This window comes from Myzus persicae, unplaced genomic scaffold, assembly GCF_001856785.1.
Source record: "Myzus persicae strain clone G006 unplaced genomic scaffold, MPER_G0061.0, whole genome shotgun sequence".
Lineage (NCBI taxonomy): Eukaryota > Metazoa > Arthropoda > Insecta > Hemiptera > Aphididae > Myzus > Myzus persicae.
This window is the reverse complement of record NW_019101814.1, coordinates 303,735-371,125: the sequence shown is the minus strand read 5'-3', so window position 1 is coordinate 371,125 and position 67,391 is coordinate 303,735. Positions and strand designations below refer to the sequence as shown.

At 29.5% G+C, this 67,391-nt stretch overlaps 7 protein-coding genes and 1 pseudogene across 9 annotated transcripts; 5 read left to right on the top strand and 3 right to left on the bottom strand.

Moving 5' to 3' along the window:
• The first annotated feature begins 2,271 nt into the window (after positions 1–2,271).
• Positions 2,272–3,450, top strand: LOC111030505. Its single transcript, XM_022310033.1, has 2 exons — positions 2,272–2,478; positions 3,074–3,450. Exons 1-2 carry the CDS (start codon positions 2,419–2,421, stop codon positions 3,392–3,394), a joined length of 381 nt encoding a protein of 126 aa, XP_022165725.1. The 5' UTR covers positions 2,272–2,418; the 3' UTR covers positions 3,395–3,450.
• Positions 3,451–6,143: 2,693 nt separating this feature from the next.
• On the top strand, positions 6,144–11,336 carry LOC111030484 (annotated as a pseudogene).
• Positions 11,337–17,913: 6,577 nt separating this feature from the next.
• LOC111030482 (esterase FE4-like) lies at positions 17,914–22,992 on the top strand. Its single transcript, XM_022309996.1, has 10 exons — positions 17,914–18,151; positions 19,092–19,277; positions 19,524–19,673; positions 19,767–19,926; positions 19,999–20,184; positions 20,262–20,455; positions 20,899–21,064; positions 21,479–21,660; positions 22,037–22,305; positions 22,383–22,992. Exons 2-10 carry the CDS (start codon positions 19,098–19,100, stop codon positions 22,579–22,581), a joined length of 1,686 nt encoding a protein of 561 aa, XP_022165688.1. The 5' UTR covers positions 17,914–18,151; positions 19,092–19,097; the 3' UTR covers positions 22,582–22,992.
• A 4,271-nt stretch (positions 22,993–27,263) lies between these two features.
• Positions 27,264–31,708, top strand: LOC111030483 (esterase FE4-like). 3 transcript variants are annotated; one of them, XM_022309997.1, is made up of 11 exons: positions 27,264–27,383; positions 27,841–27,892; positions 27,976–28,167; positions 28,234–28,383; positions 28,480–28,636; positions 28,696–28,881; positions 29,001–29,194; positions 29,317–29,482; positions 30,030–30,217; positions 30,324–30,580; positions 31,391–31,708. In XM_022309997.1, exons 3-11 carry the CDS (start codon positions 27,982–27,984, stop codon positions 31,587–31,589), a joined length of 1,683 nt encoding a protein of 560 aa, XP_022165689.1. In that variant the 5' UTR covers positions 27,264–27,383; positions 27,841–27,892; positions 27,976–27,981; the 3' UTR covers positions 31,590–31,708. The 3 variants fall into 3 exon arrangements, with proteins under 3 accessions (XP_022165689.1, XP_022165690.1, XP_022165691.1); XM_022309998.1 differs by lacking the exon at positions 27,264–27,383 and having other exon boundaries at positions 27,586–27,892; positions 27,962–28,167; XM_022309999.1 differs by lacking the exons at positions 27,264–27,383; positions 27,841–27,892; positions 27,976–28,167 and having other exon boundaries at positions 28,292–28,383; positions 28,493–28,636.
• Positions 31,709–33,038: 1,330 nt separating this feature from the next.
• LOC111030485 lies at positions 33,039–36,731 on the top strand. Its single transcript, XM_022310000.1, has 4 exons — positions 33,039–34,046; positions 34,168–34,357; positions 34,728–34,820; positions 35,875–36,731. Exons 1-4 carry the CDS (start codon positions 33,907–33,909, stop codon positions 36,658–36,660), a joined length of 1,209 nt encoding a protein of 402 aa, XP_022165692.1. The 5' UTR covers positions 33,039–33,906; the 3' UTR covers positions 36,661–36,731.
• A 1,616-nt stretch (positions 36,732–38,347) lies between these two features.
• On the bottom strand, positions 38,348–39,579 carry LOC111030508. Its single transcript, XM_022310037.1, has 2 exons — positions 39,151–39,579; positions 38,348–39,030 (listed from the first exon to the last, which is right to left on the bottom strand). The coding sequence occupies exons 1-2, from the start codon at positions 39,548–39,550 to the stop codon at positions 38,585–38,587; spliced, it is 846 nt and encodes a 281-aa protein (XP_022165729.1). The 5' UTR covers positions 39,551–39,579; the 3' UTR covers positions 38,348–38,584.
• Positions 39,580–47,393: 7,814 nt separating this feature from the next.
• LOC111030509 lies at positions 47,394–48,668 on the bottom strand. Its single transcript, XM_022310038.1, has 4 exons — positions 48,499–48,668; positions 48,207–48,378; positions 47,796–48,106; positions 47,394–47,590 (listed from the first exon to the last, which is right to left on the bottom strand). The coding sequence occupies exons 1-3, from the start codon at positions 48,586–48,588 to the stop codon at positions 47,796–47,798; spliced, it is 573 nt and encodes a 190-aa protein (XP_022165730.1). The 5' UTR covers positions 48,589–48,668; the 3' UTR covers positions 47,394–47,590.
• A 7,347-nt stretch (positions 48,669–56,015) lies between these two features.
• Positions 56,016–57,961, bottom strand: LOC111030510. Its single transcript, XM_022310039.1, has 4 exons — positions 57,829–57,961; positions 57,509–57,697; positions 57,181–57,373; positions 56,016–56,489 (listed from the first exon to the last, which is right to left on the bottom strand). Exons 1-4 carry the CDS (start codon positions 57,886–57,888, stop codon positions 56,203–56,205), a joined length of 729 nt encoding a protein of 242 aa, XP_022165731.1. The 5' UTR covers positions 57,889–57,961; the 3' UTR covers positions 56,016–56,202.
• Positions 57,962–67,391: the final 9,430 nt, after the last annotated feature.

The following is a 67,391-nucleotide window of genomic DNA, read 5'->3' as shown; positions in this document are numbered from 1 at the left end:
ATCAGACCCAAGGTTTTCAATGATCTCTTGACGAATCCCCCCCAAAACGTTGAAAAGGCATGATCTCAAGAGTTCCTAGTTGCACAAATGATATAAATCTATGCCTAATTTGGCATTTCATACTCAATCAGCCGGAGAGGCCAACATGATCGGGTTTCTGCTCGTCAAATCAGCAAAGTTTCAAGTTAGACGGATTCGCGTCAGACAAATCGTCTGTCGTAGCATCATTTCCACCGGACACTTCAGAAGTTGCTTTTGCGCCACACCGCTTGTGTTCAAGCTGTACGCAGAGTGCGAAACGCTCCAGTTTGCTTAAATTTGCCTGACCATGTGGTCCCGACGACTTTGCGAGTTTGTTTCGTAAACTCGATTCGGAACCGACCGGGTTGTATCGCGGTTACGATGAGAAGTCACTGAAGCCAATTTGTGGTCAAAGAGGATATGTTTAAGTGAAAAATTACTTACAAGGATTTCCTACGTAGATGTATATAAATAAATGTTTTTGTTATGTATTTTTTTTTGGTTTTTATTTTCCATTATTATTATGAAACTTGTCAACACGCTGGTGTAAAATTAATTTATGCGGCTTGTGGAAATTGTGCTTACATTGTACGAGAATATTCTTCTTTTTTTTTAACCGGTATATAAATCTTCAACTTTCTTGTGTACAGACAAAAAACAAAGCGAAAAAAAACACACATATCATTTTTAAGATCAATAAAAAAAAAATCGCATCGCTCAGAATCTAAAAAAGTTACTAAATCCGACTATTTTCTAGAACAGTGTTATTCAACATTTTTGGACTTGTGACCCTTTTTTAAGCTCACATTTTTCGCGACCCACGTAAGCTTTGTAGAAAAACAAAAAAAGCTAAAATTGCTTAATGCTTCGTTGTAGTACCTATACTATTATAAGTGCCCTCTAAATATCAAATACTTTTTCACGACAACCAATTTCTTTTCATACCTGTCTTTAACCATCACTCTAGCCTCCAAGATCATGTCATGTACTCATGTGTATTTACCAGTGGTAAATTTGATGCCGATACAATTTTAAAATGACCAATATTGACATCAAACCATATTAAACATGGTTAAACGTAGCCTTATCAAACGTATAGTGTTACGTATATTTTTCACCACTTCCCTCTCCTCTTGTTAACACAAAACCACATGTTGGACATACATTCTGCTCAAAATAATAATAATAAGGTATGTACTTCAGAGCATATTCTTGTCGCAGTCTTCACGGAGACTTCAGTTTTTGGTTGTCTTTGTCCGGTAAAAATTGGTGTTGTGTGTTGGAGGTGATGATATAACACAGACACCATGTACACAAATGACAAATTGAATGTACAATAGATTATACCATTTACGATTTTATTTAAACGAAATTCTAATACTAATTACATTAGATGGTCGTCGGACCTGGTTATTCTCCTAGAACGTCATCAAGGCAATTCATGGCCATGCAACCGATCAGCCTGTGATCGGATGAGGTAGGAAGGGTTGACAGAAACGTGCTGTTTGTGTCTCGAAGTGGTGGTTGATAAGAACGACGGTCGTGGGATCGTGATATGCAGCAGTGTTCTTAGCACTTGCATTGCTGTGGACCGCATCGTTATTTCCTTTCCATAAACCACAACAATACAAACAGTCATACTATAATTAAGTTATTATTACTCTTTTTGCTATTTATATTAACTGTCCAACTGTAGTAGGTAAGCTGTTTTTGTAGGTTGTTATTGGAGGAAGTGAACAATATTATAGTATTTAAAAAACTGCAAACGTAAGCTGGTGTTTTTAAACATACTTGATGACCATATTTTCGGATGAATTAGATTTTTTTGTACCATTGGTAATATGGTTAAATCGTATTGCAGAGACTTAATGGGTGGGAGTAAATTAAAAAAATATTTAAATATTGAACAATTTATGGCACAGTTGAACGCCTAACAGTTCGTTATTGTATTAAAAATAAAACTATTAATTACCTATAATATTTAATTTTATAAAAACTTAAATAATATGCACAGTCCTTACTTAGACAATACAAAATATAAAAAAAACTAGCTCATAACATTATAATGATAATAATGACGTACCTACCTCTCGAAATTCACGTAATACATATTTTTAATAATTGTGTATAATTATTATGGATCAACTGTTGTTAGAATGTTTTATAATGGTACCCATTTATTAAAATGAAATGTTTCACACTTGAACGTACAATGTGTATATTATGTACCCACCTAAATAAAATAACTAAATATTATTGCATAATATGACATTTAAATAACCTAATATTAAAGTACTTAAACAGTAGCCAGGTACGTCGCTAAACTTTTTACTTCTCTTTGATATTTTATGAATTTTGACAACCAAGTGTAATTCCTAACTCATAAGTAAACCTAAAATGAGTGTCACGTGGATTTGTTTATTAATGATAATGATAGCATCATTCAATGTGTATCAAGTAAGTTTTTGTGAAACAGGTAGTTTTACACTTAAAATTTGACAATGGTCGCCCAAATATGAATTAAGATAACTATAATATATTACGTAATATTGTCTTATAAATTAATAGGTATTCAATAATCATGCTTTAATGTTTAATAGATACCTGTAATACCTATTTTATACCTATATATTATAGTTACACACATGCGTAGTGTGATATTGTTCATTACATTTTTCATGGATCTAAATTTTAATTCATATAATCGAAGTTAGGATAATTTTTTTTCTTAAAAATTAATTTTTAATATATTCATATAAATCATCGTGATATTGGTTGATGGACATCATTAATTTTTTATAATCTTAATATTTAAATTAAATACACCTAAGTACCACTTTTAAAAACGTTTTATTAGACTTATACTCCATAATAGTTACCTACTAAAAGGTAATTAAATTAGACCTATATTGGTTTGAAACTATCTTATAAACGATGTCTATAAAATTATATGGACATTGTTATAGTGTCACTGTTACTATAAGAAATTTAACTATTTTATTATTAATAACTTATGAAATTTGGTAATAATATGCAATGAATGATTTTCAAGGTCCACAACACAGAAATTAACTCAAAAAGAGGAATCATAATTAAAACAACAAAACGAATTAAAGATTCATTGTTTACTCAGGGGAAACTCTTTAAGAATGCCATAAAAAATCTTCCAACAAATTTAAGAAGATTCATGAGGTGGTTAAAGAAAAACGCACGAAAAGGTATACAATGCTTTCGTTCAAAATCTGATTTCATAAGATGTCAAACTAATGGAAAATTACATTTCCAAATGAAGATGGCAACTTGGAACCTACTTCCGAAATGTATAAAAAGTAGGTGGTTTAAAACTGATGTCAGTACCAAAGTAGTGACCTAGCGTAGTCATTAAAATGAATCAATTATAAAAATAAATAAACTATAAAATATATATTCTTTCTCGTCTATTTACTTATATTGTGTATATTTATTTTCTATCTTTTAGCTATAGTTGGGATCATAATATGTTACCACGTTCATTTTTCTGGTTTATACCTATATATGTTAAGGGTAATGTAGAAAACCGGGCATTTTATAAAATGTTCGAGCGATGTGTATAATGTTCAATGTAGAAATTGTCACACTTTTTCTGGACATTCTATACAACGACCTAAATCAGGCAGGGAATATGAAACATGCAATATTTTGAGTTTTATTAAAAGTTAGAAAAATGTATTATGCCCAATAATACATAAGCCACTATATAAAATACTAATCGTATTAGTAAAAGCATAAGGTACATTATACGAGTGGGTGGTTAGAGATCATCGCCTATGTATTACTATATTATGTTGGTGAATAAGCGATACGGAAACGGGTGGCAGATTGTGATTAACAGTTCCCATCCGTTCCCGGTAAAAAAAGGTACACTATACAAGTACATGATGAAACGGCCTACACATATTATATAAAATAGTGGTTTCCAACCCATAGGCCGAGCCCACTTGTAGATCTCGGACAATGTGGTATTGACCACTGAGCCGCAGATGCTGGTCGAGGGTCTAAACTAAGGGTCAGCAAATTTTAATTGGCATACAAATCGAGATTTTTGTATGATTGTATACACTTCTATACAATTATTCCGTTGTCTTATTTGTGTGTGTTTATATTTTATGCCTGTGTAATGTATATTGGGTAAGTCGTAAGTGGGCCTAAAGGTTTTTTTTTTTTATATAAATGGTGGTCAGCACAACTAAACAATTTGTGAACCTCTGGTCCAAACGTAATTTACTGACTAATTTTGTAGACATCTATGATCTAATCTAACGAAAGTTTGAAAATAATCTAGTGAATTCACAATATTTATTGCCTGCCTCGATAGATGATAGTGAACCAAAAGCGTGACAATAATTTGTTGTTGTAGAGTAAATTCCATAGACTTTATACTATTAGACAAGCACTGTGTGTAACAATAGCATTACGAGCAGTGTAACAACATCTCACAGTGATGCAGGCTGTCTTTACGAAAAAAAAAAAATACAGCGATGGATAGCCTGTAATACACAATAATCTAAATATCGATACATCTTACCCTACTTCCCCATCACTACCGTGCGTACGAGTAATCGAGTGATCAAAAAGCGCCCTCTATGTTTTTACGCTTTCCATAGTACATTCATTGCTTGTCTAGTAGTTTAAGGTCTATGGAGAATTCGCAATCTATATTATCCTGATAAATCGGTCAGGAAATTATATTGGTAATTTCAGTTGCGTATTGATTGCAGTAAACATTAAATATTATTGGAATATTTTTTTTAAGTTGTTATTGCCCGCGATAAATTGATCACTCTGTACAATGCCCGAAAATTCTATTAAACTAGGATACAAAATATAAGAATATAAAATCCTTGAGCAACGATTTAAAATTTCCGGAACATGTGATAAATTTCAAACTTGAAAATTGATGGTTTTTCAAACTGGTTAATTTTTGATTCTTCGAGTAGTTTCTGATAGGTACATATACAATTTTTTTTTAATACATTTGAACATTTAACGAATAAATAGTGAGCTAATGATTCCTTAAACATGATTTAGTGGCCCACGGGCCACGATTGATCCATTAAATTGTATTGGACCGTTAAATTAATACTTTGTTCGTGCAACCTGGCATAACTGCATACGTATGTAAATTTGAACAAAAATAAAGATAATAAAACAATATTATCTGAATAAGAATACGACTGTTTCAATATCTACGTAGGTACCTATCTCATAATCATTATACCTCATTGATGTCGCGTTTTTGAAAAGTATATTGACGCGTATTTGTCATTAAACCAAAGTATCACACTCATGTTGATATATCCATCACTGATCACTCATACAGTCATACACCATTTTTAAATACAATTGTTCATCCCTTTCACAACTAAATATGACAGGCATATGTTCTCTTTATATTGTTGATTGAGGTCTTTATAAACCATTCAAAATGCCGTACCAGGTTTGCATTGTTGCACAATTGTTTAGTAAAATATTTTTGTTTGATTACTTGTCATTGTTTTAATAAATGTAATTAGGAAAAATGCATGACATTTATAATGAATTATGCTCAATGTTCATAACAGGTGATTGTCGTTTTAGGTTTACTCGAAGTAAACCGCATTATACATTTATTTTATTGAATCGGATTTAATAATTTTACAACACATTTAAAATTTATTTGATATCTTTTGCTTTGGTAGAAATGGACTCAGATACGACAAGGACCGTTTAGAAAGATAAAATATTCTGATTTATTTACAATGGTCGAGGCGTTGGAAGGGGAGTTTGGCGATTGAGGTAGAGAATGTTTGCTGACTTCCGATTTCGATTGCGGTTTTTTTATTTTTGTTTATATTGTTAATGACTTTATTGTTAATTATTTTGATAGAAGGCACGGTGCATATAGTCTTAGAGGTATCGTTAGTTGACGTTATTTGTTATCTGGGTCTCAAGGTCGCCGTATACTGCATAGGGTGGTAGTGTCTTGGTTATTAAGGTACGGCAATCACTTGATTACGAAGCACGACGGTCTTCATTACGCACAGTACTTAAATATAATTAGAAAGGTAGATAGGTAGATTTCACATTAGAATATCAATTCTTACTATACATTTTGTTAATACGTAGGTACCCTTGAGTTTTCTGGTAGTCAATTCCGTATAACTGTTATCTACGGGTTTAATTTGATATTATAAGCGGTAACCGAATACTGATCAAAGAATTTTTTATCTCATAAAAACATTTGTACACAAACTAAGCTTAAGCTGTGATATCATATTATTATTTTTGAAGGAAAATTTTTTTATTTCAGTTAAATATGGAAATATTTATTATTTTTACATTACTTTTCGGTTTTGTATTTGGAGCCGATGAAGTCTTACAATTAGACCAAGGAAAATTGGCTGGTAGTAGCTTGAAGTCACGAAATGGACGAGAATTCAAAGCGTTTCAGGGAATACCCTATGCCAAATCGCCTACTGGAGATCTTAGGTTCAAGGTAAATCATAATTTTTTTTGCAAAGCTGGTCAGTTTAACTAATATTTTTGAACTCCGTAAATTAAGTTGATATAGTACAATTGAAGTTGAGTTTAAAGTCAAAAGTTATTTTTATTTTTTAACTTTACAGTAACAAGTAAATTCATTAGAAGAAAAAATAACAAAACTTAGTTAAACATCAGTTAGGTACTCACGATAATACAATTTATAGTTGTTGCTTATCAAGTACATATATTATTACATTTTTTTAAAATATAATACTTAATATTTGCATTTAAGAGGTCGTCAAGCCACATGTGTTAGGAAAAACTGTTTTTTTTCGAAATAGAACCACTAAAGCTGTAGTCCAAGCTAAGCAACCAAATTGTTACACCATAAACAAGTGAACATTTACTGTGCAACACGGTTTTTTATTTTTCGATATCACAAATACAAAAAACGTTCTTATTGTTTAAAAATTAATCATTTCGAACTTGAATAACTTTTTTTACATTTGTGATATCGAAAAAATAAAAGCCGATGTTGTACATTAAATGTTCTCCTCTTAATAGTATGAACATTTGGTTGCTTAGCTTGGACTACAGCTTGCGTTGTTCTATTTCGACAACATATGCAGGTGTGGCGTCTTCTTAACAAAATATATTTTATTAGTGTAAGTCTATGTTAACAAATTAGCTCTATGGAACAATAAAAATAATTAACTCTGAAGTTTCTGCATAACATGGAAAACAATTTAACCCGTTAAGTTGGAAGTTTCTTGTGATGACAAAAAGTAACGATGTAAGTAATATTTCTATAACTTTTCCACTTAACATTTAACTAAAGAGTGGTGTTAAATATACTTCCTACTATGGTTTTAAATTACACTTTTTTTTACTTTTTATCAAAATTAAATATCTCATTAAATATTTCAAAAAAATTAATTTAATGACATTTTAGAACCCTATTTATTATTGACGGATAACCAATAAATGAATCAACTATAATAATCAAACTAGTACCACACACTCAAAAAAAAAAAAAAAACGTGTTGGCCAGGCTATCGATTCAGACGGGAAACAAAAAGAAAGTGAGAGGACAAAAAGGAACGCCGGCTAATGCAATTACGAAAGGTGTATAGTGGAGCGCTTGCAATCGCAACAATATGTTAATGTTAATTCAAAATTCACTAATAAAATCATACGGCCGAACGGAAAATTATTACAACTGGGTTTACTCTCTTGTGCGTTATTTTTATTATAATATGTATATAAATTATAAACTTAGTATAGTTTGAGAATTATCACGTTACAGAATATTATTAAAACAAATATTAGATTTTTTATCTAAATAATTGTTGATTAAATGTTAATATTTTGCATTTGTTAATGTCAAGCCTTGCTTGTATGATATAGATAAAGTGTATTTATACTTCAAGTATTGTAATGAGTAGTAGAAGACGGTGTCTCGAAGGATAATAATACATCCAAACTACTTGCACTAATGATTGTTAAAAACTTGACACTTGTATAACTAATTGCCTACTCTAAAACTCCTTGAGATATGCATAAATGCAATTATAATTATTGTTATTAGGATCCCGTACCAGCAGATCCGTGGATAGGAATTTTTAATGCTACTACTGAGCCACAACCGTGTATTCAGAAGAATTTGTTTTATTATCAACGAGCGGATATTCTTGTCGGTTCTGAGGACTGTCTGTATCTCAATGTATACACAAAAAAAGTAATCAATTAGTGGAAAATATATTAATTTTTTTATTGAACATTAAAAAATGTTGTTAAATATTATTTTATGATGTTTATAGATACCAAAAACAGATGATCCAGAATTACTTCCAGTTATGATTCGGATTCCCGGCGGAGGGTATTTCGCAGGTTCAGGCGGTTTAAGTTCAAATGGTCCTCATTATTTGCTGGATAAGGATGTAGTTATAGTTAGCTTTAATTACAGAATTGGAATTCTTGGTATGTTATTTATTTAAGTAACTATATATAATGTTATTTATTTAATATTTATTTCTAATTATTAATCTTAGGATTTTTAAGTACCGAAAACGATGATTTGCCTGGTAATTATGGTATGAAAGACCAAGTGTTAGCTCTAAAATGGGTCCAAAAAAACATTAATAAATTTGGCGGAGACCCAAAAAAAGTTACATTATTTGGACAAAGTGCTGGAAGTGCTAGTATTGGCTTACATTTGTTATCACCAATGAGTAAAGGTAAATACCTAAAAAGTATCAAAATAAAATTATGTAGGTTTATTTTATATTACATGTTATAGGTTTGTTTCACAAAGCAATCATGGAAAGTGGATCGCCATTTAATCTTTGGGGTGTGTCTCCACCAGGATGGGCGAAACGAAGAACTTCTGCTATTTCAACTATTGCTGGGTGCCCTCAAGAACCAAAACAAATGATTGAATGTTTAAAAGAACTCCCTGCTAAAGTACTGGTGAATTTATACAACAATTTATTTGTAAGTATAATTTTTCTACTTTTAAAAATAAACTACAAAGTTTCCATACCGTATATTGAAAAAAAAAACTTTAAAATAAATATTGAATAAATTTAATGTTTCTTATATCTTCAACAACACCTAATATTTGTACATGGTAACTGTTAATATTTTTTTACAATAAAATTAATTTATAATAAGCACCTAAAATTGTTATTAGTTAATTTTTAAATAAATTATACTTATAGCATAACATTTTCAGATGTATCATTTGGTTTGTATTATTTTATTTGGGTTATTTGTATTATCTAGTGAATGGTGACTTACTATTCTTGTTTGATACATTCTATTTTAGATTTTGAAGGGAGTGATTAATTTGTATGGATCTTACAATTTTTTCTTGTAATTTCAGACACTATTGCTAGCAAAAAAACTATGCTTCAATATTGTGTGTAGTTTTTTATATTAATTAAGATCTTATTTGTACCTGAATAAGCCAAAAATAAAAAAGTTGGAATGAAGGTAACTGCTAGCTGTATAGAAGGTGTACAGTGTACCTGGATATCGATTTTATGTTTGAAATTTGAGCTCAATTATAATTATAGCATATGAACAATGATTTTGAGCTAAGACTGTCAATATTACTAAGTTAAAAGTTTATTAAGAACTATTATTCTCATGGAGAAAAACGACTGAGGTCCATTTTTAAGCAGATTTTATTTATGAATTTATTCAAATAATGAAAAATATAATTTTATTTTATTTAACATATGACACAAATATTTAGATAATACGTATTCCAAAAAATTTTATTTATTTTTTACAGGAATGGAGAAATCACCCGTTTAGAAATTTTATGCCTGTTGTTGAAAAATGTAATTGTAAAAAGGAATCATTTTTGTATGATTATCCTTTACTTTGCTTCAAACAAATAACAAAAGTTCCAATATTGATAGGAATAAACTCTGGAGAAGGTGGTATTTATGCATCTCGTGAGTAATAATTATATTTAAATCAAAAATACTCAATATAACTGTCGATAATTAGGGAATTAACGATTTAACTTTTAATTGTTAACATGCAATATTAGTGTAAGTGAATTATTGTATATTGCTGAAGATTAAATTACTTATAACAATTGATAGTTCTCTATACCTACTCCACGAAAAATATAATATTGTACTCATTTTATTTTTATATTTTGGATAGGAATGTACAACGCGACTAATCTTGTGTATACAGAGTTTTTAGAAGACTTCAATCATTACATGTCATCGTTTTTACAGTATAGATATACTGCAAAATATTCAGATATTCCATTTATTGGTGACGAGATTAATAAACGATATTTTTCTAATGGGTAATTGGAAGATCCTTTGAGTGCTGTAAAAGTAAGTATTGAATGTATACAGAGAATGTTTATATAAACAAGTGCCTTCAGCCTTGTCATAATTGCTTGTTTTCGACACAAAGTTTTATGAAATTAACTAATTTTAAATGTTTAAAGATGATTACCGGCGGTCTATTTTTACACGGTATCTTTCAAATGGCCACCAAACTATCACAACCGGTCCATTATTACATTTACGATTATTTAAACAAATTTTCGTTCAACTCGTTATATGGGCCATATCCATTTCCAAAAAAATTAGGTGTTACCCATACAGACGAATCAACAAGCCTATTCTATAATGCCGGTAGGGATGACCTACAGGGAGATGACCTTGATGTATCAAATCTGATGGTGAACATATGGACACATTTCGCTACAGCAGAGTACATTATTTTGATCATCAGTATTTTAGTATAAACAGAAAGTTTTGAGGCTTAGAAAAAAATCTTTAACTTTATTTAGCGTTCCCACTGTTGATGGCACGGATAATGGAAAACCATTCCCGAAATTCAATACCCGGAAATACGAATATGTTTTAATTAATTCAAGTAAGCCAATCACGTCCGAGAAACCATATTTTGACGAGTATACATTTTGGAATAGTTTGCCGCTATTATCTAGATGGCAGAATTAGCTCACTAATTGCAATAATACATTTTTTTTTTGTTATATTATTTGTAATAGTTAGGTATACTTAAAAATGTGGAAAGTTAAGGAAAAAATTAACTTTAATGGCTAGTCAAGTTGAGTCAACGTTTAGAGCGTTAGGTATTTTTTAACTTTATAAGTTAAACGTTACCAAATATTATATGTATGATTGTAAATATTTGAAGTAGTTAATATTTAGTACTGCTACAAAAAAATAGTTAGATCATTTTTTTTTTACTTACTACCTGGATTAAGAATTTGTGATTTAGTGAAGTCTGCTGTTTTTTTTTTGTTATGGTACATTTAGTGGCTTATCCAAAAATTATTGAATTATATATATATGTATAATTGTACACCTATATGCTAATGTAAAGGTACCTATTTTATTTTAAATTAATTAAATAATGGTAAGTTACCAACAAGTAGTTAAAATATTAAGTCGTAACTTTTTTTCAATGTGTTAATAGTGCTTAATACTCATCTTTGATTAATTACAATGTTGACTTTATAGTATACAATCTGCAATTTGTATATTATAAAAGAGATAACTTTATACATGTAAAGTAGGTATAATTTTAGTAATGTAATTACAAAATTAATTTTTGATATAGTATAACCTTTAATATGTCTGAAATGCATATCCAAAATGTTTAATTTATTTCTTATTTCTTCTTATTACTTATTATTTATTTTGCTAGTTTATGTGTTATAATTAAATTTCCACAATTGAGTATAATTTTTGTTCTGGAGATCGGTGGTGGACAGTTTTTAAGAGTTCGAATTAGGAAATCTTCAAATGCATGCGGGTTATGTAAATGTGCGAGTAGTAAGTGATCATTAGTGTGTGTGACTGAGTGTAAGAGAAATAAAATAGAGGAGTACTCCTGCACGCGCATGTACAAGTCTCTGCGTCATAAGCATGACGAGTGAGAACGGTAACCAATTTATGCTCATTTCTATGTACATTTTGTCCATCCTACTGTTCGTCCTAATTATGCTATAGTATTTCAGAAAACTGATCTGAATTCATTATAATGTATACTTGAGATCGGTCAGTTCATATTTTAAGATTTCTGATTTAAATTCCAAATAATCAACTTTGAAAATTCCGAAATTTCAAAATATTCAAACTCTAAATGTTAAGTTGTTGAGGGATGAAATTGGAAAAAGTGGACTAGCCGATCTCAAGTAGATATAATAATACTAATTCAAATAAGTTTTTTGAGATATTATAGCATTATTAGGTCAATTTTTGGGATGGACAAGAGATTGATATGTTTTGGCTAAAATAACTGGCTAAAATAACCACAGATCCTTTCCCTTAACATTTTTGTTTACGGTTATTGCATTTTAGAATTTAAAATTTAAAATGATTAAATTATTTCAATCTTGTTAAGATTAATATATATATTCATGAACTATCAACTGTGTACAGTGTACACGTAAGATATAATAAATACAATTTGGGTATTTGAAAACATTTTTGATGGTAGTTTTCATATAGGTTTTATGAATTTAATTGTACTAAGTAATCGAAATAGTTACTTTTTATATGTATCATATAGGTGGATAATTTAATTTAAATACTTATGACATAATTTGATAGAAATTTAGCATGTGTAGGTGCCTATTTAAGTATTTCGTTGCTATATCGAAGTAGTAAAATAATATTAGTACCTACCTATAAATGTAATATTATGGTTGTATGAAATCCTATTAATAATACATATATTACAGTAGACGCCACTTGTAAGACTCCCATCAAGACAAAGTGAGTCTTATAATCGATTATACCTATTAGGAGAAGTGTTAAAAATCAAAAATACATTTCAAATTCTATTCTTGAGTTTTTTCAACCCTGTACGTCAGGGCACTCGACCGGGCACTCAACTTCTCAACAATTTACACTTAAACCCATTACACCCCCACACGTGTATTTCAGTCCTATATCTGCATCATGAAGAATATTTAATATGCTCTAAGCCGTATACCTATTATCTAATACCTATATTAGGGTCTATCGGCGGAATTCGTATAATATTAAAACTAAATCTAAACACTTTTTTGTACGAGACGTCTGTGATCTGTATGTAAATTAAATGTACGTCATCGTTGGATGAAATATGTATAAATTTATACTTTTGAGTGTTTTTACCATGTTAAGGTTATAGTCCTGAGTGCGTCACGTATTGTAACGAAATTATGTATATTCAGATCATAATAATCTGATAACATGAAAAGGTCATGGATCTATCTGTGCAATGATTTATAGGTGGATTTAAATTTCCACAACCATTGCAGCGACTTACACGATTATAAGACCCTTTGAGGGAAATAGGAGGGGTTTGGCTACTAGAAATCCATCCACCCAGGCACCTCACAATTTATTTTAGCTTTACCAAAAGTAGAACGGAAAATGATTCGGTCGATAACATCTGTAGGAACAATGCGTCATGTGTTCATTTACCGTGTAATAACAAACTACATCTCAACATCTCAACCCAGCACTCGCATACATTGTCAATCTATATTCGCATACATTTATTTTTTTAATGTATCTATTTATATCGTCTACGTACTCTACTATAATAAATATCAAACTCAAAAATAAATATTCGGCATGATATACAGCTATATATTATATTTGGTTACAATTTTGATGTTAAATTATTTAGATTGGTGTATTTAATTCATTTGTAGTTGATTGTGTATTTGAAACATTGAAATATGAACTGCTCATGCGAAACTTCATATTACATTTTTCTTAGCTATACAAGTTGAATAATTTATATATTTTTGATTATAAATTAATAAATACGATTTATAATTGCAATTCTTAAACTATTGTGATTTTGACGAGTTCTGTCAAAATGTTAACTTCAAATGCTCAAAAGAAAAAATAGTTCTCATGTTTTTAAAATATTTATCAATTATTGAGAGCAATTTATTTAGAACCTTATATTAAATTTTCAAAATGTTTGGCCAAGCCATACAAATTTATCATTTCCTATTTAAAAAGAAATTTAAAATGTTTGAAATGCCCATATACATTGCAGCCAGGTATATAACCTAGCTTATATTGAATCCTGTTCTTATCTATAATATATAAATATATATTTCTACTGTACGTGTGTATATCACTGAACTCCTCCTAAACGGCTTGACCGATTCCCATACATTTTTTTTTATTATTTGATAGATCTAAGAATAGGTCATAGGCTATTTTTTATTATCCTCCTTCACCCACTACCAAATTTGTAAACTAACATTTTGAGATTAACGAAAGAAATTTTTGTCTCGAAATGGTTGCTATTGGTTATATAAAAAATATAAATATATTTGGTAGAAATTGGTATTTTTTTTTGTTTATTGGTTGCCAGTGGTTAATCGGGTGGATCAGATATAAGCATGCATCAAATCGAATTTTCACACATTGCCCACCAAGGTGGCTGAGTTGCACTCATAGCCGGTCATCAGCGTGTCCAAAATAAAAATAAAAATTAATGAATAAAAATAAAAATGAAACATATTATTTTTATAGAGTACGCATCAAGCAGGGTCCGCAATCCACCGCAGGTGGATGCCTACCTGATAATATACTGTTCGCATTATCAAAGGTGAGTCTCAAATAGAGTTGGCTTTTTAACTGCCAACGAAGTGGATGGGACCATCTAGTATTTTATAAGTTCATTCAGTATAGAAAATTCTAATTTAAGTAATAGTGAAATATTTTAAGTTTCTACGATTAATACTTTTTTGTTTACAAAAAATAAACTAAAATCGTTACCTATTCTATGCGTGAATATTAAATAATTTTGACAACATTTAAACTTCAGAAGCTCACATAAAACATTATTGTGATTTGTATTTGTTTTAAATTTTGGTCAGTATTTCTTATGATTTAAAAAATAATTTTTTTCAATTTTTTTGAAAAAATGTAATTATTCAGGATAGTGGATACATGAACATTCATCTAAATTAATGTGTGTTGTATATCATAAAATTGTTAGATCAATTGAAAATTTAACACAAAAAGCCAAAAAAAAATATTCATAAATTATCTTAGATATTAAATCGAACATATTTTTATATAAACATTGTTTTTCTATGGTTATTAAAAAAAGAACTCTTGCCTCAAAATTCGGGCCCTATAACAACTATTTAAAGTGTAGGTATATATGGTTATAATTTATCTAAAATTAAATATTTCAGGTGCAAAAGTCAACAGACTGAAGATATAATTGTAATAGTTTTAACAATAATATATTATTATTATTTATACATCACCTATTTCACCTATTGACCATAAATAGAGCTCAATTTTTCGGAGATCAAAACAAATTTGATTTGAACCGAGAATAGCCATCAACTATAAACATCTACCGCCGATTGCTGATTGTACAATATTGTGTTAGTATACAACGTTAACTATAATTCACGATTTTTTCAAAATGCATTAATGCATATTTGTACCATAATACTAGGCATCATTCTTACAAAAATTTGTAGACTTTTAGAACTTTAAATATTTTAGTTTTAATACTATACAATTTTGTAATTGATCAATTTACCTCAACTGTATATTTGTTTTTATATTGTGGGAACCCACGGCAACATAGGCCATTGGGTCTGGGGTAGTAAAATAGGGTTTTTTTTGTATAGGTTTAGTAGGTTGTTTTATGTTGGTAGGATTGTAACACGTGTTTTTATGTATGTGTGGCATGGATGTGATTCTAATAACCCGGGTGGTCACCCATCCGGGAGCTAGTAATGTCTGCCGGTACGTACACTCACGTTCATGAAGTTGGCCCCCCGACTTTGTCATAAAGACTCCAAATTAGTGCCAACAACTTTTTAGCTACCTTTATTAACCAACGCTAAAAAATTTAAAACCTATGACTTCATGACCAAAATCGGCATAATAAAACTAAGGCGCTAAATTCACTCAGCCCCCCGACTTCGGACTTGTGCCAATATTTAGCAACCTTTTAGCAATTACGTTACTCGTTACATTAAATATTTTTATTTAAACTACATGTATGTTATCCAACATTATATTTATCACGTAAGGCACGACTTTTTCATCAAAAAAAAAAAAAAATTACAAATATAGTTATTTAAAAAAAAAAAAATTATAAATTCAAATTACAAAATCACTAATAACTATAATCAATAAAACTAAAACTAATAGTATAACATTAATGGTGTAGGTAAAATGTACATAGTTGAGTGAATGTTATAAATTAACAAAATATAAGGCTTATCTGGTGATTAGTGAAGTAAGGTATAACCATAAAACATCGAGGCACGTACCTATATCAATGATAAATGTCAAATAATAATAATTAATATTACTGTTTTAGAGTTTGGTACACTCATAAGTCATAATTAATTTGAATTCAATTTTATTTTTGAATCTAAACTCTTTTATTTAATATCTGTTAATTTTAATAATATTGATGATTATTATTATAAAAAAAGTCTACATTTTCTTCTAAATTTTCTAATTTTTGGGATCATTGGTAAATTTAATTGAATTTACTTTTTCAAAAACATACTGGCCTCCTAGGTTTCGATGTCATATTACATTTTATATTCATAAGTTATTTTAATAACTTCGAACTTATTAAAAGTTATTTTGTTACAATTGTGTTAATTTACATAAAATAAAATGAAATTTCTGGTGTTATGGAAAAAGTAATATCATTACAGTACTTTGAAATTTGTGTTAAGTAATACTATCCAACATTGATAACGATTGACGATAGAATGTCGTATTATTCAGTCATAATTTTTATTATTGTCAATAAACATTTACATATACATGCATAACATATAAACTTATATATACCCAAAAATATAAAAAACTATACCAATATGCTACCTACCTATTTAATCATTTTATTATAATTTGACGAATTTCAAAGAAAATATGTAAATAATGAAAAATTTTAATTTTAAAAACTTCAATGTGGATTGTCAGTGGCACATAATTTTTAAGTGTCTAGCAGTTTGTATAGTAAAAAATAAATAAAATAATATGTTTTTATTATAACAGTAATATTAATTTTAGTAATTATGTATAATTGTAAATAAGAACATAATTCATGATTTTGTTTATTATTCATTTGATGTAAGCACCTTATCAAATCCAGTGTACCTGAATTCTAAAATTTGTCAAGAAACTTCCGAATTGGTTGCCGGGTTGATACGAGAGTACATTTGAATTGGTTTTTGAGTTGTTGTGAAGGATATCCGTATTGGTTCCGAATTACGTTAAAAGCATTTATTCAATTTTTTGTTCAGTTTATACAAGCTTCGTCTTATGACTGTCTTCATATTACTCAAGTATGAAGTTAAAAACTGTGAATTGGTTTCTAAATATAGGTAGGTAATAATGTTTTTTAATTAACAAAAAAAAAAAATAATAAACAATATGTTTATTTGTTTTATTCGATTTAAATTTTTTAAATTCGTCCATTTCTCTTTTTGTATGAGATGAAGTTTCTTTGGTGTTTTTGATATTTAATTTTTTTTAATTTGTTTACCAAACTGTAGTATGCAGTCGTTCTAATTACGTTTGTAATTCGGTATTACAACATATAACTATAGAAAAGTGTAGATTAAAAAGGTTTATCGAAATTTGTTTTTAATCATATAGAAGTCAAATGTTATGCATACACTTAATTGACCATTTTTGACCAGTGATAATTTATATTTATTACTTTTATCATTTAATTTCAACTTTTAACCCTAGTTTTAGCCAAATTACTATGATAGATTTAGTTTTTTAATAGTTAAATAACTTGATTTATTTTAATTAATAGGTGCGTCAATTGCTGACTACTACAAAGTGGGACTATATATATAATATAAATGTTACTTACTACAGTGTTCTACTCATATTTTGTTTATTTTGAATATAAATGTTGCGCCTAACTTTATTTCTATAGTACACGGACCAAATGTTGAATATGTTAATTACATTTTATAAATATTTTTAATTTATTGAATTGACCACGTCTTTTTAATACCCAGTACATATTGTGTGAGTTTTTGTTACATAAACTATTGCTTTGCGTATGCAAATATTAATCCCAAGTGATATTTATTGAAGTAAGTCTTATGTTTCTATTGTGTATGGAGTAATACGAGTGTTTTATTGTATATTTATATTCTAAACATGGTACATTGTATTTATAAATCGTAAATTGAATTGTTAATGGTTAATACTTATTAATGACTAGTTTATGTATTATGTTCTTCATAAGCTTTTCCGTCTCTAAAATATGCATTGTTACTTGTTAGAGACCTAGTGTTAAGCTTTATTATAACTCTAGTTATACAATATATTTGGCTCATAAATGAAAAGTTATTATACTTATTCCTACGATGTTAATTTGAATTGTCACGATGAACTGCAGTATTCAGTCATGAATTTTGATTTGCTTATACATTTAATTTCAAAATAGAAAATTTTGGTACTTAGTGATATTATTAATTATTACCTCTACTTTCTGATAATGAACTATACTAAATAGGTATTTATACAATCATACAAAATATAAAAACCAAGTTGTCATTTTACATATTTATTTATTAGCACATAAAATATCTAGCAATGTTAATTTATTAAAATTACTATTAATATTTTTTCTTTTAGTAGTATAAGATAGGCTGAAAGTGCTTAATATATTTTAGCTAAAAATTTCACATTGTATAATAAATAATATTATAATGATTATATTGTTAATATTGACGTATACCGACGTTTCGTAGACAAATGTGAATAGAACTAAACAATGTCAAACATATTTAAAATTCCTATAAATAGCTAAAAAAGAAACACAATATTTTGAAATGTATATCATGTATCTATTACATGATAAAATATATTATATTTTAAGAGAATGTCTAGTTCCTGCTGTTATTGATTAGTGATTTACAACAAAAAAATCAAAATTGAGTTTATTAAGACATGAATTATCTGTAGAACAAACGAATTTAGGTCTACCTCTTATTTTCTTACTTATTATGATAAATATTTTTATTTCAGATAAATATGGAGATATTTGTTATTTGTACATTATTTTTCGGTTTCGTATTTGGTGCGGATGAAGTGTTACAACTAGACCAAGGGAAGTTGACTGGTAGTAGTTTGAAAACAAGAAATGGTCGAGAATTCAAAACGTTTCAGGGAATACCCTATGCAAAAGCACCAACTGGAGATCTTAGGTTTCAGGTAAATCATACAAAATAGCATTGTGTTTCGTAAACGAGAAAAGTAAAAAAATTAGAAACCGTTCATTCTTGTTAAGTTACTGTATGGATATGTGCGAGAGTATAAACAAAGTTTTGGATCAGTAGTGAATGAGCATTGAAACAATCTATCGGTATACTTCCGTGACACTTATTGTACACACTATTGCCTATACTAAACTCCTTAATACTGCCAGTATCAATATGTGATTCAGATTATTGTTTTTAGGATCCAGTACCAGCAGATCCATGGGTAGGTATTTTAAATGCTACTACTGAGCCTCAAGTGTGTATTCAGAAGAATTTGTTTTATTATCAAGAAGCTGATATTCTTGTCGGTGCAGAGGACTGTCTGTATCTCAATGTGTACACTCCAAAAGTAATCAAATTATATAAAATACATTTAAATTTAGATCTCAAAAAAATGCACAAACAATTCTTGTTTAATAACAATATTATACTATGTATATAGATACCACTAAAAGGTGATAGAAAATTGCTTCCAGTTATGTTTTGGATTGCCGGTGGAGGTTATTTTGCGGGTTCAGGAGGTTTAAGTTTATATGGTCCTCAATATTTGTTAGACAAGGATATAGTCCTGGTTACTATTAATTATAGACTTGGAATTCTAGGTATATTATTTATTTAAGTAACTATACAATGATATTATTTATTTAATATTTATTTCTAATTATTAATCTTAGGTTTTTTAAGTACTGAAGACGATGATTTGCCTGGTAATTATGGTTTGAAAGACCAGGTGTTAGCATTAAAATGGGTAAAAAAAAATATTGATAAGTTTGGCGGAAATCCAAAAAAAGTTACATTATTTGGACAAAGTGCTGGAAGTGCTTGTGTTGGTTTACATTTGCTATCACCCTTGAGCAAAGGTATACATACCTAAGTCTTAATACAAGTGTATTAAAAGTTCATTGTACAATTATACTTAAAATCTTAAACGTTGTAGGGTTGTTTCACAAGGCAATCATGGAAAGTGGATCACCATTAAACCTTTGGGGTGTATCTCCCCCAGGATGGGCGAAACGAAGAGCGTCTGCCATTTCTACTATTACTGGATGTCCCGAAGAGCCAAAACAAATGATTAAATGTTTAAAAGAAGTCCCTGCTAAAGTGTTGGTGAATGTATACAACAATTTATTTGTAAGTAATTTTTTTTTTACTTGTAAAAAGAAAAACCGAATACAGGTACCTTGTTCTGGGCCACGTAATATAAAATATATATGGACTATGTATTATGTTTGTTTGTTCAATTAAGACGTAATCAGAAAGTAACAAAATATATTTTGTCGGTGGGATCATTTTACTGTAACAAAATAAAAAGATACATTTGATTTTCCTAATTGAATATTCAGTTCAAAACTGTGACACAATTTGCTGTTTGTTTTTTACCTATATTTATTAAACTAATTAAATATTTAACCGATGACACGAAAGCACTTGGGTTTTCCACCATGGGGTTACTACTGAATATCTCACATTAGATCTAAATTTTAGTCTAGAATCTCTAAATCATCATTAATCATAGTCGTTAACCTATGGCCAATTATATGTTTTGATGTATTAAATTTTATTTATTTTTACAGGAGTGGAGAAATTATCCAATAATTAATATCCCGGCTGTTGTTGAAAAATGTAATAAAAAAAAAGAATCGTTCTTGTGTAAATATCCTTTATTGGACTTTAAACAAATCTCAAAAGTTCCAGTTTTAATAGGAATGACCTCAGGAGAGGGTGGTCTTTTTGCCTCTCGTAAGTAATTATGATTATACACTGCCTGAGATTGTTGGTGGTATTTTTGTCTAACCCGTTGGGTACTTTGGTTGTTGGACGGGTAGACATTGTGTAAACTAAAAACTGATAAATTCCTATTATTTTATCAGTTTTTAATCGTTTTAAAATTGTTTGAATATCCCAATTATTGTTCTTGTGGATGATGTGTGGTGGGTAAAGAATAATATAATATATGTTTTATGCTCGTCATCATGGTTTATTTTTAATGTTAACCACGTATAAGAATCAGAATGATATTACTCATTTTATTATTAATTAATAATGTTGAATAATGTTATGTTTGAGAATCGAAACTTTTTTAGAGGAACTTCAATTATAATTTGTTTAAAAATATATTAAGGTTATATTGGTCTGTTTTTTTTTTTTAAATAGGAATGTATAACGCAACTGATCTTGTGTACACTGAGTTAAAAGAAGATTTTGATCATTACGTATCGTCATTTTTAGAGTATAGATACACGACAAAGTATTCAGATATTTCAATAACTGGTGACAAGATATTTGAAAGATACTTTCCTGACGGGACTTTGAATGATCCTTTGAGTGCTGTTAAAGTAAGTCTTAGTCTTGTGTCAAATAACAAAATGTTTTCAACAATTATTTTTTATTAATGAAAAAAAAAAATAGTTGTGATATAATGTTTTTTTAAATTCTAATACAATTCAAATAGTCAATTTGAATATATATGTATTTTAAAGGTTTGTAATAAATATTTAATATTATGTTACTTTTTTAACCTATTCTGTAAAAAACAGTCATACAGTTTGAAAGTTAATAATATATGTATAGGTATATAATATATTATATTGTAATGGCTTTTGACGGTCGTCTAAAGTATATAATAATAAAAAAGTAAACATACTCTATAATGATTTATAACAGTCATACCTTAAGAAATTTAGTTTAATATTTTATTTATAATGTTTATAGATGATTTCTGGAGGGCTATTTTTACACGGTGTCTTTCAAATGGCAACCAAGTTATCTCGACCAGTGTATTATTACATATACGATCATTTGAATTATGTATCATTTAATTCGTTGTATGGACCATATCCGTTTCCAAAAAAGTTAGGCGTAACGCACACTGACGAAGTGACCAGTCTATTCTATACAGCTGGTCGTGGAGACTTACAGGGGGAGGACCTCGGTGTATCAAATCTGATGGTGAACATATGGACGAATTTCGCCACCACCGAGTACGTTATCATGATTGTTTGGTTATGAATAGGAACACAGTTAAATACATTTAATAACACTTTAAAATTTGTTTTAGCACCATCACAATTGATGGCACGAAGAAGGGAGAAAAGTGGCCGAAATTTAACACCAAAAAATATGCATTTGTTTTAATTAATACAAGTATTCCTTTAATCAAAGAGAAGCCTTATGTTGATGAATACGAATTTTGGAATAATTTGCCACTGTTGTCTGGATTGAATAAAGCCCAAGCTTCAGATAAAACTGAACTTTGATTCAGTATTTATACACGGAAACAAAATTAACTTATATTTATGTTGATTGACCTCAAATACTTCTATTATATTTAAACCATTGATATAGGTAGGTATATAATAATATAATATATATTATATAGACTTATATGGTAAAGAAGTGTAAAGGAAATTTTTATACGAATAATAAAGAAAAAGAATATATGTGCTAAATCTCTATAATGGTTTTTCAACATAAAAAAATGTAAGTACCTAATAAGTAAAACTTAAAAGTATTTATACTCAAACATTAACTGTTCATTGTTGCGTCTGTTTAATTGTAATGAAGTACTATGTCAAATTTTCAAACATTTTCAAAAAATAATTGACGTGGCTAGTTGGTAATTACTAATTTGTATTTATTTTTAATTAGGTATACCATAATATAGTATAAAAGGATTTTGAATATTATAATGAGATAGTTAAGTAATTATATAATTCTACAGTTTGTAATATTTATATAGTAAAGTAGAGTTTAGAAAAATATAGATAATTCATTGAAATTGTATAATTTAATACATTATATAATACTATAATACCAGTTAATCGTCAATTATGTAACTAATTTTATTTGCAGATTATATTATACTATTATAGTTTATAATTAGTTGGTCTATGATCTAGTACCAAAACATATTATTTTAATTTACTAGTTTAATACTTACTGATTAATTTAGATCAATAGAAATAATAATGGAATACAATAAATCATGATCTTTGATAATATTGAATAAAATATATATATAATATATTGAGTTTTTAAAAGTTTTAATGCTGACATCATGATCCGTAATACCTAGTAATTTAAAAAAAAGGGGGGAAGTAGATAACTGTTCTGCTGCAGTGCCTACAGTACGTGTCGTGTGTACCATTGTTATTGAGTAAGTCACTGTAAATAATGTAATGTATGGGTTACATTTAATTTGAATTTAATGATAAATAATAGCATACAATAAATGATTTTGAGCGTTGACTGTCTGTCAGCCTACTTATATTACTCAGCACATAAATGTATATTTTATGATATATGTATATTGCTACTGTAGTAATTAATTTTACAATTTTTTCCAAATACATTGTATATTTTACTACATAAATATATATTTATATCATAATATATTATTGTCTATTGTTATATTCTTTCGAAACAATACCGGTTACCAATTACTGTAGAACGCTGTAGAGCGATGTGAATAGGTGGTTCATTTGGTATAAATAAAGAACAGTAAATTATAATATAAATGGTCTGAAAATGTAATTTTGTATATTATCTATATAGTATATGTATGTATAAAAGAAAGTCACCTTAGTTACACTATTTATAGCTCAAGAACGGCCTAACCGATTTGGCTGAATATTATTTATATAAAGTACTCACTACTCATCAAGCGGGGTCAGTAATCCACAGCAGGTAGGCACTGCTCGCATTATCACCATCGAGTTTCATATAGAGTTGTCATTTGTAACGGGCAACGAAGTGCACGGGATCAGCTAGTAATTTTTAAATTATAATATAACTAATTAATTAATAATAATGAATATTATTAAAAATACAATAGGATTATTATACATTTATCTGCGGTATATTTATATTTAAATACAACATTTTTAATAGTTTTCATTTTAACCGATATGAGAGATACGTGCGGAAACAGTCATATATCACGTGACTTGTTGATTCAAATCGTACGCCGCGTGATAACATTTTTCTAAAGCGTCCGTTGGACAACCATACTATTTTAAATCGTGTTGCATTGCAAATGTTGTGCAGTCGGTGGCCGAGTGTAATTCTAGTTGTTCACAGATGCGCGGGCGTTAAATTCGTCGCTCATTTAAGGGTTTTATGGGACACACCGTGTACGCGTCACTGTGCCACTATATTCTTCGCGTGCGGTCGTTTGGAGAAGGATCGAGATTGGGGTTAGTTCGAGTACCTATGCGACATTAGGATAACATCCACTTAATTGCAAGTGCCGCCTTCAACCGTAGTGGCGTAGATAAATCAAATCGTTGTCGTCGTCGTCGCTCATAACCGCGAAGGGTCTAAAATCCTGTTAAGGCGGTAAACATTAGTTCATCCCAATTCGTGCATTTCAATATAAACTTTCGTATGTATTAATGGTTGCTCAATCAAGTATGTTACTTATAAGTTAACTATACTTGAATTATATAGTTGCATTATTTACTACGAATTCTTCACCCGCTATGAAACGTCTGTGAAAATGAATATAAAAAAGGGATGACAATTTCATGATTACTGATATTCAAATAGGCCTATAATACTAGGGAAACATATTTAAAATAATATATAGTTGATTTCTTGCGAAAATCACCCTACTTTGTTTGATTCACGGCAAACTTCACCGACGAGCGACGTTATCTTTGATCCAAATACGATTTTTTTTCAAAGTCTAACAAGTGTTTTTACTTTTTATCACCGTCTGGATTTTAAATTTAAAATGAATTTATTATCGCACGATGGGTACAGGATCGTGTGGTAGCCAGTAGGCCGATTTAATAATTACGTTATTTTAAAGTGGTTGGATATTTCCGTTGTAATATCATCGCCTTGTCTATGGTATTGATAACAATGTTTTCCAACGGTCCAAGCTAAATATAAATTTAGGTATTGATAATAGTTATTTAAATTTAATTCGCTATGAATGCCATTATAATCGACGCATGTGAACGGTGTGTGTACTGGCAACTATTTTCGTTTCTGGAAATAATTTGCATAAATAAATTGGCTATGAATACACTATTCCAACTAAATCGGCTTTCAATATTTCCCGACGGCAAGCAAAGATTAGCTGGGAAGCAGGGTGAGATAATTTTTAATCATTTCTGGAGATTTTGATGTTCCTGAATGTCATTGTGCTGAACTATTATATCGTATTTTGAATGCAACATGGAAACTTTGATACCGTATGGAGTGTTCAAACAGTCACTGGTTGAATCCGACAAAAAATAATTTTTGACCTTCACACGGCTGGAGAGTTAGGTTGCAATAAAATTATCCAAATTATATATTTGTGGGTGGCTAAAGTCAATACAACAACAATCTATCAAGAAGTAAGTATATCTATTATACTTATACCATAAAATATGGATAGTTTTATTTGATACCTCAAGATAACAATACATTTTCTTAAGTATAGTAATTTATTTATTTTTAATTTATTAAATACAATTTTTAATTATTTTATTCAAACTTAATTTTTAAATTTTATAATATAATATTCTCTAATTAATAAATAACAGTATGTAAATAATTAAATGGTAACAAACTACAAACTTTAAATCAATCTTTATAATGTAAAATATCAATAATATAGGTTAAAGTGTCTACAGAAACGGTAATAGCCTACACCGAATACTTTAGAGACGTTGGTCTAAAAATTGCATACCGTGATTTCGAGCTAATCAGTGGTGGTAACGATGTTGTAGAAATTGACCAAACTTACTGTACATCAGAATGACATCTATTTACCAGCTTTTTATTTTGCTTTTATGAATCTTTAAAATACTAATACAAAATCGTGGATATCATAATACCATTGTAGTTTTATGTCGTGTACTATAGACTTTCACATATTTTATTTTTAGAATTCGTAAAAGCAAATAAATGTAATAGGAATATTTTAATAGAAAAAATGTTATCAATAAATTTTTTATTAAATGGTAAATATTTGAACGTCTTAAAAATCATTTAAATTAAGGGAATTGCAAATAGAAAATTGTTAAGGGGTTCGGCATAGGCAATTCGTACGTTTCTTGCTGTCATTGATCGTCTTTGTGTGTAGTAAATGATAATTAGCATGGCTGTGCGAGTTAATGATATTTTTAACTCAGTTAAGGAAAGTTAAATTTAAATCTAAATAAAGTCAATTCAAAATTGTTAATTTAACTAAGAAGTTTACTAAAAGTTAATATTAACTTTTTAAATTTAGTTAAGTTAATTTAAAATAAATTAAGTTTCTGTTTTCGTATAGATAAAATTAAAATAATACCCAGCAACGCGTAGCGTATTAATACTTGATAACCAATTCAATCATGTTCACTTTTTTTTAAATCAAACCACTAAAATTACATAATTTTTATCAGCCTCTAAAGTTATTTTTATGAAAAATTAATGACGTTTGCAATCCTCTTAATCACTAAATATGAACTTGAACGTCCGTCTTTCTAAATACTGCCATGATCAATAATTTGTTAGTAAGTTGGTCGCTGAGAAAGAGTTACCTACCTTTTAGTTGTTTTTTTTGCAATTTGAAAATATTATTTGTGTTTATTTGACTTTTTTTGACATTTTAAAATTCAATTTTTACGGAAAAAAAATTTGATCTTAATACTTTTATAGGTTCAATAATTACAATTCACAATGTTAATCACAATTATATCATAAAAATATATACTTTTATTTTAATTTGCTTGGAATTTTCAACAAAATGAATTTAATCATAATTTATATTTTCGATGTACATCAATGATATTTTTGAACGACATATTTTTATTTCGTACAGTCTTTACACAGTCTTTATAACATACATGAAGGTATAAGTGAAATCATGCTGTGAAAAATTTATAATAAATACTATTGCCAATGAAATTAATTAATATGTATATAATTGATTGTTGGCTAATTATTTAAGGTCGTGCAATCAAAGGTGTTCGAAAGACAATTTATATCAACGTCAAACTGTGTTCGTCACGAGACAGTGCCAAAGCTACGTTAATAATCGAAGTACCTCACCGTCGGAGTATCGATGTATCATAGGACATAGGTTAGTAACTGTTTTGTAGTATAAATACTCAATACGTATGTAAATAACATATTATTATTATTATATTATACATTTTATAAACATTTGATAGGTAATTTATGATAATAATTTAAACAATTTAATACGAAATGAGATACTGTGTATAAGTATTAATATACCTTATGTAATTTAATAATTACCTATCAGTAAAGCATAATATTACAATATTATATCCGCATTTCAACTGTGAATGGCTAATAGATAACTCTCAACAGTGTAAATCGATTTTTACGTTTTAATTTTATAGTACAACAACGCACGAAGGCCGATCATAAACGACGTGTAATAATAATTGTGTTTAATACCTATACCATTATACTGTTGCGATTAATAAATGTTGTTGCACGTCGCTTTAGTAATGTTGTCAAACAGTTCATTTAAATAGGCACCTACTAATGTGTGCAATTGTGTACTACAGATAGTCCAAGTGTTTATTCTGCGCGCAACTGCCAAAATACTAGACTATATAGGTAGGTTTAGTTTTGATATGATTTGATTTTTATTTTTTAGTGAATTGCACCATTTTTTTTAAAATGTAGTATTCATTTTATAGTGAAATATGCATAGCACTGCGTTGGCTGTTGTTGCGTTACTCTTCGGATATGTCTTTTGCACCGGTCCACAGATTAACGTGCACGAAGGCCAATTGAAAGGAAAACAGTTCTTGTCGAGAAATGGACGGAATTTTTTTGCATTTCAAGGAATACCGTATGCAAAACCACCTGTGGGACAGCTCCGATTTAAGGTATTTATAAAACGTCTGTACTATAATATTAAATTGGGTTATAGTTTCTTATACGTAAACGTTTAGGCCCCGGAACCAATTAGTCCCTGGAAAGGCGTATTGAATGCCACATCGGAGCCGTCGATGTGTATTCAAAAGAATCTTTTCATGTACCAGACATCTGATGTCCTCTTGGGCAGTGAAGACTGTCTATATTTAAACGTCTATACACCTAAGGTATATATTTATATTAATGTGATAGATAAATCAATAATCAACTGTATTATTATTAGTATTATAATTTTCTCTATTATAATATAATATGCTAAATAGCTACCAAAAACAGGTGTGAAAAATTTACCTGTCATGGTATGGATCCCAGGAGGAGGGTTTAGCTCGGGGCATGGTGGTATGCGACTTTATGGCCCTAAGTATCTAATGGATAAGGACATTGTTTTGGTTACAATCAATTACAGGATCGGCCTTCTCGGTAAGAACGTTTAATTGTGTGTGAACTTTTTGAAGTATCTATGTTATTCATATTTACAGGTTTTTTGAGCGCTGAAGATGATATATTACCGGGAAATTATGGTTTGAAAGATCAAGTATTAGCACTCCGTTGGGTACAAGATAATATCGCCAAATTTGGAGGCGATAGTAAAAAAGTTACATTGTTTGGTGAGAGTGCAGGAGGGGCGAGTGTGGGTTTGCATTTACTGTCACCATTAAGTAAAGGTATGCTTACTTCAACGTTTTTATAAACTTCAACAATACCGCCAACCATATACTTAGATAGAATAAAATATAAATAATACTAAATAGTAAATTGCAATCTCCTTAATCGTTATATGTAGGACTGTTTCATAAAGCAATTTTACAAAGTGGAAGTCCTTTTTGTCAATGGGCGGTCTTGCCACCGGGCTTAGCTGAGCGGCGTGCCAAAGCTGTGGCTACAATAACTGGATGTCCCTCCAATTCAAAAGATATGATTGACTGTTTAAGGGCCTTACCCGCCGATACTTTTGTGCAATTAAATAGAAATTTTTTCGTAAGTTAAACTTAGTTGTAATAATAGAGGATAGTAATTGTTTCAATTATAAAGGCAACACGAAATTAGATCCAATTATTGCAGTATTTAGCATGAGTACATTTTACAATTATTTTATTCAGGAATGGGAAGTTCATCCATCAGTCACCTTTTCAGCTGTTGTTGAAAAATGCCACGAGAAAAAAGATTCGTTTTTATGCAATTATCCTTTAAAATATTATAAACAAGAATCACTCGTGCCGATTATAATTGGAATGAATTCTGGAGAAGGTGGATTTTTTGCATCCCGTAAGTAAAATATTAAAATTCACATTTTTTTTGGCTGTACAAACGTGTGAAATCAGCTCAACATCGAAAATAGACTAACTCCCAGGTGAGCCATGAGCAGAACCTCCGTCTATAATATCTATACTCTATTCTAATATAACTTATATCATTAGATATTAAAATATATCTCAATATTGTAATTACATTTTCCTGTACTGGGATAATATCACTTAAAATTGTATTAATCTAATATTTACCTAAAGACACCTATTACAGTTATTTAGTTGGAAAAAGTTGTTACTTATTCGTATAAAATCTTGAGAGATAATTTACTTACAAATCACAATAAGAATTTCAAAACAATAAAGCCATATAAAAATAATAATTGATATTTAAAAAAATAAATAATTTATGTTTTTCCCATGTCCAAAAATGTGAAGAGTTAAAATGTACAGAGTAACTTGTAATTAGGTATGTAAAAAATACAGTATTTTGGTATACAGTTTTTTCAAATCTGTTTTAGACATCATATCTCATGTTTATTATTTTATTTTACGATATAATATAGGGTTGTATAATGAAAATGGTCTTATCTACCCTGAATTTAAAGAAAACTTCAGACGAATAGTGCCACTAATGCTGCTTTACCATTTTTCCGCTTCATACAAAGACGTTGGTTTTATTAGTGACAAATTGAAAGAGCATTACTTTCCTGAAGGGACTTCGATCGAAGAAAATCCTAAAAAGACGGTCGATGTTAGTAATATTTATAATAATTATAATATATTATGACTAATTCTTATATTATGCTGACCATTTTTAGTCGTTTATTCCTAAACGTATTTATTTATATTTATTTCAGATGGTCACTGGTGGTATATTCTTAAAAGGGGTTATTGACATGGCCAATCATGTAATGTCACCTGTACACTTTTATGTATACGATTATGTAAACAAGCATTCATTAAATACATTCTTCGGACCATGTCCAAAACATTTAGGTGTCACTCACGGCGATGAAATGTTTAGCCTTTTCGATTTAGGTAAGCGGTTAAACACACAAGACGAGAATGTGTCTAAACTTATGGTAGACATTTGGACGAACTTCGCCAGCTCTGAGTAAGGTTTATTTGATCTGTCGTATATGCAGTTTTCAGTAATGATTAACAATTTATTTTAACCCAATTAATTTATTTTACAACTCTTGGTTTATTAACACACATAACACACGTAATAACCACAGTACACACAGTACACATTAGTAACTACACAATTCAAATTATGAATCTAAGTATTTAAAATTGGGACTTAAATTTTACACATTTAATTTTTTTTACAATATGTCTTACATTATTTTTCTCAAGTATATATATTTTACAACTGATATTATAATGACCTCTACAGCATGGGCCTAAATTGGGTTTTGGGGCTTAGCCTCCCACAAAAAAAACTGAAGTTCCCCAAAATTTTCCTGATTAAATCTCGTAAATATAATTAGTCAAGTTAATGTGTTAATTGATATTTCTAGCCTCCCCCACGATTTTTTACCATATTTACGCCTAGGCCCTATAACCTATATAATAAGTACCTAGTACTTACCTAATATTTACTAAGTAAACTCTTAATAATTAATATATTTAATATTATTCAAAATAATATATTTCTTATCATATACCTCGTTCCTCTATAATATATTATAGTTGAGTCTATACAATTTTTAATTGTCTCTGATTATATAATAATTGTGTCAATTACTAACTTATTGATAATTATCAGATTTAGATGTCATTAATGATCTTCTAGATTTGTTTTATTTTCATTAGATTTATTTTAAATTATAACAAAGCTAATAAATATCCAAACGACCAAACAGGATAGTGATGTGTAAATGTAAAAGTAAATCTATTTGTTTGAATTTATTGTTTTTAGTAAGTTGACTATTGACGGAAAAAGTACAGGAAATACTTGGCCGAGGTATAACAAAAAGGACATGAAATATTTATTGATAAATTCATCCACGCCTGTTTTGTCCGAAAGACCGTTTATGGAAGAGTACAACTTTTGGAGTGGACTACCATTGACACCTAATGGCAGCTACAGTCGAGAGCATTCCAGAACGGAACTTTAAATGTGCATAGTGTATAGTGTAAGCTTCTGTAATTAATTACCTGTAATTATTCTAAAAACGCATGTTAGAGTAAATAATTATTTAAGTTATTACATGGTTTGTTTTTTTTTAAGTTACTATTTTAGGTGAAAAAATATATTACTATTTTTATACGTTTTTTGTAGACTAATAATATTGCCAAAACCAATTTTTAAGTTGATATTATTTGTCTTGTTGTATAAAAATATAAAACGATGCCAACAATAATTGTTAATATAAAACTATTTTCAGGTATTATATAATATTAGTATGAGGAAAATATTTTTTTTTAATTTTGAGCTAATATGTATATATATGAAAACGAAAAAACTTTTAGTATAAAATGTCTTCAAGTATCCGAAATTAAATTTGATGAACGTCTAATATATAACTAAGAAGATGGTTTAATATAGGAAGTTGGATGACGTTCTCATTAAACACGTGTTAAGGTTTTTTCATTCAGAAACTGTGAGCGCCACTATATTCTAACAACACATTTTCTAATTTATAGTACTCTATTAATATCGATAATATATAATATTTTAGTCAGCTTATACTTATCTCGTCCGCTGCTATTCATTTATTGTATTTTAAATAAATTATTGGTTAATGATTTAATTAAAGTAAACAGAAATAATAATTTCGAAAAAGTTAAGGATGTAACAATAACAGTAATAAAAATAGTAATACTTTCCAAACTTAATAGTTCAGGTTATAAATAAATTACAAATCTATGTTTAGAATGTTGTTTATCTATCAAAAAATTGAAAAGTGTGTAAACATTTTCTTTTAATAGGATTGTGACAAATAAAAAATAATAAATAGAAATTAGTCTAACTATAAGTTAACGTAAGTCATATTTTACTTATTTAAGTATTACACATTAAATCAACAATATTAGGTAATGATTATTAATATATCATACAATTACGATACCTAGTAATAATATTATACATACTTAGCTTCTCATAATATGGAAATAGGTACACATTATGTAAACAAAATTTTTTTTATTTATTGAACAAAATGTTTCAACGGTAATGATTATTAGGGTACAGTTATTTAATTGATAAACAATTTAATTTTGTTTTTTATTGACGTCTAAATACTTCTTTGTATAATCATATTGCCATTAAGTACCTATAAACTTTTAAATAATTGTGTATATTTATTTATTAAACACACAGTATTAATTAATTATTACTAAGGGTTGTTAGAATATTTTTTAACATGTATATAATAATAATATTATATAATATATTGTATTTTACTTGGCTTTTACCCCAGCGAAGAAGGTGAAAAATTGTTGGAAAATATGTTAGTGCTATTTAATCCGTACTAAAAATAAAGTTAATTTATTATTGTCTCCACCTATGTTTTTTTAAGTGAATTATATATTTTAGAATCTAATATTATAGCACACATACAGCATAATATTATACTACCATCCAACATGCTTTGAAAGATTAAAAAATAACTTTATAGGTGATCACGTCACTATAGACATATTTTTACGTTGAACCGGATTTCTTCAACCCGAAAATCAAAACTATAAACGTGTTTGTGCCAAAATGTTCAATTACCCGGTGAGATAAAATGCAGTATGTCTGTTATGTTTTTGCCAAAATCACTTTCGTTTAGCTACAAATAACTGAAGAATGCTCGCCATTTAAATACCCTGGCTGCAGTTCGTAGTCAAATTATAGACTTTCGAATAAAATGTACAGTGTATCAGACTCTCGTCATTATACGAAATGCGAGTTACAAGTGCGTTAACGATGAGTTATGGTCGTTGAATCATTCAAATCGGTCCGAAGTGATTTTATGAATAAAAACCACTCGAACTAAGAAATCGTGTATTTTTTCTTGGCTCCGTGTGTACTTCGTTTACGACCAGCGCCAGGATCGATCAACTGCTGAACTGTACTATAATGTCTGGATGGTGGAAAATAATATTCTAAACATTGTGCCGTAGCTCGTGTCGAGGAGTATGATGAATAAAAAAAAATCCATTTTATGAGATTTTATAATCGCTCGTGTGTTACGTAGGCGCCGGGCGCCGAGCGGAGTTTCGTAAGGTTTCGTGACGTTTGCGAAAAAATAGAAACATCATAAACCACGTGGGTTCTCTTGCATCGCCGGTGACGATTTTGCGCGGAATTTCTTGGCAGCCTGTTTCTATTTAAATACTTCAATTCCGTCAGTTGAGCGCTCATTATATAGTGCTATAGTGTTGGGATGATACACTAGGTACACGACTAATTATTATTAATATTTGTATTAACAATTTCACGTCACCATGTCGTTTCTGGATATCGTTTCGAAGTTCAACCAACAAGCCGACAGCCATTCGAAATCGCAGTCTTTGAACCCGTTTTCGGAGCAGTTCGAACAGTCACGATCGCCGTCGCCTCGATTTTCCCGGGAAGAATACGGAAAGTGAGTACACCGCGCACAAACGCATAATATACATTTACAAAAATATTTCATGCTTTATTTCATAATAAAATCGAGCTCAGTGCGTTTCAATTGTATCACATTGATGTTGTGTTCCGTACAGGCCTGTAGCGGGCTCTAAGACAGATCTCAGGGGGCGCAGAGCAAAGTCGCACGTTTGCCGAGAGATCTTGGAACTGTGCACCGTCATACACGATGTCGGCACCTACAACACGAAAAAGAGAGATCCCGACGACGAGGACCAACAGATCGACGACGGTACAATTATCGTCAGTTTTGGTGAACTCTTTCAGGTGAGTACCGGTGCTACTAAAATAAAATATAGTGTACCGCTGGGCGATGTCGATTTTTTTCCCGTCGTAAATCAAACCATTCGCGATTTTTTTTTTTTAAGAAATAAATATATTAGGTATGATCATTCGGTCGAGTAAAATATTCGATTGTCCTCTCCAATAATATATTCTCCGACTAATATGCACATTGATGATTGATTGATTCCACGCTCTCAAATGCATCTGCAGTAATGCCTGCGTGTATATTCAATAATAATAATAATAATAATAATAATAATAATAATAATTGTAATAATAAAGTCGATACAGATTGTGCGGAACGTGTGTGATGAAATGTTCTAAAAATGTGTATGTATTTTTTTTCTTTCAGATTTACACGAAAATATCGGACAAAGTAGTGGGTCTGTTGATAGCGGCCAAACGCCGCGGTTTCGTGTATTTCGATCGGGAAATACTTTTCCAAGTAAGTACCTATCTGCGTCGCAGATACGATCGCGAATACGTGCGCGTTTGTGAATGGGCCTAAAAAAAAAAGATGAAAAAGTAAATAGGATTTGATCGTAAATTCACTAAAACGGCCGTGTCCACCTTGAATACAGAAATAGATCGATGGCCGGTGATGATTAAGCCGGAGCGTCCCCTGGCACATGGCCACCGGCATTCCTCGACAAAACAAAATAAATGCGGATTCCGCACGGTCCCAATGTCAGTAGTAATCGTTTACAAATTATAATACAAACGCAATAAATTTCCACACGATTCCGACCTACATAAGTCAGCGCTCGGTCACACGTGATTCTCCTTATATTATTATAATGTATATACTCATATATAGGTAGGTACGTACTTGCATTTCGTTTCCGAATATACATCGTTGTGTATGGCGTGTCGTTTTTTTAGACATTTTATTGTTGCTCGGTAATGTGAAAACCACCGAGACATGTTTTGGCAACGTCTCGTGAAATTAAAGTTCCGAATCTACGCACTCGTATGCTGTTTTTTATTATTATAATTTTTTTAAAAATTTTTTTTGTCATTTGTCCCTTCCTGTTGTTCCGCGGCGTAGGTGAAAAAACCCTTTTTGACAAAGTTCATCAATCGCGTGTGTGCCATCAGAATTTTTTCTCTGGCTTGCGGCCCGAATTGGATTTTACAGCTAATTATATTGTGATACGTTTTATTTCCGCTAAACCTAGAAATTGCTAAACAAATGATTCAAGCAAATGCCAATTCCATTTTACTGACTCATACGCCATTGTTTATTAAAACCGTGTGCTGTGTCGTAATATTGCTAAATTATTGAAATGTGTGTTGATTATATAGTCAACAACTGCAAGTGCTCTACGTTGTTGTTATTACTTATTACAACAATATCGATAACATACTTGCATATTTACTACATACTATATGGCAAACGTCTATATATAGAGTAATGTTCTTTGTTTGTCGGTGTTATGATAATTATAGCTAGTGACTTGAATAATTATTTTTCTAAATGCATACTGTTTTTATTTTAGAGAAGAGATGACGATGTACTTATTGCTCTGCTAAAGCCCATTTCCGAAATCAGCAAAATATTAAAAGAGGACATAAATCAAGCAAACTCGTTGGCACCTGTGGAGTCGAAGCCAGTGGAGAAAAAAAAATCACCTTCATCCAGTAAAACGAAACGAGTAAAACCTGATGATAAAAAAGAGCCAAACGAAATATCAACTAATCATTTGACGATCGATGACCAACCAAATGTCATATCATCAGAAGTTACAAATGGCAATGCACTCGTCGTAGAAATTGGAATCAACGACGACCGTAAACCGAATTGTGACGAACTAATAGACGTCAAAGTGTTTGACGTCGAAAACATTGGGAAGGACGATGACGATCATAAAGCAAACTGTAACGAACAAGTCGACGATAAATTCGTTGAAGGAGAATTAGTTAATAATGTTATTGCAATTTCAGAAAATATGGAGAACCAATGTAATCAAGTAGAAGATAACATATCGGAAGGAGTTAACGGTTTAATTATTGATGACGAAACTGAGACGAAAGACATCGATGGTTCCGTTGATGCGATTGTTGAAAACAAAAGCGAAATCTACGATTTGGCAGCGGACGACAATAGCGGCGTAGAGGGGGTGGAAGTCGAAAATTTTCAAAGCGAAACGTACGTTGAGATTAATAAAACTCATACGAACGACGGTCAAGTAGACGTGACAGAAGAAAGTACAAACGACATCGTCAACGGTAGCGAAAATAATATCATCAATAAAGAAACAGAACATCACAATATGTGTTTTTAATGAAAACCACCTACAGAATTCGGAACATCCGACTGAGAAATGTCTACTTGGTACATTTCTTATAAAAAAAAATATTCCATAGATAGGTTTAAGATGTAAGACGAAGTTAAAATATGTACTGTAAGAACAGTAGAATATATTATTGAAATGTATAAAAGTACTGCCAACCAATCTTTTGGTACATATTATTGTATAAATTAATGCATATATCATTGTGGTAATTATTTTAATGTCATTCAACGCAATGTTGGTTTATGATTTATGATAATATTATTATTTAGTTAGGGTAAATTTTAAAATCACAATAGAAATACTTACCTACATTTACATTTTACACTGCAGTAGATTAATAATAGTAATATAGTTCATTATTTTTATAAATAATATTTATTTTGTGAGGAAAAATAGATGTGAAGCTATAGTAGAGAGTACCTGTATGAGTAAACGTTTTAAAATCTAGATGCTACAGGTAAAGTTTCCAAATGTCATGCTTAATATTATTGCAATTAAATAGACCTATTTAAATTGAAAAAAAAAATATCGCTTGTTCGCTATGTATTAAAATGCATTCATAATTTATTTTTTAACATGTTGATTAATAGTAATTTTATGTATTGGTTGGGATACGTTTTCATGTATGTTTTATTTCTATTTTGTCACGATATTGTTACTATTAAAATTTCATTTTTATCTTAAGTAACTGTAATTTAAATTTAATACCTACCTATTATGAGTAATTTATTTTATTGTAACTTTACTTTTAGGTATAATTTATTGTAACGAGATATGAAATTTAAAAACATAAGGTAAATTTATGATAACTACATTTTAATAATTATTGTATTTCCAATTGAGTTACCTTAATTATATACATAATGTACATTTTTTATATTATATAATTTTAAAAAAAATATGTACATTTATATATAAATAGTTGTTTGTGTTAATGTCTTTGTTTTGTTATGTAATTTCAAATGATAAATAATACATACATTTTATTATGTAAATTATTTTGTTTAAAATGTGTTCAATCTTTAAAAAAATATTTAGTGTTCCCCGTTAAAATATGTGTTATTTATAGACATTTTATTCGTCGAAAATGTAAAAAATGTAAAGTAGTTGAGACCCAGTGAAAAGAAAAAAAACATTAAGTTCATATTATATAAGTACGTATATACATATATAAGCCAATTTATTATTATTATTTTTGTAATTCTATGTTATTTATTTATATACATGAAAAACGAATTAAAATTATAATTTATTTTGTCTGAATTTAAAATGCTCTTATTAAATGGCAATTAAAAAAAAGTGCTTAACATCTTTTTATATGCATTTCGTTAAGATAATTAGTTTAAAGTGTATAAAAATAATAAAATAATATAATTTATTGTGCGCCCACATAAAACGTTCATATTGAGCTACATTTGGTATTTGTATATTAATGGTCTGTGTAATTACAGTATGTGATTGCAATTGTTTTTATTTTCGCACCCATCTACAGTCTACATGTTATGATAAATGCATTTTTGTGATAAAGTATAAACATTTGTTTGAGACGAATTTTTATTTAAAATGCTATATCATTTTCAATGACGTCTTGTTTAATAGTGTTTTCACTACAAACGTCGAAGGAATATTTCTAAATCAATCGACACCATAGATTTTGAGACTAACGAAACAGACGTACGCCTAAATATAATATTTATTTATTTATCAATTAGAAATCATAGTAAATAAATAAATATGTCGGTAATAAGAACACTCGGGATGTTCACGACGAAAATACGATATATTTGTTTTAAAACAATTTTCATGAAATAAATAAATAAATTTAGCTAAACCTGAATAATAAATAATAAAAATAAAATAAATGCAAACAATAATTTAGTGAAGGTACCTAGGATACAAATCTAAGACCAATTCAATATTTGTTGGACGACAGGCTGGCTGACGAACCGGACGAAGACGACGACGGTGACGGCTGGTAACTGTTGTAGGCCATCGAATGAGCGGAATCGGAGGAATGGCTCGAATAACCCGTGGGCTCCCACGAGCTGGACGACTCGTAACCCGAAGACTGCGGTGGCCCGTACATGGGTGGAGGTCCGGATGTGGACGACGGTTCGGCGGACCCCGGGAATCCGGGCAGGTGCAACGGAAGTCCGGGAATGCCAGACTTCTTCAGGAACTCCTTGAGGAGGAACCCGAGCACCAGCATTATGGCCACCTTGCTGAGCACCAGAGCCTTGGTGGCCTTCATGCTGACGAGGGCCATCATTATGGGCATGAGCATCTTGAGCTTCATCTTCATCATCATCATGAGCGGCATCAGCATTTTGTCTTGCATCATGCCCATTTCCATGTCAGCTACAAACGGTATAAACGCAATATTGAGTTCGGATTGTTTGAGCTTCACTAACGACTGAACGAATTTATGCACAGATCGGATGACCTTGAGAAATTCGACTATACTTAAAATATCCAAACCTCTAGCTGTGGTGGTAGTTGTTCCGGCGGCGGCTGCGGCGGCGGCGGCTGGTGCAGCTTCGTTGTCCATCGCCCGGGCGTCCCGCACCGGTGCGGTCACCGGAAGGCTCGGCTCGTTGACTCGGCGCTCGATGTACGCGCCGGCCGCTCGCACCAGCTCAGCGTCTACGTCACCGTCGGCTTGCACGTCGGCGGCGCGGCCGTCCCGCAAGAACTCCAACACGTTGCCCTTCAGACAGCCCACGGCGCCCGGTCCCAGCGAACACCTGTCCAACACCCTGTCCAGCAGACCGTCGACCGGCCGGTCGGCTACCGCGACCCCGGCCACGGCCAGTGCGACCGCGGCTAGCACCACCACCGAGAGCGACGACACGGACACTGTTGTTCTTCTGCTGTGCATCGTTAACGAATGTTTGGCCACGCCTCTCCGTTCAAGCATTATATACCACCGGCACTGGCCCACTGCCCAACATAACGACGGCCGGCCGGACGACCGGTTGCGGGTGGCGCGTGACAAATACGCTAATCTCTCCGCATTACGGTCGCCGCGCGTCGCCGTCGGAATACTAAGCGGCCGCCGCCGTTCAATGGGCGCGCGCGCGCGGGTCCTGCGTCCTTTTCGGGTTCGCTCCTCGCACAGGACGCGCGATGCAAATGACGGCGGCAAACCGTGACCACAATTAATGAGATTGACGAAAATCGTCTCTCCTCGTCCTGTATTGTTTTTGATACCCGCGAGTATCGTAACGATGCGCACGAAGACTTCGGACGAAAAACTTTGGTTCAAATTCCCGCTGACCGCATTTCGGTCGTTTTCGATTTTCTTTTGAGTTGTCAGTAACAGCTGACTACGGTTCGAGTGCGCAATGAGCATCACTTCAGTTTTTGATGGCCTGAGACGCGATTATCGTCTTCGCCGTGTCCCCGACCCTCTTTTCATTTCAGTAGCAATTTTTTTTTGGTACGCGTAGCATTTGATCTCGTGTGTGGAAAATACAGAACCACGTCCAGAATACAGTAAAAACCACTGAATATAGTTCAACGTTCGTTGCGGAAGCAGCACGAAACCGGTGTGTGATATCTTTCCATTGATCGTGCTTCGAAATATGTATATAATTTGTAATTTACTTGCGACTATTTTATATTTTGAAGTAGAAAATTAGTATTAATATGAATTATTGACAAAAAATCATAATATTATTATTCACATCCGGGAAAACCAGCAAACATAATATACGTAACGTATGCCTGTAAAAAATTGATCGATTGATTGATTATTTTTTAAGATATAAATTATTTGGTGAACCTGAATAGGTACGTTTAGATGCGTTTGAATACAATTTTGTCATACCGACGTTCGATGTCTTACGATTTTTGGAAATCGATCAAAACGTTAATGCAATATCATACATGTCGGATTAACTATCTGTTACACCGAATTGTACTTATTTTACATAGGCCCCAATACGTTAGTGGAGATATGAATTTAAATTATTTTCTTTTGTAATATGATATTTATTTTTTATTTAATACATATACTCTGTTTGAATATTTCGAAAACAATTTTTGACACTCTTTAGTGTATAAAGGAAATAGAATTCATCCTGTATTACCTTATATTCAAGTATTATACAACACCATTGGGTATAGTGGAAATAATTCTATAATGGTATTGCCTATACAATAGACATCATATAATTGTCATGTTAATTACCTATGAATTTAATTTCAAAAATTATATCATAATCGTAAATTGAAGGGAATCAGTTTCGTTCATGATTTTTAAATACTATAGGTAGCTGCTTAGTTTTTAAAATCGTATAAAAAATAGTATGTACCAATTCTTTTATACACTAACATAGAGTGAGATCAATTTTAAATTTATTTTTAGTAAGACTGAAAGACATTAAAAGATAAAATAAGCTGAACTAATACAATACTTCTGTGATATAAAGTTGATAAATATTATTAAAAATATATTTTTAATTTCCATAACTATTGTGTTTTTACTTCGATTATTTTCAAAATTCAAGGGTTACCAATATGGTGTATACTGTAATTTTTTTTCAATATGTGCAATATAGCTTATTGCTTATTGTCATTTATTTCATGAATATTTTAGTATTTTGTACGTCTATGAAATCAATTTTAAGCACATTTAAGTTGTTTAAGCGTTAACAACAATTTTGTATGTAAAACGTATAATAAATCGTAAGATAAAAATCGTACTACATAATACAGGGTGCATAAATAAAATGCATGTAATAACAATAAATAATACCAAATTAAAGATTTAAATTTAAATCATTAAACTGTTCTGGGAAACATAAAAAGAGTTTTAAAATCTAAAGGAATATAAAATAATTAGGTACCTACCTATATTAAAAATTCAATTCATCTAATTTTGGTCATATCGAAGCAATATCCAGATATGTATTGATTTGAGAAATTAGAATAAAAATGTATTTAATATTGATGATTTTACAGAATTTTATAAAATTAATAAATTATTTAAGATTTTCAACACAGCGGAAAATATATAGGTGATCTTATATATTTAAATATAATTTCTTAATAATTTAAAACTAAAACTACAAAAATAAACATGATAAATTTAAAAAAAATATATTTATTGAGATTACTAAAGATTCAATTATTTAAATATTAAGTTCCAGTAGTATCACATGCAATTTTTAAATAATACCTAAATATCTTAAAGTTTTCTTGTGAAGTCTAGGTTTAAAGCTTGAAATACATAAAATCGTTTTAAATAATAACGAAAAAGGCAAGATAATATTATATATCGTGTTTGATGAATTTATGATCGAATAAATACGAAGAACTGATAAAGTCAATGTCTTTATCTTGTGCCAAATATTTTATTTGTATATATTTTTTACACTGTTATTTAAAAAAAGTTAAACATCAGGAATCCATTTTTAAACATATAGGTATTTAATAAAAGAAAAAAATGTAAACTAGACTTTAACAGTATTTTAGGTACCACAATAATATTTCATTGATGAGTCAGGAGCATTATAATTATATTTATTTATGTTATCTAGTTATAGACTATAGCGGTATGATAGGTATTTATTAAATCAAAACATTTGCACGTACATCGTAAGTAGGCAAGCATAATATGGCTTTGAATTAATATGCCCAACACCGAACAATAACACAGTACGAGGTGAACAAATCAATTAGTTCTATACGTATAATGATAAGTATAGAATCCTAAATTTTAGCTTTCATTTGAAATACTTTTCTTAATCAGTGTTAAAAAATTATATCGATAACCATTAAAAAAATATGAAAAGAATTATAATGCCTATTTAGATTTTAAAAATTATTGTCATTTGATAAAATCCAATACAATATGATTGCAATTATATTATTTGACAACTGTACCTACTGTAAAGTATCATCATTATTCAGTGCCTATATAAAGCTATCTGAATGCTCTCTGGTTATTGATTCTAAGCGAAGCGTATTGGTTTTTTAATGATATGTGTGTGTTTTTTTAAATAATGTTTTTGAGATTAATGTTGATACAAATTGTATGTTAGATGCTATAAAGTATAAGTCACAGTGGTAGACCTAGAGGTATATTATAGGCTCAGTATTCTAAAACTATGAACTATCATTTTAAAATAGTTCTAAAGTTGCATTAGGTGGTAAAATAACTTTAAATTGCAATGACTAAAGCTGAATACAACTGAATACTAGAATACATAAAAAATATCTATTTTTAATCTACACGGATTTTTGTTTGCTGTAGTACAGCAACAAAACACAATACCAATATAATATACCACATACCTATCAATTTTCACTTTTGGTTTTAGTTTTGAACAGTTTCTTGTTTATACAACGAACCTAACCTTATGAACGGGCTACTAAAATTGTCTATGGCCCAGGGCCAGAGTGTGGTACATCACTCAACACACCCAGTTGCGCGGCACTGTATGCTTGAATTGCTATTTATGATTTAATATTTCAATGGTAATAATAATATATTGTATAACGTTATATTAAAATACTAGTTTATAATACCATAAATGTTTTTGGCAAAAATTTAATTTATCCCACTGTATTACTTGTATAAAATAAATTACCAAGACAAATCTAAGCATATCATAATATTATAAGCTAAATGAACTTAAAAATAGACTGAAAAAAAATATTCTGCTCTCAGAATCAATTTTCTGATAAACAATTTTTTATCTATAAATTAAATATTAAATATCGATTTATCGTTGTATAGCGGCCATTTCCATGACAAACAGATAAACTCGTATATTATAGCTGTGCGCAATCTCTGGAATTTTAGCATTGGTTAGTTATAATAAAAATATGTTTTTTAATGTCGGTAGCACGCATCTAGTAGTATATTGTAGACACTAGACAGTCGTCAATATAATTGTATTTAATGCATAAATAGTATAGCTAGGAATATTAATTGTTGTATTACTAAATAATTAGGATGGGTGAGGCCAAGCTACGCATCGTTCTGAGGCGACACTAATATTTTTCTATAGAACACCACCACAATCGCAGGCACGAGCAGTTTTCCTTAAATTCGGCAGGAGTGTATAAGTGCGACGGTCGTATTCGTATGAGCAACGACTGTCTCACTGGCCAAGTTTTTTATTTTATAATCATCATATTATATTTATATCAAAAAAAATGTTTCCAGACAAAAACTGTGTTTGAATATTGTTTCAGTTTTTTGGGTGCTTATCTTTAAAAAAAGGACTGTTATGGCATATATTACGTACTTACAGTCAATGAGGTTTAACTAAATATACTGATACCTTAAATTATATGAAATCTTGATAGCCAATCTTATCGAGAAGGAATGAACTTATGTAGACCTGACCAGTGCATATATGGTACCTCAACGAAGCTAAAAGGGTTAATCTAATTTATTTTAGAGAGAGTCGTTAGCTTAGTGTGAACGAGGGTAATGCCAAGGTTTGAGTGCGTGTCGCTTTTAAAGTGTTTCCCATCGGGGTCATCTATCCGTGGTTGAAAACGTTCTGTTCTTTCTGCGTTTTTATGTTTCCTATGCAGGAATTGGGTTTTGGTTTTTTTTTTTTTTGATAGGTAGTGCACAATTTTTAGGAATTCTATCATGTAGGTATATCTAATAATATGTATCATAACAAAAATTAAAATAAACAATTTAATAATTAAAATGGTTATCTAAGAATTAGAAAAAAGGAATAAGACAAGTTATCTGTTCTAAAAACGATTAAAAATACAAATATGTAGCCGATAAAACTGTTTTGCATTGTCTTTATAATTTTCTGTCCAGTAACTTTCGTTGTCGCACGCTCTACGCATAGCGAGTAGGTAAGAGTACATAAATAGGTAATTTCATGAATGAATGTAAGATTCAGAAAACTATGTTTACTACAATTCTTATACTATTATGTCAAGAATACTGGAAACATGTTTATATAATAATCAAAGCATAATTAGTGTCTACATATTACTAAAAATGTAGTATGCTTTCTAGATCATAAAGTCAACATTGTTAGTGAAACCATATTGATTCACAAGTGATCTATAACGAGAAGACAAGAAGTATGAAAAATATTTTCAGTAGTTGAAAGTACTCCGTAAATACAGTAATTATGAATTATGTTTTTATACATCATATCATATTAATACTACTTTAGTAGGTAATCTAAGATTTTTAGCCTTTTAGTAGAGCAATAAAATGAAATAAAGAATGTATGGAATATTGGTTTTTTTTACAATGATGAGTGTTATGTTTTATTGACTGTCATCACTTATCACCTTTTGGAATTAATTTTCTTAGTTTTTATATGTTAATGTAATTTTTTTTTTTTTTTGAATAAAAAGCTTAAATTTTATGTCAGTTGTTGAAATATAAATTGAAAATATTAAAATAAATTATCAACATTTTTTTATGATTGTTTAAAATTCAAAAACACAACATGTATAAATTATTTTGTATTATAAATGTATACCTACCATTCTCAATTTTTTATCTAAGACTTGAAAAACTTATATGAATTCCCGCATAAGCTTTAATAACTGGAAATCAAAATAAATAAATAAATAAAATGTAGGAAATAGATACTTTTTACCACTTCGTATATTAATATTTTAGTACTTGATAAAACTTTCAAAAAATGTAGTCTAATTGAAAACTATTTATATCATGCACTCATATTCTACCGCGTTAGTGGTATATTGTCTTAGGTAATAAAAATAACGTATGATATACTATTATAATTTAGAATATAGTTAATAATATAGGTACACTAAAATATAAGCTAAGTTTATTGTTTATAAAGGACTTGAACGGACTTGACTGTTTCGTATAGGTACATTATTATACTTTACTATACGCAAAAGACATTTTACAAACGTGATTAAATATAATTTTAAGTTACTACCTACTTGTTTATATAGTACTACTAATAGAAAAATAAATTACCAATAGTAATATAAATAAATGATAAAATATACTTAGAAACAGAGGTAGGTACTGTTTCCTACAGAATCGTTTTTCATATGCAATTATTGAGTTCAAATTTAACGTCATATCTATTACAGTGACTTACTCAATTGCCATATTTACTCGAAACCTACTATACTACAGAGCGACTTGTATTGTTTCTTTTCAACAAAAGATGTACGAAATTTTATGAAATTAACAATAATATTATGACACATTATGAATTATGATGGTATTTTTAGGTTTATGTGTAATATAGTAAATGCATACCTAGTTACTATTTTAATGCTCAATGAATAAAATAGCTAAATTATACTCATATTATAATATAATGTACAATATTGTATTAAATAACTTTGTTAATTACCACTTACCATTTAACCATTGATATTCTACTCGATAATGAACCGAGTATCAGAAAAAAATAGTTAAAAATAAGATAAAAGCACTTAAGATCTGAATTAAATGTGTAATTAGTTGAAATAGATCGATCATTATAATAAAAAAGCCTATCTGGCAATGTGCAGTCTAATGATTTATATTATTATCATTTTTTTTTTGTTAAATTGCATAAGTCATAGTTAACCTTGAATTATAGTTACACGCATTCATTCAGACATTCAGTACCAAATCCAGCTTTTAAGAAATTAAATTTATTATATCAGAAGTATAGTTATTACTACTGCCGATAGAAAATAAGTATTGTTCAAACTTTACTCATGAATAACGAAACACTATGTTGTTACTAGGTACATAAGTTTATAGAGAGATAACCTTCATCTTGATTATCAATGTTTTCAAACATTTATAACAAGGACGATTTTGTTATTTTATTAAATTGATCGTTGTTTAATTCCGATGTATTATAAAATGTTAACATGTTCGAAGTGATTTGTGAGTGGAATGAAGGAGTTTTAGGATTTAAAATCAAAATCACCTTTACATACAACTTTTCTAATAATACTTTTCAAGCACATTTGTAAAAAGACATACACATTATTAAAATATTCATTAGCATACTAAATTCAACAAAATTTGAATACACGTATTTTTAATTATTTTTTAAAAAATCGTATGATATGAAGTACTTAGTTGATTATTGTTAAAATTGATGATATGTATTATTATTTTATTTATTATGTAATATATACATAATGAATACAATATAAGCATTGTTCATTTGTATGTGGGTACATAATAGTGTAATACTAACCTAAACTCTACTAAAAATATTTTTAAAAAACAATTATTCTTATTATTATATTTTGAAATTTAATTTCACAATTATTATTGTTAATTCAGTGTAATAAAAGCTGAAAGGACGCCAATGTTGAAAATAAGAAATTATTAATACTAATGTTTAATGTGCAGAATGGAATTTCTTCTCTGATCAGTAGTCCGTATATTTACCAAATGTAACATTTTAATGAATATTCTTAGACATTTTTATACCTTCACAACCTTTGTACATTAATCACCGTTTTTGGTTCATTACTCTTGAATTTGTGTACCCATAGATTAATGTTTTTGTTTTGTAAACGATAGTATACATCAAGATATTCCAAGGTTATGTCAAGAATTATGGAAAGATTTGGTAAGGAAAAATCATCGGCGCGATAACAACATTACAATTACACATAATTAGATTAATAAAATATACTATAATATATTTTTCAATCGGAAGCAATAATAGGGTCTGCAGTAACCAGATTTACAAACAATAAGGACATTAGATATAATGTATATACAATCATTCGTGTTTCGTAATAATAAAATAATAATAATAAATAGTCGAAATAAATAAATGTTGTTCTCTTGCGGTATAATTGACGTGCGCGGAAGATGCATCTGCAGCTATGGGATTACACGACCCGCAACGCACACACACACTCACACACACACACGAGTCGCGATGCAAGTCGTGTCAGCGTAGTCGGAAAACGTCTAAAAAATATGTAAAAAAATGAACAACCGTAAATACCAACACGTTATGTGAAATTATTAGCATATTGCAATACATCTCCGCACTACAGGTATACTAAGACGACATATCTGCCACCCTGTACGCAAGTGCAGTACGGGTAAGCGCACACGCGGGTAGGTTGTGTAAAGTCGATTGTTATCGTTAATTAATTATCACGTTTCGTACCTATCTGACTTGGTTGGAACCGTAGGCCAACTGTTGAGCGTGCTCCTGGACGCTCCTTGCGTAGTGCGCTGGCGGGGCACCGTAGATTCCGGCGTCGTGGGTGGTCAGAGATGGTGGTGACTCGGAAGCCTTCTTGACCAGCTGGAAGATGGCCAGACCGATGGATATGACGAACGAGAAGAACGACAGTTGCAGAGCGTTCCATGCCTTCAATCCCAACACGCCGATGGCGAGCGGGATCAGTGTGAGGGCCTTGAGCATGACGAACACCATGATGGGCATGAGGATCTTCTTGAGCTTATGGCGTTTGCCTGGAACGAGATGGGTGAGCGCGTCGTGAGTACGAGAGTGTGACGAATAGAAAATAATCGCGGATAATGTATCGGTCGTATACGACTGTTGTATACTCACTTCTTGGCTCGGCGGAGCTGGGAAGTCTTAGGGTCAGACCAAGTTCGTTCTCTTCCAAGTTCCTGGGCGACAAGGTGACGGTGGCGCCTCCGAGTTCCACGGACACGTCGCGCTTCTCGATGAGCTCTTGCAGTTGTTCCGTGATTCCCAGCTCATCTCCGTTGTTGCCATCCTGAAGACGTAACAGATTGGAATGAGTTAAAAAAAAAAAAATAATCATAATAATAATGAAAAAGGTCGTTTCAATCGATCGCGTCCTTGAACAGGCGATCCGATGACCGTCGGTAAGTACCTGCAGTTGTCGGTCGTTGGTCAGCGGCGATCCATAAGTGACGGCGATCAATGCGGCGGCGGACAGGAGCAAACACGAGAAACGAGCCATGGCGTGGGTGTGCTTATAGCTTGTGTTTGTAAGTATGTGCGACTACCGACTGTGGTGGTGCGAGTGTGGTGTCTGGTCGTCCGCGTCCTTGGGTTATATACCAGGAACCCCGAGTCCGAAAACTGTCACCAGAGTTATGGGGGAGGGGATAAGTACGGGTCGCGTATAGGATGTCCCCCGTTTAATCACGTTTTCGACGGCTATAGCTGTCCGGAGCGCGTCTGAATATTAATCGGGGCCCCGATGTGTGTCTCGGGCTGGTGAAATTATTATCGATGATGGGTCACGAGAACGCATAACAATATACTGTGTTAGACTGCCACTATTTTTATTATTATGTGTGGCGTGTACTAGCTACAATATTATATGTTATAGATTTTCGCGAATGACATTTTTTTACGTCCCGTTGCCCCCGAAGTCGTTCATTTTTCGGATATTTGAAAGTTTCACGAAATGGAAACCATATAGATGCATAACGGGAAATATGAAAAAAAATCTTCGAGTGCATTATTTTCTCTTCGATTTGCTCGTCAGATTTAAATCTGTTTTTAGTATTTTGGTCACATCAATATATCAGTCGGAAGACATTGAACACATCTAAATGTCTGTGTTATGTATGTTGTGTTAAACAAATATAGCAGAAAATCGTCAAATTCAACCTCTCTGCTTGATTGTTTTGTGGTAATAATAAATTGTAAAGCAAAAAATAATAATATATCACTTATTAATTTGTATAAAAAAAAAAAAAAATAAGATATTGGATTAAAAATAGGAATGTCGTGTGGGCTACTGTATAATATATGTGTTAAATTTGAATTCAATGATAAATCTTCGAATAGAAAAAAAACGATTCTAAAGCAAAGATGGCGTGTGTCTGCCTATACATAGTTTAACAGAAACATATTATGACCAAAGAAATAATTTGTGTTATAATCCATATTTTAATTTTTTTTTTTTTTCATATACATAATACATAATAATAAGTAATTAACACGTGTAGGACAAGCGTTTACTAATAATGTGAAAAAAAAGATTAAAAAATATTGATTAGAACACAACTTATTTCATTTGTCATATATTTCTCTTAAACTATGTATATAGGCAGACACACGCCATCTTTGCTTTAGAATCGTTTTTTTTCTATTCAAAGATTTATCATTGACTTCAAATTTAACACATACATTATGCAGTAGCCTATTATTTTATTTGTCATATTACCTTTCTATCTGTATATTAGTAAGTACATTTTATGATATTATTGATATTAAAGCTATTTATTTTGCTATTAGTATTACATTAATACAGGAGCTTAAATTAACTTTTGCCCAAAATATTGCATTTTAAAATGTGTTGGGGTATTGTGTGTTTAAAATATATTTAATATATTTTCAAGTACTCAAGAATAATATTTTTGAACTACAACAAAATGACTAAAATTTTTATCTTAGTTTAAATATTTCGTTCAAATTTGAACTTAAAATATCTGTAAAAAAAACTATTTAAATATGTTTTGGTTACAGCATGAACTGCTTCTAAGAAACTACTCATTTTACATTTTTTATCCTTACTTATAAAAATGTAACAATTTACAAAATTTTTAACTGCTTAAATAATTTGAGAAATTTCATGATTTTTATGAGTTACTTTTTAACTGTAAATGCTTATATCAAAAACCAAAATCATGCAAATTGATTACATTAAAATTTTTTTATTTACTGGTGAATACCTTATTTCGTCAAAATTTGAAATTCAAACACTTATAAAAATTAATTCAACTTTATGCCTTATGGTAAAACTTTTTTTTTCAGAAGTAGATTGAACAATTTTGTCTTGCATTGTCCAATGTTAGGTATAAAAATAAATATTCTTATGGATTCTTAGCTCAAAATAGTTTGTAAATATTTTTAATTTTGATAAATATTTTCAAAATTCTAACTTCAGACTTCCATAAAATGTATTGTGAATTTGTCCTCAGCCTTTTTTTTTTTTTACTAACACTAATTTGAAAATTATTGTTTGGACATAACGAATATTATGATATAAAATAAAATAAAATACTAATTTAATATCTAACACAAATAATATCTACATTATATCTATGGCGTATAACACAAAAAAGTGCAGGACATTACACCGATAACACGACTAAAATGGTACTATAAATAACACCGGTAGCGGTTTACGATATCACTGCTTTATTTTAATATACCAATGTATAAATTAATTTAATTCTTATTTAGTTTTAGGCCCTGGAGTAATACAAGGATATTCTGTTGTATTGTATTGATATATTGTGTTGAAAAATCGTCTCGTTAGTTTGTTGTTGTTTTAAATAAATCATAAGAGAGACTGGAAATTGGTTTTATAATGATGTGTTTATCGTTTATTTTTTTTGTGTCTGATGACAGACATCAAGCTGTGAAGCAGTAAATTCATATTTTTGACTATTAATTCTGTTGGTGGTTTTTGGTAGCAAGTTGTATCTCATTGATACTTTTGAGAGAATAAAAAATAAAAAATTTAAAGTAAATCATAGGAATATGTGCGCAAATCCAGTTTTTAACCACGTCAATTTTTGAGTTTTTTGTTTTTGTAAATCAATAACCGTAGAAACTTAACATCTTCTCCAAATATTTATTTTATCATTTTATAGACATGATATATTTTGGAACATTTTTAGCTATTTACAGAGGTTTGGTATTTTAAAAGTTGTTTAATAATTAATTCTATACATAATACGCCACCCTACAGTACGGTTGAATTGACTTGTATTGTTATAACTTATAAGGAACATTTTATCATATTGTTACAAATATAATATGCAATGTCTTTGGAAAAAAATAGTTCTACCTACCGTGTTACTATAATATTATTCATGACAGTGTTTTATTTTGGTTACTATTATAATACTATAGTAGTAAAGTTTTCGTTAATAAAATAAGATATGAAATTATTATAAAAATGGTTGTTAAAACATGTAATACCTTATTTACAAAAAGAAAAAATTGTTTTGCGAGCTGCTGCACATCACTTAACCTTTGATAACGTAATTTTTATTTTTTTACCTAAGCAAACGGTTTCATCTCTAATTTCTCACATCAATTAAATTTATATTGGAAATCACGTACACAGTTTTTGAAGTTGGTTTTTTTTTAGTTTCTAAACATTTTTTGGAAAATTAAAAATAATCTACTTATTTTTTAGATATGCACTATTGTGTAGAAATTCTAAATTACCTACCTTGCAAACACGTCTGTGGTTATTAATCTGGGAGTTAGTTTAAATAGTAAATCAATTTAATGAAACAACACTGTCATTCTAGAATACCTACTTAAGTATTGGTTATAATGATGAAAAATGTTTTAAGCTGGCTGTACTATTATAGTTGGGGCGTAATTGATGCCTATGTTACAACTTATAAATTATAAAACTACAATTTTATCTAATTACCAAGTTGATACTCGTACATACATCGATGCATAGTTTTTATAACCACCGTCATAGCTTATTGGAAATGTGTTGATATTATTTGTTTAAAACAATATTTTACCATTAAATGATATCGCTTATTAGTTCAAAGTGTTCATTTTAACTACGCGTATGCCATTTACAGAAAATAGACATAATCATTTTGATTATTGTAATAATAAAATACCTAATATGTTAGTTATTTGTTTATAGGTACATAATAAATTATCATGGATTTGTTTTAAAAATTAAGGAAACCAACAAAATATATATCAAAAATAAAATTTTTTTTTTAAATGCATATTTGGAATTTGATGAGCATATCAGTAATATTATAATGCTATACTGTAATTGATAAGTATTACTAATACTAGGCACAAAATAACATTAGAAAATAGTCGAATACAAAAAAGAAATTTATAACTATTCATTTTTAGATAATTCTGTGCCATTTTCTATATGGACACATAATAATTACCGATTGTTTCAAGAGAAAATATAGAAAGGGTTCGACGGAAGTTCTAAATTGAATTATTAATTGACGAACACAGAGTTAGGGCCAATTTCGATTGTGCAGTTGTGAATATTGATCAGCGAAAATGCGACAATGTAATATCATCACGATTGCCATACATACCTACGAGTAACTTCATCCTGTAACACTAAATTATATTTCTATAAAGTAATATTAATTGATTTCCCTTTTTTTAAAGTCTGAATAACTATTATTTGTAATTAATTATTTAATTTAAAATTAACTGTTTAATTTAAGTCACCTAAGCTTCATGTCTTGAGCTCTTGAGTTGGGCTTTACGACTTAAAAAAATTTAGTCGTAACTAAACCATTCAACAGTTATTACACTTTCGTTATCAGATTTTGTTGGAACTTCGCCAAATATTTGTCTATTTTATTATCGACTCTAATCGAAATGTTAGTTTATTTTTAATGTCGAATTCCTATAGATTATTTTTAAGTACTGATTTGTACTTAATAAATTATACACTTAATCTGTGCACATTATGCTTAATGTATATGTACTATGTATATTTTTTGTCCAACAATTTAAAACTGTTTACGACCTATTTTACGAAAACTACCAAAGATATTATTACAAAATTAATTCATGATTTTTATAAATACCTATTCAAAATTTGGTGTCATTTAAATTTGTTACTTTTAAATGTAGTGAGTAATTATAAATAGTTTGAAAATTATAATGTATTAAAAATAATAATTTTGAAGTAGGTATGTTAAGTGGTGACCTACCGGCTACCAATATGTTTAACATAAATATTTTTTTCCCAAACACATCGAGTATGTACCATTGTATTGAGCTTAGTTATTTTATAATTTAAAATTTTTATAAGGTATTATATATCAATCTCAAATGAATTATGATAAGGATAATTTAAAAATGTATTGTACGGATACTTCATGAATACTAACAAATAGAAAGAAAACACGAACAGGATACGAAAACTGCGTATACTAGGACGTAGGTATATCACTACACGTGTATAATATTGACACGATTGAACTATTCGCTCACAATAATATGATTATAAAAAAAATATATATTATTTTAAATATCACACTGCAGGTACGATGTACTTCGAGACAAGAGTAAATTTTATTGCGATCTCACATAAAACGTCAAAACGATTATCAAAATTATTAATAGGGAAATGCTGAATAAAGTGTCCAATGAAAAGATAATCTATAATATTATAATGATATGTCTCAAAAAGAGACGCACATATTAATTGGTACTTCAAACGTTAGAGTGGAACTGTTAATTTTTCAGTAACCGTTGAAGTACCTTTTTGTTTTAATTTCATCCATGTACAGCTGAGAGCTTGGCTATGGTACATTTCGTATGCATAACTAATAATTTACTATAAATATTCATCTGTTGTTTGCTAATGAAGATAGTTATTTTAATTTCAGTAGGTAGTTTTTATTATTTTTACAACGATTGTTTCGATAGCTCATATTTTTTAGTAATAAAGTTTTGAGTAGTGTTCATTAAAAGACAGAATACAACTTTTAGTTTTTAATTTTTAAGACATTGCATATGCGACACAGTCGTAAAAAAATTACTCAAAACTTAATTTAAATTACGCGATTAGGTCCTCCTACAAATAATACACTTAACACACTATAGAACAGCACGCGTCGAACAGCACCGTTAAATAAGGATTTGTGCGTCTTGGAATTTGTGCTCATTATTTTTGTCAGCCCTTCCTCCCCTCTAAAAAAAAACCTGGGCCTGGGATAATAGTTTTATTGTTGCTTTTTTAATCATGCAATTCGTGCCAAATAAATAGATTTTAAACAAGACTGAGAAATTTAATGAGGGATTTTTGTTTCCACTTCAATTTAATCAAAACAAACTATTTAAAATAACGTGTACTTTAATAAATATAATTTAAATATAGTTGGAAGAGTACCAGATTAAGTAAATCACATTTAACCATGAAAACTTGACAAGTTGGTAATGATTTGTAAAAATAAAGACGGACTACGTGGTTTTTTACAAGTTATTTATAAAAAATAATTCGAATTAAATATTACGTATTTCTATACACGAATTAATCCTTTGATATGCCTTCATACTTTTATGAAAGTTAATTTTCTGTACACTAGAATTATAGTTTACAAGGTTTAACAGTATGACTTGACAAATTAAATAACTTTTGCTGTTCTAATCAATGTCACATTTTTTTTTTACGTATTTGTATAATTTATAGACGCTTGCGCTTCAAGTGTAATATCCAATTTTTACTTTTACCTATTTTTTATACTGAAAATGAAAAATGTACAGTTGTATTAAACTCTTTTGTAAAAATCAAAATAGCCAATTGTACCTAAATCTGTTTTTAGAAAAATGTTGAGGATAAAAACGTTTATTTAAGTCAAGTAGTTTATTTTTTCCAAATTTTTAAAATATCAATACATTCATATTAAAGTATATCATTTTGAAACAAAACAACTTTTTTCAAAAACATTCTTTTTAGAATCTTTAATTATTTATTATCCGTATTCCTATAGAATTTTCATATTTTTTTTCAAACATCTAATTAGTATAAGCTTTTTAATTTTTCAATTTTTCAAGTTACTATGCACACTATTATATAGTTATATTAACATATCTTAAATGTATGGCTTAGGTCATCGTTCCTACAGTTTTTTTCTCTTAGTTATGCCTATCCAACCTTAATATCTTTAATAGCTGTATAAGACTTACTATATATTATATATTATGTATTTATGTCAGTGTTTATGTTTCACAAAGACATCTACAATGCACAATTAAATACCCTGCATGAATTTCATCTATAAAAAATCAAAATGATGTACTATCTACATTTTACAGAACAGTCCTTATCAGTCGTCTTGTTTTCGATTACCTCTGCCTAAAACAATATTTTCACTTTATTGTGGAAACGATAGCTACAATTTATAGTGTTGGAAAAATATTATATTTCCATTTTACTTTTATTCCATATCCTTACTAATTAGTACATTATTTTAAGATGGAAAGCTTAAGTAGGGTACTTGTTTTGGGTATCAAATGTTTAAATACTAGTTTAAAGTATCACGCCTGTACTCATTTTCGTTCATACGCCACGTGTGACGTTATCTATGCGACATACATGTGTTTTTTCGTCATTTTATTTTCAGCCGTAAATACGCAGGATATGAATATACTGCAAACAATACTCGATTATTTCATCCGGAATCTACAATAAATTATATCTATGGAAATAATAATATGTGATTTTTTTTAATTGGTATTACTTGTTTAAGTTTACCAGCATATATGGGGAATAAGATAATAATCAATTTGTTTCATAAAAACATAATTAACATAACGTTGTGTTTGGTGTAATACCAGTAGGTACCTATTATCTGTGGATTCAACTTAAATTTTGGCAATTTCAATAAAACTCAATCGTACACAAAAATGTTAGATTTTAATCGTTGTTTCTTTTTCCAATCAATACAAATAATAAATAAATAAATAATTAAATTACAAACGTAAAATAAATATAAAAATAAAATCAAAAAACAATACACAATATAATAATATTATGTCTGCGTAAGCTCGCATTGTAATCGCTTACAATCAGTGCCACGATGCATCACTGCTCGGGCTGCTGTGCGCTGTACGCCCTGGCGTGAGCGTATCCGTCGTGGTGGTGTGTGTGCACTGGCGACGGGTAGTGCAATATTTCCACACCGACCACTTTGGGCTTGGTGAACCTGTAGATGACCATTGCGGCGGACAGGACCAGCGATAGCAGACCCAGGGTTAAAGCCTTCCACGTCTTCAACGCGATCAGGGCGATGGCGATAGGGATGAGCACGGTGGTCTTGAACTTCAGGCCCAAGAGGAAAGGGATGACTATTTTGCGGACGAAACCACGGCCTGAAAAGTGGGTCAAATTTAGTTTTTTTTTTAATTTTTATTTGGTTTTCACGAGTTCCATCCGTTACAATTATCAAACGAAAAACAAAATAATAGTGTCGTATTAGCAACATTATTGCAAGGCATCGTAATATACTTTTATATTGCCAAATATCTTGTACAAATTATTCAAATGTATGTTTTTTGAATATTATGTATTTTTTTTATCAAGGTGAAAAATACTTAATATTTTAACGCTGATAAAAATGTGATCAAAAAAGAAAAAAGTTCGGATCTGTGTAAATAAATCGTTCTTCAGAGTGTTAGTTTTAATATTTTGATATTTTAATATATTTAAAAACGTGAAATTTAAATAATGATACTGTTAAAATGTCAACAATCTAACTTTCAAATACAAATAAGTTTTATAAGTAGTACTGAATAAGTATTAGTTTTGTACTTCCATAATTTGTGCAATGAATACATTTGGTTTCCGTTTAAGCTGCGTGAAACAATATGAACTAAATTGATCGAGAAAAATTAAGATTGATGACAATCATGAAAATAAAATGTCTAAAAAAATATTTCTGATACTCTGATGATAATATAGTATTCGAACACTTTTTGCGCAGTTAGTTTTCGACTAGGAAGTCCGAATTACCTACAAAGGTTCATAATAATGTTATAGGTACAGTAGGTACACGAGTCTTACTTCGGCCTTGTTGGGCGACGGCGGAGTGGCCTTGGTCGACCAGTGGCATTTTCACTTGTCCGGCGGACGATCCAAGTTCTTCGGGCAGGCTGACATGGAGCTCGTGGGTGCTCAGAAAGTCGTCGATTCTGTCCAGCATGCGGAGTGCCGAGTTGCCGTCGACGGCCTTCTTATATTCCTCGCCGTTGGGAATCTGCGATATAGAGTACGCATGATATTATGATATTGATATAAATATCTACCACGATACGAACACGCCCGGTAACCACGACCACGGTGTAAACCTTGGTGCGTAAACGACTCGAATTTGTGTTGTTAAATATCATACCGAGTTGGCGACTTGATCTTCGTCATTGCTGTCGTGGGTGCGTTTCAGTGACAGGTCTCTGGTCAGTCTGAACTCGGCCTTCTCCGCGGTCTGGCCAATGAACTTGAGAAGTTTGGGCTTGGCGCACGTCCAATCGGTACCGCAGTCGTCCAACAGTTTTCCGCCGAATTCCAGAGCGGTTTCGGTCGCCTACACGCAACATAATTTTGCATTAATACATAAATCGCAATGGAAATAGTAAAAAAAAAAAACAATTAATTATGATGGTCGCCTTTTTTCGTGATAATTATTATTGTTTCGGTCGTCGCCTTATATTTTACCTGAGCGGCGGCGAACAGTGACAGTGCAGCGACGCAACATAACACGGAAAGACGATGCATCGTGGAGCAGGTTGATCGAACGAATGAACGCTCTGGACACGCGGTCCCGTGCTTATAATGTGGTGTGCCGCAGAATTATCGATCGCCTTCTGAATGCCTAATCGTACCACCGTGGCCACCGCTGCAGAATGCGGACGACACCCTTTCTACTTTCTTCGGCCGAAATTTTCTCAAATCACGTGCCGATTGTAAACTTACCTACTATATTATACATCGATGATCCTTTTTTGGTTTCGATTATTGGAACGCCCGTGAACGTATACCGGTGACCGGTCAAAATATCACCGAAAAAATATTTCGTGAGCATTGAGTTCAATACGGCTACATATAATAGGATCTTAAATATGCAAAAATAATATAACAATAGGTTGATCCATAGTATTATTCGACTAGGTAATTAATTGGCGCCTGTGTTTTATTTGATTCTGTGTCAAGTCAATACAAAAATAATATCGACTGTTCTAAATGTTAATGTTAAAAAAAAAAATGTGTATAATTGGTCAAGTCATTCATTTTTATGTTAACTACATATTGTAGCATATAGTACTTATATTGGAGTAGTATTGTATTTTGATGATTTTAATGTTATATTAACAACAACAAATTACTGTTGTAAAAGACTTTGTGGTTGAAATATTTAGAAAAACGTATGACAATGTATTATTTTCTTGTGCTATACATACGATATTATATTGATACGTTTTTAAAAAATAATTTCTAAAAAGATCGTACATGAGATGCTTTTTTGAAGTTAATCGTTGATTTAACCTCGGGAATCTCGAATACCTACCAGTTATATTGATGTTGTTATTATAGCATCTATATAATAATATATAATATTTTTTTCTCGACTTTCTATACACACATACCAATATAATATAAAAATGACGTCAAGTATATCAGGTACCTGATTCATGGTGTTTAATGTATTATACCTACCTCTGAAACCCAGCACACTAAGTACAGATAATTATATCTAATAATTATGATATGCCTGCACAGAGCGATTTACCTAACATAATGTAGGTAGCCCTTTGCTCTTTAATGCATTTGTTCACATTTTGATTTTTAGACCTATTTGAGTATACCGAAAGAAATATATTTTTCAAATTGAAGGTATTTCGATTTTATAAAATTTAAGTAGTTTCCTCGGGGGTATGTTTTGTTTATTTAATTTTGAAGTTGATGTATAGAACAATAATGTATGTTATTATTAGTTTATGAATTATTAAACTATATAAATATATAAATACTTATTCTGATGACAATTCTTAATATTAATTTTACATAAAATTTAAAATATATTATATAATGTAATACATAATATTACCTATTTAGTCAATCATATAATATTCATATCTATTTTATAAATTGATATAAATTATTATTATTTCCAAACAATCAAAGACCTTTTTGAGATCTTTTTAAACATATCACGATGGATTACTATTCTCAGACCTTAGTCATCATGTTTAGAAGGTCTTAAATTACTCTTTTGAATTTTGTTTGCTTTTTATTATATATAATTTTTTTGTTATAAGGATTTTTGAATGTTTTTTTGTATCTACGTTTTACAGTTAAAAATTACCTACTGTGGTTTTTATTTGAACTGCCACAAGACATTCATTAGCTATAGCATTCAAAATCTGAGTAATAACTAGAAATAGGGTATTCAAGTTTAATTGAAAATTCCGAAAACCCGAACATAAATAAATAAGTTCATTATTAAAGAAAAAAAATCAGATTGGACGTGGTTGCTGAATTATCGTCTATACATATATAATTAATAATTATTATGTATAAATAACTTAGCTATCGTAACTTCAATGTATTATAATTTATTTTTTTGCCATACAGCTCGCATATTATACAAAGCGATTTTTACAATATAATATTATTATTTACGATTTTTATTTTTTAGAGTATGTAGGTATAATATTATAATACATTGCGACTTTACGATTGTTCTGCAGCTACGTCACGTTAAGTACACCTGATAGGTAATTAAAATAACTCGCAATGGTTATATATTGTCTGTCAGGAAATAATGAAAATTGTTTAGTATTCGAAATCCGATGTAATACAATGCGTATCTCAGTGACGAATAGAGCGTAATAGTGGCATTTTAACTGTACATGTAGTTTAATTATTCGACACAGATATTATCATCGACAATCATGGCAATGCGACTGTTAAAACTATAAAGATGTCAGCTGTGTTTTTTAATAATACCTAATGAAAATCATTAACATATAACTGAAATATTAAAATATGGCAGATAGTAAAATAGAAATAGTTCTAGAAAATATGCTTGGAACGAAGTACAATATTACTATACATATTAAAATATATGTACGATTATTTGTTTAATTCGAGTTTAAACTTTGGAGTTAAATAGGTTAGATAAAATAGGTACCTAATATATGGCTATATTATACCACAGTATATCTGTTGAAAAATAATTAAAAATTAACATTTATATACAAGATCTTTCTAGACCATTATTTCGCAATTAATTTGTATATTTTTAATTTAATAGATTAAACTCACTAATCTACTTGTGATATATTTATTTTTACCTGACAAAAGTACTCAGTACTTATCATATAACAAAATTAAAATGTTCAAAAAATTTAAACAAATTTAAATACATTTAAATCTTGATTATTTTTGTACTAAAAATGTATAGAAACTTCAAAATCTGACTTGAACCTTTTTAACATGGTTATTTAATATTTAAACTTCTACAAAAAAAAAACATAATATAATCATTTAATATTATACCTAAATATATATTTTATTATGATTTTATGCTTTCAATATTAAATTTAATCTCAGTAAGTTGATTACCTAGTAAATTAATTAAAGATAATTCAGGAGTCGAAATATAAATACATTCACTATAGGTATAGTAATGTAAAATATAAAATATTCTTTTTATAGTATCTTTATACTGCTATAATATCGCTAATAGTCATTACTCAATCAGCCAATTAGCCCCCATCCCTGAGAGGATTTGCATATTTGTTCGTAAAGCAAATATAATAATTATGATCCGATACGTTTTGTTATATTATCAAAATTAGAAATTTAAGAACTTTTGTCTTATGACTATGAGTATCTAATTTGTATGTTTTTTTTTTAATGGATATGTTGTCATCGTTCACAAATGTGATTAATTAAATATGAACCGATATTATTTAAGCACCTATTTTATATTTTTTGTCCAGACTATTAAGATTTTAAGCACACCTTCTTCTAATATAAAATTGTATTTCATTGTGTTTTAATATTATAAAAATGTCATTATTGTTCATAATTTTAAGAAAATATAAATCAAAACTATTTAATTAAATAATGTATTGTAAAATAATCAAAATAATAGAACATAGAATAGCTAATAATGATTAAAACAAATTTAGTTTTTTACCTACCGTCATTTTAAGAACGTAACAATATAATAGTCCATTATATTATACCGAATGGGAATTTTCAAAACATCACGATTTACGGCTCAGAGTATGCAATGTCTTTGACACTCATGTTATAGAAATTAAGTGTGTTTTAAATTATCCGCCGGTGGCTTGATGATTTATGATATTATATGATATTATTAGATACATCAGTAATGTGTGCCGTGACCTCATAATTAAAGAGACAACAAAACGTTGTTAAGAGGTCACTTGGCATATTTAAAAAAAAATAACCGCGAACTAATATAAATTGATGTATTATACATTTGATTCATTATACTGTGTACTAATTACTGGCGCTATTTGATAACATGTAATAATTTTGAAAATATTTATAGTTATAGTTTATTTAAAGAATTCGCTTCTTCTTCAGTGATAAGTTTTGAACAAATTCTTTTTTCAATTTTACCAACAATAATAAATTATAAATTATAATAGAAATAGGGTCTTCAAATAACCAGCTACTAAGGTACATTATATTGGGTGTTAAATCATTTATAAAAATCCACTTGTAAATTCCGATAAATGCATGGATTTTACAATGGTTTGTGTTTTTTTTTTAAATATTTTTTTTGTCTTTCATCACTTTTCGGAGAAGTTAAAATGCTTAAATTTTCAACTTCGAGAGTGGTTTCTAGTAAAACAAAAAAAATAGAGCTCAATTGAACAAATATCGTTTATGATCGTCTGAACTTACAAATGTAAATGTTCACAAAATTGAATATTCACTCGTAAAATAATGATCTCTTTTATTATTGGTAATTCAAAAAGTGTTAACCGTAGAAGCTTGGATTATACTACTGTTTCTTAAATTATCGTAATCTACACTCAATACGATTTTTAAAATATTAAGATTCAATCTAAACCTAATATTAATTTTTGATTTCCAAATTTATTCAGTTTTTTTTTTAATGTGTTGAAAAAAATGTTTTTGCACAGCCAAAAAACTTAAAAATGAAAATCAAGATTCCACAAAACATATTCATTCAGCAGTTCAAAATCATTTTTGATAAATTGACACAATTTTTTCTAGTAAAATAAATTTCAATAATGACAATCTATCTATGCCATAAAATATACTTAGTTAATATAGACTGACAGAAGGTCTTCACTGGGAATCGTTTTTCGTAAACAATGACCTATCATTGAATTAAAATTTAACAATTAAATTATAGCGATTTACTCAAAAACGAGGTATACTCGACACTTATATTGTACAGTAGAGCGGTTATTTACTTTCCTTTTTTTTTTTTTGTCATACGAGTTAAATAAATCATAATTTTATAGATAATTAAATACCTAATAGTCACACTAGATCTCATTTCGTGTGCGTGATCATTATATTACATGTTTTATATTTATATTTTTAGTATTATACTGTTATAATACATTTTTGCATATTAAATACTGTTATAATTTATTTTTACATATTACACAATGTGAATATTTGATGAGTACTGATGAACACCAAAACTGTAAATTAATAGAGACAGGAATAATGGTATCATGTGAACCACATGTTTAGCTCCTGTATACATTAGTTAACTTTGGAGTACTTAAATTTTTAACTTAAGATTTTTACCAAACAGATTGACAGGTTAGGAAGTTGAGGCAGCTATGGTCTATACTTTAAAAGGAACATATTAGATGATACAATCTGATGCAAAGTACATTGCATTGTGTATTTAAATTCTAAAATGTATTTATTATAGTTATAAAGCATTAATGTGTAATGTAATTGATCGTTGTTTTATAATGACATACCTACATTTTAATTTATTTTACTGTTTGTTACAGTATAATTTTCAAAAATATAATAATGGGAAGTGGCTTATTTCTAGCCTCAAAGATTATGATATCTGTACACAATGCCATACTTAAAATAAGTACTTTAAAGTTCTCATTAATTTTTCAAATTGTCCAAAAAGTTTTTCGTATAAACTATTTTTGTAAAAAAAAATGTATAATATGGCTTAATATCCTCTCCCCCCCCCTTGAAAATTCCCGGGCACGTCACTAGTAACCGTTATATTGAGTTTATCAAAGAGTATTTGTAAGGCATGTGACACCTCATTGAGTTCAGATCACCAAAGGTCCGTTACGTGATTTCCACCGCCTATGAATACCGTTATATCTTAACACGTCTGACCATCACATTCGTAAAAGATAAAGACATTTATTTACTTTTTACTTTAACCCATAACTTTTTTTTTTAAATTGAATTAAACTACTTAGGCACTAAGTTTGAATTAAAATCATCTCATATATATATTTAGGTTAGAAGTTAGCATATTATAAGAGACTCTTCCTAATTTTTCATTTATTATAATTAATAATTAATCGTAAATGTATTTATAAACACTGAAATTAGTTACAATGTTACAGTGGTATTTAGAATTTTAGATAAGTTTACAAATTATTAGACCTATGCACTAGTCAAATAAATAAAGATAATGTAAATTATAATAGACTAAAATAGACTAAAATGCAAATATGCATGTAATATTACGAATAAATGTTAATGTTGAATGTTGGAGATCTGTTAACTGAGTACCGCCAAAGTGTATGTTTATATTTACCTAAGTCAAAAATTATCCTTTTGATAGTTATTTCATTTTTAATGATTTGTAATCCCATTTTCATTATTAATGATTTGTAATCCCATTTTCTTTATTTGTACATCTCCCCAAACTGTGGCGATTGATTTCCCCAAATTTGGGAGATTTACAAATGTTGAAATCGGGATTAGGAATTATTGCAAATGAAATAACCATCGATAGGATATTATTTGACTTATATATTTACTTTGGTGATAGTGGGGTAACGGACCTGAATGATGGTCCAAAATTGCCTATATAACACGCCGTTCTAAATGCCATAAAAACTGCAATAAAAATAAAATATAAACAAATGTTTAGTAAATGTTTATTTCCAACGCATTTTATTCCAATGCGTTTTATTTCAAATGATGGCAGTAAATGATAATTATAAAATCTAAATTATAGTGCTCTATTATAAAGAAAAAATCGTATAATATATTCCATAAATATCTGACCTATTAAGTAAAAATTAGCCACCTCAAACTTTAATTTTATGGAATAATTCAAAGTCAAATATTGCAGTACAATTTTAACACGAGATCAATGATTTATTGACGCTTTTCGTCAAGTGATAGTAAAAGTATAATTTGTGCCCCGTGGTAATTAGGATTTATTATTTTAGCTTACATCAAATCAATTATGATAGAGATTTAATACGTCATGATGTTAAGACATGCTTTTAATGTTTAACCATATCAGGGTGTCGTTAAATGTTTCTCTCGAACCACATATTACACTTGACATATGTATGCCTACACCTCCAAAACTTTTGATATTTACTAACATTATAATCAATCCTCGATCCGTATATAGTTCTAATTGAATTACTCTTTGAGAAATTTGTTGGTATGGATAATATAATTACTGTATAGATGTTCAGTGGTATATGTGTCTATTCATTCTTCATACCAATAACGTTATGATTTGATATAGAATACATAAAACTATAACAGTTCAAAAATAAATGTAAAAATATAGGTATAACATATGCGATTTTGAAAATATTTTTTTATCAAATTGAATACCTATGTTAATTCTAAGAACTTGAAAATAATTACCAAAAAATTTTTTTTTACTATGCGAGAAAGCAAGAATTTTATTCACCGGGTAATGCAAAAATCATAAATATACTCAACTCATTTTTTTAAATTAAAAATATGTTTAATTATTATATTATTTATATAAAAGGTTATTTTTCTTTATCTTTTATAGAATTGTTTATTTATCCGACGTAATTATATACCTACATAATATATTATTACAAAAATGTCCTTGTCACTATCAACCATCGACCATCTTCAATTAAAGTGTATGGATGCGTGAAGTTGATTTCTTAGATATACGCAGGCCATTTACAAAATTAAAGGATTTTAAAGTAGTCTTCCCACTTTTATTTGGCTTGTATATTCATCAAATTTAAAGTATAAATAAATATATTTTACTACATGACGTTGGAACTTAATGTACTGTTTTATAAAAACATTAATAACAATAAATGTTTTTTGTTAAAGTATGAGTTGTACTAATGCAGTACTTTAAATACTACATGTAAACTGTATAGTTACAAATTATTATATTTGATATTGTGTGTTAATTTTAGGTGCTGAGCGGAACAGTTTTTTTTTTATTAGCGTATGAAGTTTAAATTTCTACACACTTAGCAAATCTTTTGAAGTTAAAAATATATTAAATTTTAAATTTTAACAGGTATGGATTTAAATGTAAGTATTACGGAGTTCCTCCTAAGTTTTTCATACAACAACTAAAAAAATATCTAACTTGATATTATGCATTTTTTTATGCCATTAAGTTTATTTTTATTTTTTGTATACAATGAAATTTTCAAAATAATTATTTAATAAACCTATTCACTTATTCACAGTACTTATGTGGCATCGACTTATACATTTTAATAGTTAATTATATTAGTAAAATATTATTATAAATAATAATGGGTATTAAATTATATGTTCTTTTTTAAGGTAAAATTAGTTTAACATACTGTACTGCTGCAATACTGTAATATAAAAATAAACAATGAATAGCAATATAAATAAGACCTAAAATAATTTTAGAATTAGAGGCTGACACTCGGTAGAATAGTTTTAATATTAATAAATTTATTTATTATGTGCATGTACTTATGCATGCTGCAATAATTGTACTAAAATATTCAAGTTTAAGTATAAAATGAACATTTTAAATCTTTTACTCTTTTCAAAAGTTATAATAATTTAAGGCAGACGATGGTGCGATCGCCCTTAAAAAAATTATTCTCTAAAAGTCTAAACATACATAATAATATTAAACTAAAATTAATAAATACAAATTTAAAGTTATTCTTGAATTTTTTTTTTCATTACTTATGGTTAAAATACAGCTACGTTACAACATTTTAAATACAAAATTCGATCGATATATTATAATATATTATACTCTCGAAGTGATTTTACTACATAGTATAATTTAATATTTATATTTATACACTCCAACAAGTATAATATTATATCGAGTTGTAAAAATGTGTGAGTGGTTACATCATCACCCCCCCCCCTCCAACATTTTAAATCAAATAAATATATAAGCTTTAAATTATGATATAAATTTAAAATGATTTTTGTACAAATATAAAACCGTTTGGGTGAAAGCTTATCCACCAAAAATAATTATTATGAATACGCTTATAAGTAAATTAATTTGTATACAACTGTATTGAAATGTACAGTTTTAAATTTTAATTGATAAGATAAAACATTATATTCAACATTATTATTCAAATCATATACAACGTACACGATTAATAATAGTGGACTATCGAAAATGTATTGTTATAATTACTTGATATTTTAATTTAGTAATGTAGGAAAGTTTACTATACAACTATAGGTACTTATAGCTATATAGCCATAACCATATGTCGGATAATAACAATTAACAACAATATTAAAATATAATACGCGTGTACAGGTAATAACACGAATCGTATCATGTATTTGTATACAAATTACGTCAGTATATAGTGTCAGACGTCAGTGCCATAGATTCTATTCAACACATTCAACAACGTTTACTCAAATCCTACAATACAGCGAAGCGACTTCCTCCTTTTTTCCATTAAACATAGATTATATTATAAGATTTTACAAAGGATTTCTGGTGAAAATCGACACGAAAACGGTAAAATTATTTTACTGTTTTCGATTAGCTACATACTTTACATTCGTGATTTAATGCTATAAATACCTATTATACAGTAATATATCAACATAACTACAATAAAAATAATATTTTGTAATTATCATAATTGTTATTTGTTTTAGGTATTATAATACATAAGTAGGTAGGTACTGACGAAATAATATAAACAATATTATGCCAGTCAAAATTAAGTCTGATGAGTTGTACATTTCAAATCGATTTGCATAATAGG

What these genes read in the sequence shown, in the direction of transcription:
- LOC111030505 (XM_022310033.1), top strand. Translation starts at nt 2,419, where the DNA reads ATGAGTGTCACGTGGATTTGTTTATTAATGATAATGATAGCATCATTC. An exon ending in CATCATTCAATGTGTATCAA is followed by an intron (nt 2,479 to 3,073) that starts GTAAGTTTTTGT and finishes ATGATTTTCAAG; the next exon opens with GTCCACAACACAGAAATTAA.
- LOC111030483 (XM_022309997.1), top strand. Translation starts at nt 27,982, where the DNA reads ATGCATAGCACTGCGTTGGCTGTTGTTGCGTTACTCTTCGGATATGTC. An exon ending in TGGGACAGCTCCGATTTAAG is followed by an intron (nt 28,168 to 28,233) that starts GTATTTATAAAA and finishes GTAAACGTTTAG; the next exon opens with GCCCCGGAACCAATTAGTCC. An exon ending in ACTGTCACCATTAAGTAAAG is followed by an intron (nt 28,882 to 29,000) that starts GTATGCTTACTT and finishes CGTTATATGTAG; the next exon opens with GACTGTTTCATAAAGCAATT.
- LOC111030508 (XM_022310037.1), bottom strand. Translation starts at nt 39,550, where the DNA reads ATGCACAGCAGAAGAACAACAGTGTCCGTGTCGTCGCTCTCGGTGGTG. An exon ending in AACTACCACCACAGCTAGAG is followed by an intron (nt 39,031 to 39,150) that starts GTTTGGATATTT and finishes TACCGTTTGTAG; the next exon opens with CTGACATGGAAATGGGCATG.
- LOC111030485 (XM_022310000.1), top strand. Translation starts at nt 33,907, where the DNA reads ATGTCGTTTCTGGATATCGTTTCGAAGTTCAACCAACAAGCCGACAGC. An exon ending in GTTTTGGTGAACTCTTTCAG is followed by an intron (nt 34,358 to 34,727) that starts GTGAGTACCGGT and finishes TTTTTCTTTCAG; the next exon opens with ATTTACACGAAAATATCGGA. An exon ending in ATCGGGAAATACTTTTCCAA is followed by an intron (nt 34,821 to 35,874) that starts GTAAGTACCTAT and finishes TTTTTATTTTAG; the next exon opens with AGAAGAGATGACGATGTACT.
- LOC111030482 (XM_022309996.1), top strand. Translation starts at nt 19,098, where the DNA reads ATGGAGATATTTGTTATTTGTACATTATTTTTCGGTTTCGTATTTGGT. An exon ending in CTGGAGATCTTAGGTTTCAG is followed by an intron (nt 19,278 to 19,523) that starts GTAAATCATACA and finishes TATTGTTTTTAG; the next exon opens with GATCCAGTACCAGCAGATCC. An exon ending in TCAATGTGTACACTCCAAAA is followed by an intron (nt 19,674 to 19,766) that starts GTAATCAAATTA and finishes CTATGTATATAG; the next exon opens with ATACCACTAAAAGGTGATAG.
- LOC111030510 (XM_022310039.1), bottom strand. Translation starts at nt 57,888, where the DNA reads ATGCATCGTCTTTCCGTGTTATGTTGCGTCGCTGCACTGTCACTGTTC. An exon ending in CACTGTTCGCCGCCGCTCAG is followed by an intron (nt 57,698 to 57,828) that starts GTAAAATATAAG and finishes TGTTGCGTGTAG; the next exon opens with GCGACCGAAACCGCTCTGGA. An exon ending in AAGATCAAGTCGCCAACTCG is followed by an intron (nt 57,374 to 57,508) that starts GTATGATATTTA and finishes TCTATATCGCAG; the next exon opens with ATTCCCAACGGCGAGGAATA.
- LOC111030509 (XM_022310038.1), bottom strand. Translation starts at nt 48,588, where the DNA reads ATGGCTCGTTTCTCGTGTTTGCTCCTGTCCGCCGCCGCATTGATCGCC. An exon ending in CCAACGACCGACAACTGCAG is followed by an intron (nt 48,379 to 48,498) that starts GTACTTACCGAC and finishes TTACGTCTTCAG; the next exon opens with GATGGCAACAACGGAGATGA. An exon ending in CAGCTCCGCCGAGCCAAGAA is followed by an intron (nt 48,107 to 48,206) that starts GTGAGTATACAA and finishes ATCTCGTTCCAG; the next exon opens with GCAAACGCCATAAGCTCAAG.